This window comes from Parus major, chromosome 9 (genome assembly GCF_001522545.3).
Source record: "Parus major isolate Abel chromosome 9, Parus_major1.1, whole genome shotgun sequence".
Taxonomy (NCBI): Eukaryota; Metazoa; Chordata; class Aves; order Passeriformes; family Paridae; genus Parus; species Parus major.
In genome coordinates this window covers 19731316-19803404 of record NC_031778.1, presented here as the reverse complement: position 1 = coordinate 19803404, position 72089 = coordinate 19731316, and the positions used below count along the sequence as shown (strand labels likewise).

The 72089-nt window shown below is 39.5% G+C and overlaps 1 long non-coding RNA gene across 1 annotated transcript; it reads right to left on the bottom strand.

Moving 5' to 3' along the window:
• Nucleotides 1-22608: 22608 nt before the first annotated feature.
• Nucleotides 22609-37755, bottom strand: LOC117244851. The gene is made up of 3 exons (XR_004498672.1): nt 37414-37755; nt 37143-37312; nt 22609-23613 (listed from the first exon to the last, which is right to left on the bottom strand). It is a non-coding gene; the product is annotated as an uncharacterized LOC117244851 (long non-coding RNA).
• Between the last annotated feature and the right edge of the window lie 34334 nt (nt 37756-72089).

Here is a 72089-nt window from a genome sequence, read left to right as displayed (position 1 = left end):
TAAAAGTTTGTCTTGGCCTGATTCTGTGATCTCCTTTCCATGCTGACATATTGGAAGCAACAAAAGTGACAATATTTCAGAGCACACTCCTCTCTGAAAGGCAGAGCTCCAGAACAAGTAATACTGTCTCTTCTTGATAATGAAAGGCTGATTTATTCTTGCTGCATTATAATAGAAGCCATCATATGTTTTGTGACATATTGAAATTACTGGGGGACCATTACCCTTTACCAGTGGGGCAATTTAATTTCTCCATAGCCTTGTTCAGATGCACCTAAGATTCTTGGACTTTATAACACAAACTCTAACATGCATTTCATAGGCAATGTGAAAGTGGCATCAGGAGCTTTGTAGAGGACTGGGTGTGATTGCACAGCTGTAATTGCACCATCAAACACAGCCCTTTTCTCAAAAAAAAGCAATCCTGCATGCATGATGACAGGGAGTGATGTATATGGTGACAAGAACTAATAAAACAGTTGCCTAAATTCTATTTTGGGGTTTGTTTTTCAGACTTGAGGCCCATCAGGAGGCTAAAGATGAGCATCAAACAAGCATCAGCTAATGCTTTAGTCAATCCTTGTGTGTTCAAGTCCTGGGTGAGTCCCAGTGCTGGGGTCCTTTCCAGCCAGGTGTTTATCTTCTGGAATCCCAAATGCAGGCTGAGCCCTGGTGATGCAGGTAACAGCAGTGAGCAGTTTTGCATTAGTTAATGAACTACATATATTTGTCAAAGGGTATCATGTGTTTGCAGCTGAGGCTGCACTCCCACAAGTCTCTACTGGAAAGAAGCTTCAAGAAAGAGGGATAAAAGCAGAGTTGTGGGGTGAGAAGGGAAGAGGTAAGTGATGCAGTTCTGGGGCACTGATTTACAGCTGTAAAGCGGGTTTGGGAGGAAGGCTGAGAAGATTGGGGCATCCTGGATATCTTCAGTCTGTGGAGAAGAGCCTTTCCCAGAATGGAGGTGGGTGTTTGAGTATCTTAAAAGGAAGGGAATGGATGTGGCTGTTTTACAGATACTCCTGAGTGGATGTGTTTTAATGTGGGGATAAGCTGGGGAGTTTGAGGGAGTACAGCCAAGGAGCTGTACTCACACCCCATGCCTTTTAGGCAGCAAAGCAATGTGAAAAGTGCAAAGTGAGAATTCAGAACTGGGAGAAATAGTTTGGGGTTTTTTAAGAGTCCTACATCTTTCTGATAAAGTCCTCTGTGGTAGAAAAATGCTAAGCTGTTGATTTTCTTGGAATGCTTATGATCCTAATTAATTTATTGATTCAATGCCTGTATTATATGTGAGTTTTGTTCTAACTTTTTGTTACCACTCTTGTTTTTTACTATACATAGCACTAAAATTTAATCTATGTGAGCTGGAACTGTCCTAGGGCTTTTTGTTGCTATAAGTCATAGGGGGTTTTTTTTAGACTATTTCCATATTAATAACTACTTAGCTTTTTCTTCTGGCTTTTTTTTCCCATGAGGAATATCCACCCTCTCCTTGTGGAAGAGGGGGAGTGATATGTTTGTTTGGTTTTTTTTTTTTTTATTATTCTTATTTCAATATGTATTTCTTAAGTGAGAACAGTCCTGCTAATATCTACTTTCTATTGAGTGCAGTAAATCATGAAATTATGTATTTATCATCTCTTTTTATTTTTAAAGGTATAATAGAAAGGAAAGCCATTTAGCAAATCGGGTACAAAACTAAGATCTATGTTTTAGGAGCTGCAGGGGAGTTGGAAGAAAATTGGCTCTTGTGATGAAGCGTTATTCAGTCCATCATACATGTGAAGTACAGTTTTCCCCCTGAGGTGAAGAAATGGGTGCTTTTTCCTTCTCTATGTAACCTTGGAATTTGGAGGATTTTCCTTGTGTGCATTACTCTTCCACCTAGCAGTGCCTCTTGCATTATATATTTGGGATATATTGGCTAAGAATGGCAGGGGCAGATATGTGTCTAATTGCAGAATGAGGCAGGTAGAGGAAATAGGGTCAGGACTGTCTCCAGTGCTCCTTCCCCCACACAGCTGCTCTTCACAATGGGAGAATGGGGATTTTACTGTTTGATTTTGTTCTAGACCTGTTTCAATATTAATTGCTCTTGATAGAGAATTAATAAAACTCAGTGGTGTTTGAATTAACCTGTCTGTATGCACAGGAGTAACCCAGAGGCCCTGAGCTTTGAGCATGACCTGTCTAAGGTATTAGGGAGCCATCAACACTTCCATATCATCCCAGCACTGCCTGGGCTTTAAGGCTGTGTCTGTGGCTGGGGCTACCTCATGCTCCTTAGCAGTGATTTTGAGGTAGGCTAAATTAGACATTAAATGATAAACTCAGAGACTTAGTTACCTCTGGTTATTTGAAAGAGTATATTACTACAAGTCATTAAGAAATACATCCCAAGAGGCAGGAATGGGTGCATGCTGGGTCCCCTCCTGGGCAGAGGTTCAGCAAACAGTATTTTCAGTATCCTTTGGAAGGCATGGAGAGCAGGAGGAAAGGGGGATGTACTGCAACAACACCTCTTCAGTATTTCCCTTCTTTCATGTACAGCTTATTACCTTTAGTGTCACTGTGATGCATGAGAGTGACTGTGAGTGATGGTGATTATGTGCTGTGGGGAGGATGGAGTTTGAATTCTCCTCTTTGACTTTCCAGCACTTCTTTCTGGTACAGAGTAAGATTATTTTCTTGCCTTTTCCTGTTCCTCTTCAGAGCACTCCAAGAATACTAACAGCATTCTTGTTCTGTGCTTTGCCGAGTGTGGGGCTGTGAAATCCAGCTGGCACTTGCACAGAGATTCATATGGAGAACTGTCCTGGCTTCCTCCTCTTAACCCTCTATAAGGCCAGTCATTCTATTTTTCAAGATATAAATTAATAAAATAAAATGAGAATGCCAGAATAGAATGTAGAAATCGCTGTTGAATCTGAGTGATGTGTTAAGACTGCAGCTTGAAGACAGAGGGCAAATCATGTGAAAATGTTAGTGCTGTAAGAGAGAGAACAAGGTTTGGAGAGAAGGAAAAATAATTTAAAGAATATTCTCAGCAAAAGTGCCAGAAGGAAGTTGTACATCTTTCAGAGAGACAGATTGGGCAAAGAAGCCTGGCAAAGCAAATCCTTGTAGCAAAGCTGTTAAAATGGCATTGTCTTAGAGCGGTGAAACTCTGCACTCTGCATTTCTCTGCATGAGTTAACCTGACCCCCAGCCATTGTTTCTTATGGGAGTGGAATAACTTGATAGGCAGCAGGAGGCAAAATTATTTCAAGACTTTTGGCATTGCTTCCTGTAACCAAAAAAGTAAACACGGACATCAGCATGTAAACAGGATGCTCAGCTGTAAGAGCAAGATGTAGCTTGTTCTACATTCAGCTTTTCTAAAAATAATTCCACTTTAGTAAATAAGACATTCTGTATGTGTATCCTACTTCAACACATTTCAGATTGCCGTCAACAAACTGTAGGATTTTAGTAGAAGGTGTTTGCTAAATAATAAGGCAAACTGGATTTACTAAATCAGACCTTCTCTGTTTTTGTTGCTAAACTTCTGTATGGAATATGCTTTTCTGTATTTAGATAAATGCTGCTAGGGATTTACTGTTCTATTTGTGAATGTGGTTGTTCTTGCAGAGCAGTCTTATGCCTGAGATACTGGGATAACCAGGAGGTGGGTGTTCTACTTTTAGCACTGTGTTTTTTAGCTTTTTTTTTCTTTAATATGTATTTTGGCAAGCAAGATAATTTTTCAACCAGATTTTTTTATTTTATTTTTAATTTTGCTGCTGGCAAAAATGTGAGCTCTTCAGTTTCTGGATAAAACTGCTGCAGTTTCTCTTGGAAGTCATAATTTGGACATGTAGAGCTGCCTCTCATAAAATAAACCATAGTTCCATGGTATTCCATGTTGACTGAGTAGAGGTAAGCTGTAGCTCTATGGGGGACCTGTCAGCAGCTTCTCTGTGCCTGTGAGCAAGTTACCAAGAAGACAGAGCCAGGCTCTTACAGCTCTGTATGGCAGGAAGCTGAGAGGCAAAGTCACAGAAGTCACAGAGGTTTACATTGAATTTAAGCAAAGAACTTTCTCATCGTTATGCTAGTGTGGACTACCACAGCTAGTCAAGCAGATTTTGTGTTGCCTCCAACTGTGGAGATTTTTCAAAATCTGGTTGGCTAAAGCTCTGGGCTGCTATGGCAGAGAGCAGTCTTGGATCATAATCTAGTTGGGGTTTTATGTCAAAATCTGATGTACCTGTATAAACTTCCTTTTGACCTATGTAGATATCAGAGAGGGCAAAGTGAAGTATAGCCCAGGAGCCTGGGGGATTTCTTCTCCTGACTTTCCAGCAAAAATGGTGCTCTTAACATTAAATATGGAGTAAGAATATAGTAGGAACTGTGCAACAGGATGACTTCCTGACTCCTTAAATAACAGACCCAGATTACACAAATTACATTTGAGAATTTCCAAAATACTGTTGTCATTAGAAAGGTGAGTCAGATAACTTGGCAATGAAGGTTGGAACTAGGGCAAATAATCCACCTTTTTTCCTTATCTAGATTCTCTCATGTGCTATTCTGGTATTAGCAGTGAGTGATGGTGTTTAGAGGGTGAATTCAAAGCTTGTAAGGGAAGTTGCGAGTATAAGGGAAAGTGTTAATGGAAAAAGGGCAGTTGCCTCTGGCTTGGACTTTTCCTTTTCCTCCCTCCACACATACACATCCTGTGTTATGCTGCAGTTATAAAACAGCTGCTTACTGTACCTGTTTGCCTCTAACCCTTTAGCTTCAGGTAGAGGTGTGTGAGGAGGCACAAATCAATGGGTTATGGAGAATTGTTTCTTTTCAGAAATGTGTGCACACATTGCAAACAGAATGTACTCAAGCTTTAAGTGGTCAGTCTCATCTCAGGTAGGCAGTGAGACCTGGTGAACAGGCTCCTGGGTATGGGTTTACCTCAGTTGGGATCTTGGTGTAATGTGCACCTTGTCTGCATCAAGAAGCAGATACATCTGAGGAGTGGGTGATTTCCCACGTCTAGAAATATAAGTGCTGCATTTGCCCCTCTAGCAGAGATTTTGCGGATTTAAACATCCAGATGGTGGTACTTGGCAAAAGTCATCTCTTACACGGTTTAATTCACGCTGCAGTTGTTCATTTTGATGCTAGAGATGACTTCAGAGTAGGAAGTGCTTCAAAATGCAAATGTTTGTCCGAGACCATTTCTATTTCAAGTCTATGAATAAAAAGAGGAGTGGGCCAAAAGGAAATGATAGCTGTTAATGGTGATCTACTGGTGTGACTACTTTAAGTGAATAGACCATTGGGAACAATGATGATGTTTTCTATGCAGAATATCTAGTTTTGAACAGCCAGACAGTCTTTAGAGTGGCTCTGACCACATGCCACTTTCACCTAAAGCACCACACTCCTGGCTGCTAAAGAGTGTTGTACTAGCAGTTCAAAACTGGGCACCGTGGATGTTGGGGAATACATTTAGTGCAGATGGCTTGGGGTACAAGCTGCAGGTTGAGCTGAGGCCCCAAGGCAAGAGGCTGTGAACTGAGGGCATGGGGACCTGTGGTTCAGCCAGGTGAGGGACAGGGACATGGCAGGAGCTGAGGATCCCTGGACTTTCCCACCCAGAGACTGTAAGGGGATAAAAGCTCAGAGGTTCCTTGGTTTCACATCCCTCCTTGGAGGCACCAGCTCGACCTGTTGTTTAGTTACTTCACCATGATTAAAGTGTTTTAAGGATCTGGAAGTCTGTGACTCTGCTATGGGAAACCTAGAGTCGAGCTGATGAGGAAACTTGGTCTGATTGTGAGTGGAGGGGTGTAGGTGGGAATGGGCCTCAGTTCCAGCTCAGGTGCTGAGAGTAACTTCTGGATGGTGGGACAGGAAAGATATCAAACCACAGATATCAAACACTCTGGTGCTGAATTGTTTTCTCTGCATGCTGTAGAAAACACTTTTGTGGGTATATTCTTCAAACAGTCCTGACTTTTGCAGAAGATGTCAAGAAATCCCCAAGAACACATGGAACAAGACTGTCCAGGAAGAGGCAAAGGCCAGAAAACCCTCTGCTTTTTCCCAGTCTAGACATGTTATGCAGTACTTTCTTTAAGCTTTATATTCTAAGGATTTTGTTCCTTGGCTGGGTGAGGCTCTGAGCACAGTGTGCTCCAAGATGATGACATGGAGCCTTCAGCATGAAAACTGGCATGTGGCTTGCAACTGAAAATGAAGGCAGATTTTTGACATTCCAATTCCAGGTTCAGGGTCCTCTGATCACTCAGCAGCTTTTAATTGAGGGAGAGTCTCCCCTTATCAGTGTAATGCCAGAGAGGAGTGCTGGATTCATTTTATTTATTATTCATTTTATGGAGTAATTTTTCCTCACAGTGTAGAAGAAAATCAAATGTGGCACTACAAAGGAAGCTGGTGATGCTGTGTGTTCTGTTAGTTAGATGGGAGAAGATGCTGGAGCCAGTATAAACTGTGTGAGTTAATGAGTATAACTACCTGTTTGCAACACTAATCCTCTGACAGGGCACTCATGCTACCCTAACAAGCAACTAAGTTGTGATGAAAATTGTAATTTGTGTCCCAAACTTTGCTAGACTCACTGGAGCTCTGCAAGGAAGGTCAAACTACATGAATCTTAATGTGCCATCTGAATTCCAGGTATTATTTGGAATGGAATGAAGATGTCTGAGAGTAAAGAGTGTATTGTTCTAAAACATTTAATGTGCAAAAGAAAATGGGCTGTACTCTGCCATCCTTAAAGCATAAGAGGTAAAATCCATAAATATAGTATGGGCATAAATAGTATATTTTTATGGGCAAGAACAGTACATTTCTTAGTCTGTTGCACTAAGTCAGCCTTTTGGCATACTAATTGCTAAAATCATAAACATCCTTAGCTTCAAGCTGCTTGCTGAAGTTATCCTGCTAAATCTTTATGGAGAAAGTTAAAAAGTAAAAAACCAACACAAACTATAGCTACTTCTTCCCCACTTCTCCTCTAATGACACTGCTGTTCTAATAAAGTGATTAGACTTTCTTACCCCAGCTAGGGATGCTGCTAAAAGCAAGTTGAAATACCCATCTTGCTGGGATTATCCTTCAGGCACTGTTTAAATGACACCCCAGCAAATACATCGACTTTAACTTGACATTTGTTGTCCTTACTGCTTTCCCCTACTAGTTCTGTAAGACACTGAATTTTTCCCTTGTTTTAGTAGTGTTTAACAAGAAAACAATCTTTATTCTTAGAAATGGCATTTTTGTTGATGAGCTATCCATTTCTTTCACTTATGAACTTTGACAGCATTTTTACTCTTGAAAGTATCCAGCTATACCATCACATTTTAAAAAAACCCCAACAGTTCAATGCCAAATTCTTGTCTTCCTCCATGCACTGATACTCGGTATGAGAGTGAACCAGAGCAGTGAAAAGTGATTTACTACATGATGGCATCTTCAGGCCTGTGTTAGGCTGAAAAAAAAAGTATTTCATTCTACTTAAGTTGCTACTTCAGCAGTCTGTAAGTTATGTTTTGCTTAAAAAGTAATTTAACCACTTAGTTTTACAAGTTTTGGGCATGGCAATTAGAACTCTTGGAAAATACGAGGTACTGAAGCAGTGCTGCCTCTCACATGGTCTTTCTTGGACCCCACCTGCCCAGAATTTAAAAAAAAGGTCAGATTTTGCTATGAATTTGGAATGTATTTCTCTGTACCAGTCTTTGCTATGGATTTGTTTACTAAAGCCCATGCACTGACAGAAGTAGTGTGAAGAGATCAAGAGGGATTCAGCCATGTGTTTTCCTGTAAATTGCAATTGCAGAAGTGTGTTTGAAATGACAATGTTTAACAATATTCTTTTTACAGTGGCCTGCATTAGGACAAGTAAATCAGGTACAAGACTAGCCATAAAGAAAGTATAAGCCCTAGACTAACAAAACCCCCAATATATCCACTTTAATCTATATTTGGTGTTTTACTGACTTGAGTTGCTTTTGTTATATGCAACAGAAGGGCAGCACTGACAGGTGCAGATAAAATTTTGATGAAAATCTGGTGCCCTCTTAGGTTTTCAATTATCTTTTAGTGTTTGCACTATTTGACTCCCCTTATTAGAGTCTGGGTACGTGTCTGGGAAACAGTGAACAATTACAGCCACCAAATTAGAGAACAAATTTGACTGCATGGATTTCATAGCAGCTCATGTAAATGTTTTTCCTGTAGAGTTGTAGTCTGACAGGGGATTAAAACACATCCTCTGAAGCTCCCTTTGAGTCAGCAGTGAGCTGCCTTCTGTCCTTGTACCTTGTGCAGTCCCTTAAGTCAGTCCAAAGGATGTGAAACCCAGTGTTAGAATGTATTTTAACATTTTTAAGAAGGTTAGGTTGGATCACAGGACCAGATTTAAATGGAAGTTCCATGAATGCTCTCCCAAAGAGGACCTGTTCGTAGCAGAACCTGCTGTGCTGTGGGTACAGCCACGTGACAGGGCAGAAAATACCATGGAAACAGCAAAGAGGGTATGGCCCTTGGGTGTTCTGCAGGTCTTTCAGACATTTAAGTAGGAATTATGGCAGGCACAGGCCTCATGAGAGCAAGAGAATCAGGAATGGGTGAGCTCCTGCAGGTTTGAGCAGGTGCAAGGAAACAGCCCCAGTGCAGTGGGATGGATTATCCCTGCTGTGGGTAGTGCTGCTCTGTGAATCAGTAAAAACTGTGGTGGCCTGGAATGGAAATAGGCCATGACCCACCAGTCTTCACCTGGATCTATGCTGGAAATAACTCTACCATGAGCTTAGAACGTGAGCCACAAGGTTGGTTTCAGTGCCTGTGCTCAGCACTGCACTGACCACAGGATGCAGCACGAGTTGAGTGGCAGCTTCCCACCAGATGCACCAAGGCTTGAGTCTGTCACTACTCCTAGAGTATGGTTTTGCTTGAATTACAGTTTTTAAACTATTTCAGTTTTTTACACGCTGGTCCCCTGGAGAATTAAAACTGAAACATCCTTGATTCTGTTGATTTCTGTGGAAATCGTCACACCATTTTATCAGGTTTTGATTTAATTAGTCTGCTTCAGGGAGAGAATTAACATAGCATGTATAGCCCCTATTTAAGTGTACCCAGAATTGTATAATAGGGAAGTTTGTGCCAAACAAACAGCTGGGCTCTGTCTGGAAAAGCTTATATTCTGGTGGCACAAACAAAAATACACAATAAATACAAACACAGAACAGCATGTGGCCATTGCAGTCGGTAGTAAATGGAAAGAAATTAAATTCTTCTGTTTCTGTGATGTTTTTCTGCTAAGTGCTTCAGAATTATAATAAATTGTTAATGTTTCTTTGTGTGGACAACCTCTTGACACACTCCCCTTCTCAACGGAGCTTCTGTTCCAACACTTGGACTATTCAGCAGATTTCTTCTTATAACTTCAGTCTTTTTTCCTTGTTTTAGACTCTCTTGTGATAATTTTGCTTCCAAGCTATAGTATTTCCCCACCACTGATGGTTCCATATGGTCACTCAATTCATACAGTTAATTTAATTAGGTTCCTCTACAGTGGAGCACTGCATGGGCATAAGCTCTAGTGTCTCTCCTGATAGATCACTGGGCAAAGCCCTTGTGAGGAATTACTTTGGAATGTGGTTTTAATTATTTAGAGACTTACAAAAAGCAGTTAAAAGCTGCATTAAGAAAACAATGTTATATATTTCTTTAAAAAACAGTTGTAAAAGGGTGCCTACAAACTAGTGAAGTTAACATTTAATGTAATGAAAATTTAAAAAAAATCCAATTTCTTGCTATTTATAAGCAAGAGTAAAAACATTTGGGCTCTTACACATTATTTTCTTATTTTTCTGACAGCAAACTTGGGATGAATCCTTCCCACAACAGTGGAAGCTTTTTTTGTGTCTTGTCAGAGATAAGGTGACTGTGTGGAAAAACAATGATGATAGGGATCTGTAATTACTTGTGACTGATGAGCATATCTGACACTGTTTCCTGGTATGCACTGATAATTCTCTGAGGTAAGAGGGAAGCAGATGACTTCCTCTGCTGACAATAGATATTTTATGTTCAGGATGCTGCTTGTGGTGAGGTTTTGGGCAGGATTGCTATACCACAGCGTAAAAATATTAGGAAAAACAATGCATGTCTAGGGAGCATCTGTTACATGTTTCTGTCTTTCAGGTTGGTATAGTAGGAATAAAGAGAAAATGAGTCCTGGGAGACAGAGAGCTCTTTCAGATGTCAGTCCTCCAATTAACTCTGTAAGGGCACACCAGAGCATCTCTGGGTAAAGGCCATCTATCTTTTTCTCTTAATGTGAATGGTGGCAATATAATTGTTTTGAGTGGTGAAAGAAGATTCTCTCTTGGGAGAAATTTATCTTGATTCAAAAGTACTGATACATGCAAAGTCAGAACTGGACCCTGTAGCAGCTTTATTTTAAGCTGAACATTTAAAATGTCTATGATATTTTAAAGTTTGGGAAGTTTTTGAAATGTGAACTAGTCTAAATTATGCAGAGGTCTTGGAACTCAAATAACTACAAACAAGCTTTCGAATCTGCTACTAACCCTCAGAACTGCCTCTACCTGAATGGCTTAAATGAAATACTGTGCTCTGGAAGGATAAGAGGATAATATTTGACTTAACTGCACTTTATCCAGTGTTTCTCAAAATGATCAGTTGCAGGACAATCATTAAAATCATAGGCTATATGTTACTGTCCTTGGAAGCAAATGATACATTGCAAGATTTGCAGGTCTTTGTCTTTTATCACAGCAAATCGAATGTGTCTATGTCTACAGGGGTTCTTTTTAGATTGTTCCTTATTTTGCTAGGCCTGCTGCTTTTAAATAAAATGCTTTGGGCTAATAAAGAACAAAAATGCTGATGTTTGTGCTGGTTTAAGAATTGCTGTTTCGTTTAAGTCTCCTTTCTGGCTAAGTACGGACTATAATGCAGCTCCAGATGAAATCAACCAGTAATTAGGGGTTGTCACCTTTCTATCTTCTCCACAAACTTCAGAAGTTACGTCTTTTGTTCAAAAACAACTGGAGGTCAGGTTATGTGAAGAAACCCCGGGATGAGTTAAACGATTGAGACCCAGAAAAGCCTGGAGCACTGTAGTCTGTGGTGTTCCTCCCCCATTTAGAACAAATTACCTATCCCAGCTTCAGACCTCTGTGGGGGAGAATATAAATTGTTTTTTATTTAGTCTTAATGTTGTGTTCGCCACCCTACCTGCGCTCAGAGTATTTGCTGTAAGTGTGAGCCCTGCAGGTTGCCAAGAGGCCACTTGCAATGCTCTGCCTTTTGCTCCTGTTCCAGTTTTGCTGTGTTAGACATCCTGGATTAGAAGCCTAAACAGGGCATGGAGCATGAGGTGGGGAAACCTGGAGAGGGCTGGCTGGCTGGAGAATAGTAATGAAAGTATTTCATGGGAAAAAGGTATAAGAGGATCTGAAAGTGCCATGCTTTGGTGGAAAGAAAAAAGGGTAGTTAAAAAAAAGGATATATTCTATAAGCAAGATTAAAGGAAATTAAATTGGAGGATTAAGCCTCAGCTTCTCTACTTGTTCTCATTTTCTGTTTCAATTCACAAAAACCTCAAAATCCACCAGTGGTTATTCTTTAAATAATGAAAAAAGCAAGAAGCATGTCTTCTCCATAATCTGTGATTATAATCTTTATCATAGAAACTGTTTCTCTTGTGAAACAATTTTGGGTGTTGTGGAGTCCTGTTTATGAGGGATGTTGATTAGATTCACTCACATCTCTTGAATGAGTGGGTCTGGCATTCTCAGAGTGCTGTGTCCAGCTCTGGGGCTCCCAACATAAGGATGATTTTGGACCTGCTGGAGCGAGTCCCACAGAGATGATCAGAGGCCTGATCATCATCAGAGAGCATCTCTCCTATGGGGTCAGGCAAAGCTGGGGTTGTTCAGCCTGAAAAGGGTCTAGGAGACATTAAAGCCCCTTCCAGTACCAAGAGAGCTGCATGGACTTTGGGGAACTGTGTTTTGCATCTTAAGGATACAGCTTTACTGAGTGGGAGGGGAAAGGCGGGGAGAATCCACTGCAGGAAAGCTTTGATAAGAAATAGGACTTCCATCTCATTTCAATATGATACATTTCAAAGTTAAAAGAACATGTGGTTAAGTAGGGAGTAATTTCCTTTACAGAAAAAATAATTATGCTCTAGTTTAAGCTTGGACAAAAATTAGAATTTCCTGCTTTTGCTAGTTATTCTTTGTAAGGCATGGATCAAGGAATAGAAAAACTTCAGATGGACTGCAGAACTACAGAAGTTCTTTTGCATCACTATGCACTACTTAAACAGTACTTGAACATGAATCAGATATTCTTCCAATTGTGTAAAGCATGTGGGCTTAAAAGCCATTTTTAGGGAGGTATTTCAGTGCTTATGCGATGATGAATTAATAGCTTGTCTAAGTATGTCGAATTTCTCCTTGTTTAGTTATCCTAAGTACTGGGGAAGCCATGGTAGCTCTTCTAGGCTAAATTTTGTTATCTTCTCACTTTTTTAAGCTGTGCAACTGTGCACTCCTGTCCTCTGGATCAGAGTACTTGATTGAACAGGGGTAGAAAGAGGCTCTGAGCTAACCTGCAGTTACCGTAGGAGGTGCATCGAAGCAGCTCAACACTTAAGATGCCTGACACAGGAACATCAGCTCTAGTGAGTTTCCATGATCCATTTAATGTCTTCATTCTTTGGAAGCTACTGCTATTAGCAGACTTTATAGGTAGGTAACACTCATTTTTGTTGCTTTGTAGTGTTATTTTTCCAAATTCATTATTTAAAAGGTCATTTTTCCAAGGTTGCTAGGTCTGAAATGACTGTTCTTGGCAGCAGCTCCAACTATCTCTTCATTTCATTAATTTTCTTGCTGAATCGTGGGTTTGTTCTGTAAAATACATATATCCAATTAATTTTTCAGTATAAAAGGCAGAGACTGCCCATAAAAAGGAATTTTAGACTTTCAAACTGCATTTAGCAGATGGTTTTAGAGGTATTTAATTTCTTGTTTCCTCAAGTGGGGCTTCTGTTATTTAAATGTGTGGTGCCTTTAGCCTGTGTAAAGAAGCAGGACTTGACATTCCAGACATGCCTACCAGTCCTCTTGGTCTCAGTACCTTTCTTTATTAAATGCTTCGGGAATGGGTGATAAGGGACAGGACTGCAGATCCCTTTCAGACCTTTAAAATGACAGCTTTAATGCTCTCCTTCTCCTGCACTGGAATAAATAGTCCTGCCAGCAATAGTGATCTGTGTCCTCCAGCAAGGGAGAGGACATCACCCTTCATAGTGTCAGTCCCCCAGCATGGCAACCAGATAGGATCTTATATGGGTTGTAGACAGAATTCTCTTAAAAATTATATTTTTCTGTTAATAAATCAAATATAACCTAAAAAAGCAGCATCAAACCAAGCAAGGATTAAGGGAGCCACGAGGTGGCACTTCTGCTGCACAGAATGCCTAATGCTCAATCACTTTGCAGGCTGGTAAAAATACAAAAAGAAACAACCAATCCTACCCAACTTTCACCTACAAAAGGAAAGTAAACTTATTCTTATAAACAGCCATTAAAACCATCACATGGATTCCTTTCAACCTAACAAGGAGCTGGACTCGATCATCCTTGTGAGTCTCTTCCAACTCAACTTATTCTATGATAGACTTTCTGTAAAGCAAAAACTTAGAAACTGTCTTATCTGGTATCTCAAGTCAAGGAAGTATCTTTAAACTTATTTTCCATGTTTCCATGCCCATTTCCAAACTATCTGATATATTTTTTGGTAAGGAAAGATGTGCACCAATACTGAAGTGTTCTATGGATGTACAGTTTTCATGCACTCATTCAGAAAAGTTTTAGGGAAGGTTTTAAGTTTGTATTTCATTATCTTGCATGTCCTTTTCTAGTCAGGTCACAATAAGTTTTTGCAAAATGTAATTGCTTGGAGGTTTTTTTTCTTCATAGTGTAAATCTATTTCAGTTTCCCTGAATGTTGGGGTCTGGTTTGTTGTTTTTGTTTTTTTTTTACTTCTAGAGCATCTGGTGATGATTCAGTATAAATAATAAAAATCCTTGCCAGTTGTCTCAAGCTTTTCCCTTTGGTTACAGCTCTGTAGTGTGGTAAGCAAATGCTCTCTGCCTGTGATCTGCACTGAGGCCAATCCTTGGCAAAAATGTTGGGGGAAGGGAGGGATTCTTACAACAGCAGCAGGAAGACAAGGGGCTGGGCAGCAAAGCTAGACTGGTTTTAGCAAAAAGTTAATGGAATTTTGTATTTAGTAATAAAGGGACCTGTCCAGGAATTTCTGACTAAGATGCAGCAGAGTCATGAGACTCCAAACAGCTTTCCTAACAAACTCCTAACAAGTCTGGAGCCCTGTGTGAAAGCATGTGGAGTCATGGCTGGTGCACTTTGCCTTTGGAGATGATTTCTCTGCTGCAGGGTCAGCTCACACTTTTGCCAAGCTTGGGACTATACAGAAGTAGTTCACAGCTGAAGCAAGGAAATGTAAAACTGTGGTGGTGGCAAACCTGCTTTAAACTTCAGCCTCAGCCTTCCTCACAGAATGGGAATGACTGGCTTAAGCTACACAGCACAAAATCCTCAAGTCTGGAGTGACTAACAAAACCACTCTAAAGAAAACCAGACTATAGCCATGGCTCATACCTAGGAGTAGAAAAGAGAAGAATGTAGTTATGCAGAGTTATAACATGTTATTGCAGGAGAAGAAAAAATTGTGAATAAAAACTGATGAATCATGGTTTGAGTAAATGCATTTGAACACCTACAAGCCTGACAGGTTTCTTTGGGTGAGAAAAAATACACCTTCAGCTGCAGCTGTTTTGCTTCTGCTTAATGTTGGAAAAAGTACTTTATTAATGAGGATTGTAGATTGGTTCACCTGCTCTTCAGTGACTACATTGCTCCGTTTTTTTCTGAAATTGTTTTCAGCGCTACAGCAAACCAGACAGGCTTTCCCATTAATACTTTATTAACAAAAGCCAGTTCTCTTATAAATGCTTGAAATTTGCTTTTCTGTAGGCTTATACATGCACCATATGCCTGGAAGACTTCTGAAAGACTTTGCTTTCTGCCTTTTCTGCAGCAGCTGATGGACTAAGATGCCTTTATTTCAATAGTAGTTTTTATTCAGTAGGCAAAACACTTTAATTTTTTTTTTCTTTCATAAACGTCTTTCTGGGATTTGGTCTGGACATATTTCTCCTTCTTAAAATGAGCATTTCTATCAGTAATTCCCTTAGGGTAACAATACTAACCCCAACTTCAGATGGTGAAATTTATCAGGCTGATGCTTCTTCTGCCTTTGTTGAATGGCTGAGCCCTGTACCTTGTGTGGTAGCATTCGGGATTACAGGACAAATTGCAGATTTGAGGATAGAATTAACAGCAAAATGCTTTGAAGCAAAACTAAGTCACTCATCTGGGTCGATGGAATTTGTTTTACTAAGGAGACAATATTGTAATGTCAGTGCATTCAAGATCAAAGTTCACCTGTTAAAAGGCTTTGTGAAAGCAGTGTAATTGCAGCAGTTCAGACAGCCACAAAACCGTGCTCTGGTATGGCTGGACCCTTCTGGTTTTAGTTGCAGGTGCTCGGGTGCCCAGCCTGGCAGAGACCCGCACGGACAGCCGGGCTGTGGGCCCTGGGCGCTCAGCTCCTCACATCTCCCAGCTCCGGATTGTGGGAACTCGGACAGCCACAAACAGCTGCAGATCAGAAGTTATCCCCCCGCAAAAGATGTAAAACAAGGCTTGAACATCACCATTATCTGTCAAACAAAAGGTTGAGAGAGTTGGGGCTGTTCAGCCTAGAGATGAGAAAAGTCCTGGGGAACCACAGAGCCCCTTCTAGTTAAAGGGGCTAACTGAGAGCTGGAGAGGGGCTTTTGACAAGGGATGGAACATATGACGAAGGAGAATAGTTTTCGCTGGAGAGAAGGTAGTCTTAGATTAGCTATATGAAGGGAACTTTTCCGTGTGCGGGCGGTGAGACCCTGGCACAGGCTGCCCAGAGAAGCGGCGGCTGCCCCATCCCTGGCGGTGCTCAGTGCCGGGCTGGACAGAGCTTAGCGCACCCTGCTCTAGTGGAAGGTGTCCCTGACCACGGCACAAGAGCTGTAACAAGATGCTCTTTCCAAGGCAGCCATTCCGCGCTCCCTGTCCCGCCCCGGCGGCGCTCGGGGCTCGGCGGCTCCGGCGCGGCCCCGCGGGCGCTCCCCGGGGTGGCCCCTCACGGCCGGGGCCGGCCGCGCTCCGCTTTACGGCTGCTGAAAACTCCCGGGGCGGGCCGGGCCGGGCCGTGAGGCGCCGGGCACCCGCTGGGGCAGCGCAGGTACCGGGGCAGCGCTCAGGTACCGCCGGGCATCCCGCGGGGCAGCGCAGGTACCGCCGGGAACCCGGCAGGGCGGCGCGGCTACCGGGGCAGCGCGCAGGTAACGCCGGCTCGGGCGGGCTCGGGGCGGGCGGGACCCCGGGGCTCCTCACCCCGACCCCGCGGGCGCGGCGGAGCCCGGCTGTCAGCGCGCGGGCCAACTCAGTCAGCTCCGTGCGTGGTTTTTTCCTATAAGTAACTCAGAACTGAGGCTCCTGCGGGGGCTCCGGGGCTGGGTTCGGGGCAGGACAGGTAAATTTGCCGTGCGGATAGTCCCGCACAGCCCAGCGAGCTCTCTCCATCCCTGGGTCCCACTGCCCGCGTGGAGCTGCTCCGTGCTCTGCTCTTCGCTTTCTTCTGTTCGCTGAGAAACGCGAGCCCGAGTTTAGAAACTGAACGAGGTTTTAGCGCCTTTAAAGCTTTTAAATGTTGAAACAGAACGCCCGAAACACGGTGAGCCGTGTCACACGTTGAAAACTTGCTGCAAGCCATGAGCGCGGTCACGACATGACAGGAGCGCTCCCCTCGGGGCTTGGGATGTGCTCAGGGTACCAGGAACGCAATCGGGCAATTCAGCAAGTTTCGTTCTGGGACAGCATTGTCACTGCCGACCTTCCGAGTGATCCTCAGTGTCTTGGTTTCTCCATCCATGCGGGGCTCCTTGACTTCAGTGTGTATTCGTCTCCTGTAACTGAGATGACCTCAAAATTGTAATTAAACAAAACTCCGTAACGAGTGTGGAGTTGACAGTTGCAGAACAGCATCTCGCTGACTTCAGCTGAAACTTGCAGCATTGTTGCTGAGTCATCAGGACAGAAATATTCGGGGAAGAAATAAAGAATTTAGATTTTTAACTCTAATATGAACGGCCTGTTTCATGTTGGTTTATTTATTACTTGGTACATATTTCTTGCATTTACAGGCAAATTTATTTGTTCAGTGGCTAGCATATGGAAAGCATTAGATGAGTGAAATTGTAACGAAGCCAGTCCTGTATATCAAGCAATACTTGATGTATTTTTAGAATTTTAATCTAAAGACCTTTTGTATGAGTCTAAATACATCCATAATGCAGCATTTATCTCTGCTATCATCAAAATACTAAAGAGTCTTCTGAATTTTGGTCATGGGTCACATTACTAATAAATGTCTTAACTGGATGATAATTGACTATGAAGTTAATCACCTGAAATAAGCCAAAACATGATCTTTTGTAGCTTACCTTTATAATTTTTTTTTCAGCTGGCATTTTAATTAAAAGCTCTGGAGCTACACACATAACATTTTCTTAAAAAAACAATAAATTATCCCACAGAAACACTTCTTTTTGAAATTTCCAGTTTAAAACCAAATTTCTTGGTTTTAGTGTCTATCTAAACTTAGCAGAATTTTTTTTTTTTGCAACCTTAAAATTATGCGAATTTTACATTGCTGAAGATGTTGACTGAAACGATGCTAACATTGTTCAATAATGCAGTACTTTTGTTTTGTGATAATGGAAAACTGGGGTTCTTTGGTGTTGAAGAATTGGGTCCAGGTTGTTTATCTGAAGCAGAAAATAAGGTTTAAATGGGAAGAAAGACAGAATTGTCTAAGTTAATAGAAAGATGCTCATGGTTCACATGCATGTCACAAGCTGCAGAGCTTTTTGGTAGCAGCTCCCATAGTCATGCTGGATCATATGACTTCCTGCTCTGTTAATCTTTATAGCTGAAGTCTTTGCTTGTCATTGCTGACTGTACATACCTGCATCATTTTTTTCCCCCTTTTTGAATAACCTTAGGGTATGAATACAAACTAGACATAAATAGACCTTCAAGGTGTTTTGTCTTCCCCTTAATAAATAGATTTCTTTCGGAAGTTCTTTGTGATTCACATGTAATCCTCCTCAGACTTTTTCAGTGGCTCTGGATCTTCTACTCTGAACATAATTTTGTTGGCCAGGCCAGCATTCCTGCAGTGTAGAATCACTTAAACAATTGGGCACAATTGTGCTGCTTTTCCTTCCTCCCTTCCTCTTTTCTTTTATTTTCTGTTCTTTTAATTATTTTCCAACCTTCTCCTCCCCTGTGATGTTTGCTTTGGTGTTTAGACATGTGCATTATAAATACATTTATAAATGAGTTCATTAGCAATACGTAATATAATATGAGGACATCACTGATAGATGGCTCTAAATTAAAACTTGGTAGGACTGGGATCCTGTTTTGCTTTTTTTGTGCAAATCATGCTTTGGTTTGCAATTAATCCAGCTATGGAATAGGCATTATCTCCAGCTGTGGGATACTGATGTGGAAATTGACTCCAGTAAGTAACTTAGTGTTCTGACTGAGAAAAGTGTTTCTAGCCAGGTGGGGATCAGTCTCTTCTCTTGAGTAATAAGCAAAAGGACAAGAGGAAACTGCTTCTGCCTGGGGGGGGGTTTAGATTGGATATTGGAAAAAAAATTCTTCACAGAAAAAGACTGTTGAGCACTGGATCAATCTGCTCAGGAGAATGGTGAAGTTCTCCTCCCTGGAGGGATTTAAAAGATGTGTGAATGTGACACTTGGGGACACAGTTTAGTGCTGGGTTAGTGGTTGGACTCGATGTTCTTGGAGGCCTTTTCAAACCTAGGAAGTTCTGTGATTCTGTCATCATTTGGAAACAATGCATCGTGTTCTCAAAGACTTAGCAACGTGCATCGTGGCACTTTGTTCCTCCTCGGGTGTGCATCTGTTGGGTCTGTCAGCTGTGTGTGCCTGGTTAATGCAGCTGTGCAGGGAAGCAGCAAAGGTCACTGCTCATCCTCCAGTAGCTGTATAGTTCCAAAAAACTGATAATCAAGTATACCTGTCACAGCCCAGGCTGAGTGCAGAAGAACAGTTGTTTTCTCTCAGCCATCTTCTTGCTGTGGGATCTGTTGGTCAGTTGGGATCTAGCAGGGAAAAAAATACCAAGATTGTGTATCTGAAAACACAGTCAAGAAGTAATCAAATGAAGGTTCACCAACACTGCTTCTTCTGGTTTCTTGTACAAATGTGTTTGCAGCTCTTGATGGGTATCTGAAGCACAGAATAGGTACAGGAACTGAATAAAAATGGTAACATGGTATTATTTATTACTGATCTGTTACTTGTGTTGAAAATTGATGATACAGCACCACTGGCAAGGGTTGTTGACCACAGTAAGCCTTGACTTTGAATCCAGACTGGTTTACTCTATGCACTACAAAGTACAGCGTTCCACCTCTATCCAGAGCCAAAGGATTCAGCAGTCACAGAGTTGTTCCAGGCTTTCTGCTTCAAAATCAGAGGGATGTGTCTCTGAAACACTTGTAAGGAGGGGGATATATGCAGTGGTTATCTGGAAAGTTGAATTGGTAGACTTGTTGGGTCTGTTCTTTAGTTTTCTCTTTTAGAGATTGCTTGTTTTAGCTTTTCAGTTAACTGTTTTCTATGTAAATACAGTTTAATTTCAGAGAGCTTGAGCAAAAGCTCCAGTATGACCCAATGTCTATATGAGGGGGCAGGAAATGTAGCGCGTCTTTGTGTTTGGCACTAATGAGATCATTCCAAGAATCTCCTGTCAAGTTTGGATGTTCATACTTCAAGCAGGATGTTAAAGAGACTTCAGAGAAGAACTGTAAGAATGAATAAGGGTTGAAAATAGCTCCTGAGGGAGAAATTCTAAGCTCAATATGTTAAATATTATCAAAGAGAAAGGAGGGGAGGGACTTTATTGCAGCCTTTAAGTGTGTGTCTTGTGAGCAGAAATTCTGTGATGAAGCAGAAAGTGATGGGATATCAAGATCCTGTGGCTAAAATATAAGCCAGACACATTTGCAGTAGAAATAAGAATTGCATCTTAAGCAAGAGGGTAATTCATTGCACATTATGGTAGGATGTTCATCAAAGGAAAATTTTAATTCAAATATGGTATTCTTCCTTTAAGATGTACCTAAGTAAAACTTAATTGAGGGCATGTGTCCATGTGCTATACAAGTCACAGCAGATGATCAAAGTATTTTTTTTCTCTGTCTGAATACCTGCATCTACATAAAAGGACAATAATAAAATATGGTTAGCCCAGGAGACTGTTGAAATGAAGACTTTTAAATGTCTGAAATGCCTGGAAACAATGAATCACAGAATCACAAAATAATTAGGGTTGGAAGGGATGTCTGGAAATCAAATAGTCCAACCCCCAAAACAAAGAACTCTAAAGGAAGAATTTGTTTTAACTGTAGTGAAGATTGAAAAGTTGGTTTGGCAAGTAATTCTTTAGCGATGCAAGGATGTCATTACAGTCAGTTTCTGCATTGGGAGGTCTTGGCCATTTTAAATACTAAATTAACATGCCAGTTGCTAAGATTCCTTACATGTTTTCATGAAAGTGCTGTGGAAATTAAGATGGTTGAAGTTCAGAATCTGAAAGCAAGCTGAAATAAAAAACAAAACAAACCAACAAATCCTGCTGTCATTGAGTAACTTTCATAGATCACTTGGGCTGTGATAGAAAACTGCTGAATACAACAGGGTGGTCACAGAACATGCTGTGTATGGGGGGGAATTATTGGTGGTTTTGCAAGGAGAGATTTGTAGATCCTGCAGAGATTTGGGGGAAATCTGTGTTATAATGCATTATCTCCTGTGGTGAAGAGCCAGCAGGAATGTTCTGAGGTTTTTCCTGCGCTCAGTTTTACATGCCTTTAGCAGTCAACGCTTTCAGGTCTTAGGCTTAGTGGAATTGTAGGCAGCTGTGCTGGTTTTGCTGGGGATAGAGTTAATTTTCTTCCTAGTAGCTGGAACGGGGCTGGGCTTGGGTTTGGTGCTGGAAATGGTGTTGCTAATAAAGGGATGTTTTGATTAATGCTAAGTAGTGCTTGCATAGAGCCAAGGCCTTTTCTGCTCCTCAGCCCACCAGTGAGGGGGCTGGGGGTGCACCAGGAGTTGGAGGGGTCAGAGTTGTGATAGTTGATCCGAATGACCCAGGGAATATTCCAGACTAAACGTTTTTGTGCTCAGCATAAAGCTGGGGAAGCAGAGAAGAGGGACATTTGGAGTGATGGCACTTTTTTTTCCCCAGTCATTTTGAGGGGTGATGGATCCAGGTTTTCCTGGGGTTGTCTGGACACCTGCCTGCCCATGGGAAGTGGGGAAGGAATTCCGTGTTTGGTTTTGCTTTCGCGCACAGCTTTTACTTCACCTGTTAAACTGGCTTTATCTCAGCCCATGGATTTTCTCACTCAGATTCTCTCCCCCTCCTCACTGTGGGGGAGTGCCTGTGTGGGGCTGGGTTGCTGATTTCTGGGGATTAAACCATGACAGCAGCATGAGGAGAAATAGAAGAATGGAACATCAAAATAGCAAACCCTCCTTTTGACACGGTTTGACGGGATGAGCAGAAGTCAAGCTGAAACACAAGTCATAAGATATGCCTGTCTTGTATAAACTCTTCAGCTTTTTGGAGAACATGTCAGGAATCAGCCTTCAATATGATGAGAGATCATCAAAATAAATGGAAAGGACCAAGCTAAGTGCACATCACTCAGTGAAACCAGTCTTTTTTCTTAAATCCCAGAGGATACTGAAGCAATGACCAGAGGATTGATTAGGGAGCGCAGTTTGGTGAACCAAATCATGTATATGATGAGGACCAGCTGGTTATAAAACTGCAGCAAATTACAGCAGGAAAAGTATGCAGCTGGAAGGATTTTTGAGAGTCTGAAGGTGATTGTGCTTCTTGTCTCAAGGGATAATGTGCAAGAATCCAGAAAGTTTCATGATACATGCTGAAGAGAAAGCTGGATGTTTGTTGTATTGTTCAGTGTAAGTGTTGGAAAGGGCTGGAAAAGTGGAGGTTTTGGGGCTCAGCCCACAAATTCTAAGCCACTTACTTTGCATGCTTCCTTATGGATATTTTACAGCTTAGGAACAGCTGGATGATTCTGAATGCTGCAATTACAGAAAAACCTGCAGCAGTGAGTGTGCAAGACAGAGATGTTTGACCATGCATTGTTTTTCTCCTTTCTAATTGCAGAAAGTGAATTCATAGTTTCCTTCAGGACTGTTTTTAAGTTACTGTTCTTGTCTTAATTTTTTATATTTAGGCATTTATTTTTATGTTCCAAGTAGTTGTATAAAGGTTCTGCATTTTCTGCTTTATATTTCCATTCATGTTAGAGATTACCTAAATTTGTTTCAAGCTTTATCTTTGCAATGGTGGTAAAAAATTAACTTTCATAAAAGATAAGATTTTTTTCTTTCTTTCTTTATGCACTTAGGGTGTTAATATGTGTGATACAAGGTATCATGGGCCAAGTTTGTGGTTTAAAAAGGTTAACTTTAGTAAAACTGTAATGTGAAGTATCTGTGTAGAGTGATGGGTGAGAATTTTTTTTAAAAAATTAATTATTTGCAGAAAACCGTGTGTATACTGACAATTTCCAAGTAGACCTGGGTGTATTTATCTACCCATTATGGTTCTTATTTTACGGATGAATATGCTAAGTGCTATTCAGAATTATTTGGCCATATGTTCCTGTTTTTATGGAACTTCATTTTGCAGGCTCTTTATATAAATAAAGTTTTCTCTTCTTGATGGAATGTACTAAGAGGGAGAGAGAAGAATGTTATTTCAAATGCTATACCTTTCACAAAAGAGCAGATGGTGTTTGTATGCGGGGCTTCGAGGAAGTTTTACACTTTGAAACTACTGCTTTATTCCAGATTGTCTAAGAGAAATGAGTGTTTTAGCTCTTGTGGAGAGTCCCAGGTTGTGTCACAGCTGATGTCAGTGTGTTCTGAAGCCAGCAGAGATGTGGAGTTACGCTGACCCTTTGTCACTGTACTTGTATAATGTGGATTGTTCCCAACTGCAAGCAAGAGTTGCTTGCCTAAAGTTTATTTTGTGCAGTACTTTGGCAAGAGTGGTCCTGAATGAGGTGACTGAATGATCTCAAGTTTCTGCATCTTTATTTGTACCTTTTAAGACTTGACTCTTCCAGTCTCCAGACTTCCAGCTCTGGACACTGATGGGGAGCAGTTCCCTGGTGACACAAGTCAGCTCCTTCAGCACCTTTGGACAGCTCACCACCACCACAGTTGGTTCTGTGCAGTCAATTTGATGCTTCATTGGCACTAAATTTGATCCAAAATCCCCTGGGAAGAGCAGTAGGCAGATGATTAATTTTCCTATTTGTCTTTTAAATGTGAAATTTGAAATCCACTGGTCATGCCAATTGTGAGAAAAAATGAACTTGTTAGTAAAGTCTCAGAGGAACTTTTAGGTGGGTGCTGCAGGCTGCATTGACACATTAAATTATTAAACATGAATTTTTACAAATGTGTTCCAGGACATTTACATCTATGAATCACAAACATCACGCTGGGTGAGACTAAAGGCAGGGATTTACATTGTTCTGCTGTCCACATTAGTTAATTGTTTTTCACTATTCCCTTGCTTAGTTGGGGGTTTTCATGATAATATTTGGGCATGTTAAAAAGCATATTTTCCTCATGGTGATTTGCTTCAAATAACTTTGTTTTAATACTATTTTGGTAGGAACAAATCCATATGAGTTCTGGCACAGAAATAATGTCTTGCATGAATATTTGAAATGTAATTAGAGAGCTGCAAAAAAATACTGAACTGCTGTAGATACACACCTTGTATCTACAACAAATAAAGCATTATGTTGGGGACTTAGAGAATTTTGTAATCTTCCTGTTGATACTGCAGTTGTTGTGGGAACCACTGCAGAGAATCTGCTGCTTGAAGCAGCTCCCTCTGAGGAGGAAACTGGAACTTTGGGGGTCACCTGTGTATAAAAATGGAATGTACTGTGCCTCTGGCTCTGCCTCTGTCTAAGGCTGAACTATGGAACACTAATAAAACATCAGTTGATTTGCACATTTAGAGGACTCTGACAATACCTGTGGAAGAAAATAATGGCTTGATCAGGCTGTTGATTCCTTTAAATATTAAAGGAAGTTGTGCCTTCATTCTATAAGAGGGGCTGTAGCAGCCACTGCAGCCATGCATTAAGGGGGAAAACCCCAGAAGTTTTGATTAAACAGGGCAGATAGTTACATGATGACAGAAACATGCCTCTGGAATTCTTTTTTCAGTAGTGAGACGTTGCATTACTTCGTATTTTTACCGTATCAACTGAGAATAAAGCCTATCCAGTATTATTTATGACAATCCTTCCATGAGAGATACAGATGCTGGGATACTCTGAGAAGCCTGGTCTTGTTTTCAGGCCAAAGTGTTGGCCCAGGGATGATGTGTGAGCGCATGCTCAGCATGCTCAACCAGTGGTTATTCAGTCTCTCTGAGCTGCAGATAACTATGCAGAAGTATCCAGCGTTCTCCTGGGATGGCATGAGAACAAATGCAAAGATATTTTTAAGTCAAATTGAATTCTTGTTTTCCTACCAGCTAATTGCATGTATTAGATGCTTGATGAGTGTCTGCTGTCTGAAAAACAGATACAACACAGGCAAATGTCTGGCACAAGCCAGATGGTTTGAGTTTTGTCTTCACGGAAAGAGTAGGAAAAAATACATGTGGTAAGCTAAGAGGCTGTAGAGAATGTGGTGCTTCCAGGGACAAATAAAAATTACTTCTCTATCCTGATCAATTACTAGACTATGCAGTTTTAATAAAGAGCTTTTCTTGATTGCCAAGTTGTGGCTTCTTTTCACTTGCTTCATCCACCTACTTGTAATGCTTTGAAAATGACTATTTTGGGACATGTTCTCTTGCTTTCATCCTTAGTCAAAAAAGGGGTTTTTTTCCCCCTCATGTTTTCCAACAGCTGTTTTTCATAAGTGTGTGTGGATAAATACTAATTTCCCCTGTGGTCTAGCTGGCTTTTCTGCACTGTTAATACTCCACCATAGCAAAAAGTGATTCTGTATACACACTTCATTCTTGGTGTGTTTTGTGTGCCAGCAATTAAGCGTAGATTTTGAAACTGAGTGGGTGATTAACTCTGAAAGTGTAAATTCACTAACTTTGCATGTGTGTTTTTCATGGGTTTCAGTGTCTAACCAGTTCTTAAGAGCACTTCAGTTTTTCTAGACCAAAATGTGTCTGTTCTGCAGAAAAAAAAAAAAAAAAACCCACCAAAATAAATTTCAAGTAATTTAAAAAAAAAATATAATTAATATGGGTATTCAAAGATCCAGCAGTTCAGAACCAGAAATTCCCAGAAGCAAAACTATTCCTGGAATATGTGTTCCAAGGTAGGATACTTCTATGGCCCAAGTGTGGAGTTTTATTTTTGTTTGGGTTTTTTTTTGTAAAGTTATTGTTTTGCTGTTCCTTTTTGTTTGTAAAATGGAGCTTCCTGCTGTTTTATTCTTCTGCATAATGTAAAGATAGTTCTTGCACATAAGAATTATCAATATACTTCTGACTACAGGGAACTGAAATGAAATACACATTTTCATGTGTGTGTAGCAGTTATATACTAATGTATGTAGACAATAAAGAGTTCATTTATATATCTACGATCTTGATCAGATAGGCTTGTGGCCTCTGAGTTTGTAAATAGTTTCCAGAAAGGCTGCAGAGAATATTTATAAGAATTTTTTGAGTGCCTATTCTAAGAGGGATCTGAGGAGTGTTAAAGGAAACGTGCATTTCTTAGGAAACAGCAAGTTTGAAGAATTACGGAATTGTTATTTCAAGTTATGTGCGAGTAACCTGAGACAGTCTCCCTTTTGAAATAGGTTTTAGTTTTCTTTTACACACTCTAGGACTGAAATATTCTTGTTTTCCAGCTGCTGATAGATCAGGGCTTGGTGGAGTTGTCTGTGTGTATTGTGTGTCAGAGCAGAGGGATTGACAGCCTTTGGAAAGGGTGGGGTGAAATTCTCCAGCCTTCCTTCCAGTAAAAGACTTGTGTTCCAATGCTTGAAAGGAATGGAAAAAACATTAGTAAATATCAAATTATAGTTGAATTGTTGTAAGTAAAATACTTGCTCTTGTTCCTACTTCCCAGTGCAGAATTTTTTTGTTTGCTCATCCAAGCATAGATAAGAAACTTGAAAAAACTTAATCTTGTGAGAAACAGAGGAGTGTGTTTTTGAAAAGAAGTACTGATGTTTAAGTACTACTTGCTGCTCTTTGTTTTTATTGTTTGGGGTTTTTTTCCTTTATAGAATAAAATATCTTTCTAGATCTATAATCACTTGTAAGTGGCAAAGCCTAAGTAATTTTTTCCTTTTTCTGGCAGATACTGTGTGATTCAGTTTTGAAGTCAAATTCCTTCTATGTTTAATGGAGACATTTCTTTTTCTTTGTTTTGGTTGAAAGGAGTTAAGTAATGACACTTCCTAGAAAGATGAGATAAAAGTGTTACCAAAAAAAGGAAAAATTTTCTTGACCTTTAGTGCATATTTTTTTTAAGTATTGGTTCAAAAGTCTGAATATCCCTGATGTCCTGAGAAGGCATAAAAGTGTCAGTGGAAGAGATATATCAAAGTAATTTGGTTTTTCAGAATTGAAATAAATGTGATTTAAAGGGAAAGTGTCAAGATACTTAGATCTTAAACTACTTTAGTGGGAATTTGATTTTTATTCTGTTAGAGGCTTGCATATACACTGTTGGTTCTAGAATAAATTAACTAAAAGCTATAGAAAAAACTTCAAAGATTATTATTACAGTGCTCTGTAGGGAATATTAATCCATTTATTGTTTATCTCTTGCCTTGAAGGAATTCCATGTAGAAACTTTTATTCAATTATCTTCTGCAGTGTTCTTACCCGCTATGTGAATTCATCTCTGTATAAATGATTGACTGCTGATTGACACCAAGTTATACTGGTTTGTGAGGAAAAGTGGTGTAGCGAAAGAACAGAATTTTTTTTGAAACTATATAGAGGAAATTGCCTTGCAGTGATATGAGATGTGCCTCACAAACTGCCTTAAAATTCACACTGGCCTCTTTTCTGATATTGAGTGGAAACTTGGGTAGATAGTTCTCAAATAAAAAGCAATCTGGAAATGGATTAAACCTGAATAATTATTCACTGATGGAAATCTAGATATAGGAACCTCCTAGGGACATTCTTTATGCACCCAGAAGTTCCTGAATGTACAGAAGCTAGTATAAATATTACCTCAGTCTTTCCTGGTAATCTTTTCTCAATCTGGGCTTTGCTAAAAACCTAATTTCTGATAGTCTGTAGGCACTGACTATAACGAGCAGGACAGTGTGTGTGATTTCTGTTTCAGAACTTGTTTTTGAACCCTGGCATACTAAACACATTCTGCAGAGCTCTCTTGTATTTTGTTAGTTATTGCAGCAGGTTAAAAATTAAAAGGAAGGGCTGGTGAAGAATAATTTAATCAGGGGTACTTTGTGCCGACTCAGTCCTGAGTGTGATTTATCAGGGCTTCATAGTAAGAGCACCAGTATGAAGAGGGATTCAGTGTTTATCTGAGATTCTGTTAAGATGAGGGATTTCCAGACCTTTTCAAGGGGACATTTTTGAAGACTTCACATTTTTTTAGTACTTGTGTTTTTTATGTTCTCAGTTGGCTGTGTGAGGTGAACTGGACATCCAGTTAGACTTGAACAAAATAAATATACACAGCCTAAAATATGCAAGATTTTGCAATCAGTGTAGTGAAGTTAAACTGTTGGAAAATATGTGGGCTTTTTTCCCTAATACTAGTCTTACCTTCATGAACTCTAGATTACTATTTTTTTTTTAAAAATACCATAGTACTAAAATACATGCAAAAATTGTTTCCATTAATAACTTAGTGTCTCTCTAGGCAATATTTATTCCTCAGCTCCGGCCACTAACCTTTGTTTCTTTTATTTAGTCTTCTTCTGACATTGTTTTAACCCCCAGTTTCCAGGGTGGGGATGTGTGGGTGGATTAGGCATAATAAAAGACTTTACCAGGTGCATCATGTACTGATCCAAAAAGCACTGGAGGTATCTGAGGTGCTTGGCTTTTGTAGTGACTACTTTAATCAAGCTAATTTGGGGACAGTGAAACTTGGATCTCTGGATTTACAGATGACCACCCAGTGCTTAAGTCAGGGCTCTTGCTCAGCAAAGCATTAATATTTGCGATTATATGCTTTCTTCTGCTAATTCAACAAATTAATGAAGAATGTTTGCTTAAATCTCACAGACTTCACTTTCTTGTGAGGAGATAATTACTTTTTGTCATGAATAAAGATCTGCAGTCACTGGCAAGTTCAGGTGACTGTAAATGCTACACAAATGGCTGAAAGAAAATATGGAATTTAGTGCTTTAACATTGTGGGATGACTTTTGCTGGTTGAAGGTCGAGAGCTGATGGGAACAGCCCCAACTCTCACATGTGCAGGGTCCCTTCTTGTGCATTTAGGGTGACCTGAGAGCTCTGTTTGCACTCTGACAGTGAGTCTGCCACACTGATGTGACAGCACAAAACTTGTGCTGTCCTGCATCAGCAGACATCAAAGGAATATTTTTGTTTAATAGTAAAAGATGCTCTGAGGAGGAGAAATTTGGCTCTTTGTTGTCTTATTGCACAGATAGAATATCGTATGCAGAACAGATTGTTGTACAATAATGAGTACCTAAGAAAAGTCTGAGTTATTGAAACATGTTGCCACAGGGCAAAGCAGGGGTGGGATATGGTTAAAAGAAAAAAAAAAATCCAGCAAAGGAAGCTGGAACACATTTATATTGCATTCTTTGCTTCCAGAGTAGCTTGCTTTATTGGATTCCTTATGTATAAGTAACAAAGATTCATGAATAGTTTATTTGAATTTGATTTTTCCTGATCTATGCATGAGTTTATTAGCTTTAGGCAGGTGCATAAAGATTCAAGGCTGTTTTATTCTAAAATTCAACTCCTAGTACTACATCAAATTTTGTTTCCTTTTAACTAGCAGAGGTTGTTAGAGAGGTGTAGCTGCTCACATCTCTAATTCATGTCTGTTCCAGACATGTCAGCTGTTGGACTTCTGTGGACCTGGGGTCAGACTGTGTGCAAATTTGGTAGTTTTAAAGGGAATTAATTTGGTGGAAAGAAGTGTATGGAAAGACTTGAGCATTTTGCAGTATTGTGTTGAGAAATTCATCCTTGACTAATAAAACTCAGCTGTGTCCTTTTTTGTTTTGTGTTGTCCCTCCATCACATGATATGCTTTGACTGGCACGAGTGGTCACTAACAGAGCTAAATTAGTGTTAATCAGCTTATGGATCAAGTCCAGTTTGAGAGGTGAATGAAAAGTTCTAAAACCCAAGCCCCAAATAAGCCTGCTTAAAAACTAACTTAAAACAGCATATTTATATATTACTGAAATATGTGTTCTCCAGCCTAGTTCCAAGTTAATTGAAGAAAATTTTCAATAAGATCAGAATTTTATCTGAGTGGAAGTTCTATAGTTCTGCAAACTCTGTATGGTGAGCATTGCATCTCCATGAAGAGGAGCAGGATGGATGCTGTGCAGGATTCCTTACCTGCTGCAGCTTCCCAGGAGGCTGCTGCATGCCCTGAGGATGGAGTTCCCTGTGCTCTCTGCTGATTTCATGGTGTTGCTGGATGTGTTAATGGAGCAGCAGATGTTAAAAGTGACTTTCCATGGGTTGTAAGCCAGGAATCACAGAAGTAGGAGCTCTGTCAAAGCTGGGAATGGGCTCTTGGGGAGCTCCTGAACGTTATCTGTTGTTCTCTGGACTGTGTGGCTGCTGGAAATGTAGCCATCAATTGAAGGGAAATTGTCTCACTTGAAGAACTGATTTTTTTTCTTTTTGTTCTCTGGGGTTTGTTTTTTAATTGTTGTTTTGTTGTTTTTATTGTTAATTTTTACTTAAATATTTTGTGTTCACAAGGAAAATATCTAGAATGTTGAATATATGAACACAAGTGGGAATGAACTTTGATTTTGAAGACTTGGTCACTATTAAAATACAACCACTGTTCCCTTTATGGCCTGAGCCAATGCTACTTTTCTTTCCTGTGCTTTCAGTTCCGTGCCTATGAAATGAGAGATGTTATGCTGTCATTCTAAAGATGTTTCAGAAAATGTAATAAAAAGCAGTGAATTAGATCTGAGTTAATAGTCATAAGACTTTAGGAATCTTACTATGTCACTCTAGTTATCAGCCAAAATTTTAATCTCTTTGACTGAATGATGAAGCTTATTTTCAATGGCAGTCTTGTCATGTATTTCATTCTTGACACAGTTGCTAGGATAATAAATACTTGAAAACACAGTTAAAAAAGAGGCAAGATAAATGAATGTGAGCTTGTTTCTCTGTGCACTCAGGTCAGTTTCTGCTTCTTTGTACTGAATATGCATGGCTTGAGTAGGAAGGCTAAAAATGGATAATTAGGAAGGCAATGGCATGTTTTGTCAGACTGTTTTAATACCATTTGGGCTGTATCCAGTAGTAAAAACCTCAGTGTCTCCAGCTGTGTTTGAACTGTGGTTTCTGATGGATGGTGATGCCTCGTGTGGTGACTGATGCTTCTGGTGTGAAGCCTTTAATGTGTTCTTTGACTTCCCCTCGCCATTAACTTCTTGCACAGACTCTGACTAGGAGAGTAGTAATAGAAAAAATCTTTTCTGATAATGAGGAAAGCTCTGCAAATATTCACAGCATGTCATGTACAATTCCTTGATAAGAGTTGCTGGGGGGACAAGTATTTTTAGTCAGAGAATTGTCACAAAATGGATCTTCTGGCAGGAGGATGCGTTTGGTTCACCACCAAGGCAGAACAACTTAATTGATAGCTCATTTTTGGATCTGTTTATGTTCAGTCAGATATTTGTATTCCGGACATTTTCCTTGTCAACAGATGATATTTGGAGTAAAAAGAAAACCCCACACACTTAAGGAATAGGAAGTGTTGTTCCAGGATGATCACTGGGAGGAGCTGTTCATTACAGTTTTTGTGCATTAAATCAGTGGCAAGGAAATGATGAGAGAGTGGGAAGGTGATGTGGAGGCAATGAAACTTAGTCATGAGTGGGGAATACTCTTAGTAGAAAGGGATCAGTGGTTTTTTAAAAAAATGAAATTGAAGGAGCAGTGACCTCAAGGGAACATACTAATTCAGTAAGATTTTGAACTTCTATTGTACATTAACTATTAAAACAGAAGTATAGTAGCACCACATCACTGCTGATGGGAATGCTCTTATGTAATATAATGGATAGCAGTTGTCCAGCTGTCCATTAATGCACTGAAGAACCCCTGAGTTCCAAATGAGGAGAGTTCCTGTCATTGGAATACTGACAGGATCTTTGTCAGTAATCCTGTTACAGAGGTAACCCACCTCACAGAGACAATTCGTGTTTGAATCCTGACATGATTGAGTGAAAGGGGAAAAATCTTTGTAAAAATTCTCCACCACTATCTCCATAATCTTTACTTGAGTGAGCATCAGCCAAGTGAGAAAATGAAAAATTATAACCTGCCAAGCATCACTGGCAGTCTGAAATGAAAAAATTGCAAGTTAATAACAGTGATGCCTCCAAAAAATTTGCTGGCCAATTTAACATTGCTTTATCCAAGGTCACATCTTGCAACTGATTATTTTTAGCAATTTGCAGATGAGGATTTTCTGCCTTTCTTATGGAGAGTGAAGATCAGGGAAACACCAGGTACAGTTTTGAGTACAGGTACTCAGTTATCAATTTCTTCATATCAAAAGAAAGTCACGTGCCCTGCTTGTTTGCTCAAGACTGGGCACAGAAATTTTTTCCACTGTAATGAAATGGGGCATTTGTACTATACTCTGTGACAGGGATGAATTCAGTGTGACATGAAAATTCACAGTGGAGTGAGGTTGGTGAAAGAATTGGAAAGAGGAAAAATTAGGACTTGCCCGAGTTTGTTCTGGAGCACTTTTGCTGATGTTCATGTGATAATTTTTACATAATAGTGCTGAAAGAGATTACGTTGCCTGTTTTTGAGGTTTAAGGATTGTGAACCTATTGCAAGCAAGTACACAAGACTTAATGTAAGCTGTGTCCTGTGAAATGACCAAGGCACATTACTGGAATCTAAGGTGTGAAAACCATTTGTGAACTATAGCAGCTTTTCATTTCCTCCAGTAGAATCTGCACAATCATCTTAATATTACAGGGTAAACCTTGATACAACGTTTGCAGAACATTGTCACACTGTCACTTATTTAAAATAGACCATTCTTCAACAACTGGAATGTATCAAAAAATGTAGTGTGTGGAAACTCCTGCCCTAGGCTTGCAGTGCAAGGGGAAACCCTCTGTTGTTTTCATGTGGTTCTGTGGTCCTTTTAATGAAGGATATGCAACATCCTGATATGGTGAGTGTACACAGCAGTTCTAGGGAGATTTTGTGGTCAGATGATTCAGAAATCTTGGCTGTGGGTAATTATTTATCAGCCACTCGGTGGTTGCAGTGCAGAAAAGGTTGCAGCACTTCTGGCCATAATGGAAAGTGAAGGACATTTCTTGTTGGAAGATTGATAGACCTCCCTCTTCATAACTGCCCTGGTTTTTAATCAAAAAGGTCTTACCTGTCATTAAAATAAAGTTACTTGAGCAGCTCCACTCAAGGACTCCCCAAAAGCATTTGATTTTGTTCCTGTCTGTGTGAGCTGTGTAAGCTGGGCTGTTCAGCATTGAGAGGATTAACGTGCAAAAGGTGCCACTGCTGTTTGTTTATGATCTCCATGGTCAGGAGCCTGGGTGAAGCCTTAGAACCACATTTGCTGAGCATATGCTCTGTAGAAGCAGGAGCTGAATTCCCAGCTGTATTTCCCAGCTCTCTGGGGAAGTTCCCTATTAGATCACTCAGGTCCTGCCAGCCTTCTGAGATCTGACAAGATTGCAGCTTGAGCTGTTTGATTTTTCTTGCTGTCATGCGATGCATCATAGTGAGTTAGCTCAATATCCCTAATCTAATGCTTACTGCAATGAAGCTGGGAATGTATCCATCAATACTTATTGCAGTAAGCAAAGAAAAATGAAATATTTTTTTGACAACTTCTGTCCATTTCATTACCTCCTTTTTAATCACAAAACTGTCTCATAAAGTTTTCATCCTTCCTTAAACTTTGCAGCCTGTCTGCTTTCATATACATCAGGCTGATGCCAGCATCTCTCTTCACTCCCAAACAAGCATGAGGTTAATCTGTTGCATTCCTGCAGCAGAAGGAAGCTGATTCTTTCCTGATGTGTCCAGGCACCTCTGGACTTAGGAACAAAAATTTCAGGGAGTAGAAAATTTCAAACTTGATGTTTTATTGCCTTGTTTTTTTTCTTTTTTCTTCAAAATAGTCTTGCTTTGGGATATTTTCAATGCAAGCAAAATTGAGAAGCTTTAGTATTGTCATTTTTTGGCATCAGTCAGATCACTCAGCTTCTCCAGGCTCTGACAGAGGGTGTGCTCTGTCCCAGGACAGACAGAGCTGCAATTCTTGGATTATGTTCATGTTCAAAGTGGAATTTCCTCACTGAACTCTGTGATATTTCCCCACTTATATTAAGGCTAGTTTCTGTTTCTGCACGAAAGTATGTCTGTGTGTAATCTCTGTAAGTAGGTATACATGCCCTTTCCACGTTTTTACAGCAGTACAGGAGATTAAATACCTCCCCCTTTTCTGTAAAACATTGAATTTTCTAGGGTAATAGCTCCCTTTGAATGTTGCTGACATTAAGAGGGAAACAAATAGGTAAGAAGAATAGACAAAGACTAGAGAAGATAAATACACACAGCTAGGCATGAATTTTTCTTCACGCCTGGGACAGAACTGTCCCTTTATTTACAGCAGCAGTGTTGGTTTAAATGCCCTGTTCTGCATCTGCTCCATGGGAATGCAATGCCAGGGCACAACTTTGTTCTTACTTCCATAAAACCAGCTCCAGGGATGCGTGGCCCTCTGGATGGAGGAGAGAGCATCCAAATCTTGTGACATGCACTTGTAAAATTGCAGATCTTTACCGGCTAACAGGGGTGCAGCAAGCTGTTCTCAAAATCAGGCCATTTTTCCTTGCTCTTGTGAAAAGCTAGAGCTTGACTCTCTCATTTTTGCTGTTCAAGAAGCTTAATGCTTTTGGGCTGTCTCCAGCCAAATGCTGATAATAGGCTCTGTAAGGGAACTTCTGTGCAATGATTCTTTCAGCAAAGAAATTGCACGTAGCAAAAGTGGAACTGACCATGAGAAAGGTAAGGTTAAAGCAAGCATTTAGACTTTTTAAAGAGCTAGTCAGAGTAGATTAAGGCCACTTGAACACACATTAACTATTTGAAATAGAATGACAAAGCTGCACTCTTTTCCTGCAAAAATCCTCTAGAATATTGTATATTTATTAATGGACACTTATTTTAAAGTCTTTCCTGTGGCAGGTATTTATGTATGAGGCTTGATTTGTAATTGTTCATGAAAATTGTTCATTTTAATTGACCTTCCTGACCTTATAAGAAATGTAAATACTTTCAGACCACTGCATTTTGTTTTCTTCTGAAAACTTTTTAAGGTAATGCACCTTGTTTTCATACTTTGGGAAGTATTTTTCCAGTGGGCTTGTTTCTTTCAGAGGCTGACAGTGAAATAATGACAGATATTTAAGACAGATACCCCCTTTGAAGCTTGTGTGCTGATTATTAAAGTGTGTGGAAAGGAGTCCTCTGACCCATTACAAAATGATTCTTTTGCCAACATAGAGCTTTCTGATGACACTCATAATTGCAGTACTTCCAGAGTAATTAGTCTGCTAGTTCATTTTCATACTGGTGGAATTCATATTTGCGTGTTATGTTTAATTGGAAACCGCATGCTTTGATCTGCGCACGTGTGGAAATACTCATTGGGTTTACCTTGACAGCAAATGTGTATTTGATTTCCAGGTGAGCAAACATTTGGGTGTCTTAAAGGCAAATGCATTTTTATCTCACTTGTGTGTGATACTACATCCCTGTGCAGCTGCATTTTCTGAAGTTACAGCCAGCCCACGTAGTGGTGGATATGGGATGCTCAGGTGTTTATCCAACATGTCGGGGTCCAGAGCTTTGAATTGTGCCAGAAATCAGTTCCTGGTCAGATTTTGATTATCTGTCCTCAGATTCATTTGCTGGTGTTGCCTCTCCTTAGTTACATGTTACCTGTTTGTATCTGCTGAGCTTCTTCCACAGAAAAAAGAAATTAGTCTTTAACTTTGAGTTTTTATTGCTCCTCCTTCCGAGCTATGATGGAACTCGCTCTTTCTTTTGGCAAAGAGATGCTTGAACTTTTTGTATGTAACTGAAAGCACCTGGTTATGAAGTGCTGAAGCCTAAAGAAGGAAGGACATCTCTGGACAGGATGAAGAGTAAAGATAATGTGGTAGTGCTTTGACACAGAATGGGAAGGCAGATTCGGGAGTAGAAATAAATAAATGGATAAAACTGACAAAAAGATAAAAACAGTGATGTCTGTGTGGGTGTAATTTGCCTGTGTTTAAAGTCAGGCTTGTAAGGTAAAACTAAAATAAACACAGCTTTCATTGTAATGGACTTGGGCATTCTAGAAAGTCTTTTAAATAGAATTCATATTGTATTTTGAGGTTAAATTACCCCAATAAAAATAATTCCTCCATGTGCTTTCTGGATATGAAGTTTAATCAGACTGTCTTGGAAAGAAGCCTGGGACTAATATGAGCATTTTCTTGATGTGATGTCTGCACATTTTCACTAGAGGAGTAAAGGTCATTCCCCTGTTGGATGGGAAAGAGCTTCCTAAAGCATGTTGGCAACACTAGATTTTTCTGTGTTTTCTTTACAGTGGTGATGTCATCAAGGTTAAATTTAAATTCACAGCTAAAATAAGTATCTATAATATAAACAATTGCTAAATTAGCAGTTACTTGGTGATTGTAAATCAAAATTGTTGGTTGTGGAAGAGTTCTTAGTGGAAATCAGTGTTGTCATCTAACCTTGGTTTTCCCCTATTTTTTAAATCTTCTAAAAGCCTTCTGCTTTACAGCTCTTGTAATGGTATAAAAGAAGTGAAGGTTTTCTTGTATGAGCAGATCTGGGGGCTGGAGTGAAGCTGCAGCTTGTACATCCAGTGGGTGGTCACTGGATAGGAGCCCAGTTTGGTTATTACCAGGCTGGGTGTCAGTCATTGAGCAGGTAAAGCACTGAACAGTCATCCAAACCTGTTGATGTCCATCTTTTTAGGGTGTAAATATTATAAAGGCAATGCTTCTTACAGCACTGCATTTTGGGGGCTTTTTGTGCGTTCAGGATAAAAATGAATGTGACCTTGGTTTAGTAAAAGTACAAGAACAAATTCCGTTGAATAAAAGCACATCTGAAAAGTTAAACAAAAAAATCCTTTTCTATGGATTAAGCCTGGTTCCTTTCTCCTCCCTTTTAAACATTTAAACACACTCTTTACATGATGCTTAAGCTTTTAAGTCAAAGTTATGAGGTGCTTTAGCCAGGCTTGAGCCTGAGAACAAGACCCAAACCAGGACAATAACAAAATGACACAAAGATTGACTCCACCGTGCTTGCTGGATGAAGTGAAAACTGCTGAAATATAAATCCTATATCCTGGGATTTCACTGCCTGCTGGAACTAATCTCATTAACTTAAAACCACCTGAGGCTTAAGAGACATATACACTGCTGTGAGAAATTATATTTATCTCATCCTAGGGGGAAATCCTTTCCCTCCCCCAGCTTACCTTACTTTTGACTTTGTCATTCTTGAATTACCAGGTCATTTCTCCCCCATGGGAAAGTCGTCATAGCTCACAGCTATGCAATTACTGTATCTGAAGTTCACTCCTGTATGAATGCTGAGATCACTGTTCAAGGGTTTTCTTCTTAAATAATTTCCTAGAGAAAACAAAGACTGGAAAAATAACAGGTTAGCAGTTTACTTAAATAAAGTTCCTCCAGAGCTACAGGAAAAGATTCCAGAACTGAAAACACAGTATAAGGCAAACAGCTTACTGAAAGCATTAAGGTGTTTATTGCCTTTGTAAACCAAGCACTTGAGTTTTCTTTAACCATTAAAGTTTAAGAGATTGGTGGCCTCTGATAAGTGGTAATTGGATGCAGAAATTTCCAATGTGAGGTTGCAGTTTGAAATCCCGTGAGTGTCACCAGGGAGAGTTCTGGAGTTGAGTGGTTGATTGCTGCACTCTGATTTGGATTGAGACTAGATCCCAGATCTGCATTCACTATTACATCCAGCCAGTGGAAATATTCTGTTTGACACGGGAGGATTTCAGATAAGGCTTTTGCTGATAATCTTGTTGGACTTTGCAGCACGGCAAAACGACCTTGTTCAAGTGTCTTTCAATGTGTGTCTACTTCTGGAAAAAAAAGGATAAATCAATTTTGGGTTATCCATTAAACAGCTCCAGTACCAAATGATACTAAGAAAAAAAAAAAAGTGAGGTAAAAACAGAGTGAGCTGTGAAAACCAAACCCTAAAGGCCTGATATCTGAGATGAAAGGCAGGAAGCCTTATGCAGTGGAAGCTTTTTGTGGTGAGCCTGGCCCTTGGGTGCTGCTCCCTGAAGGAGCCTCTGGAATAGGGAGTTTGTGCTGTGGAGCTGGAAATTGCTGACAGTGACATGGAGGTGCCAGCTTCTATGCCTAAGAGAAATGACCACAGAGCCACACTACACCTCATTTATGTAAAGCCCAGCTCAAAAGGTGATTTGTGGATTTGAATGATGGGTCTGTCAAAGTTCACTGTCTACAATGGTTTATTGGCCCTAAGTGACCATTTCCCAACCAGACATTTAAATGGTTCTGTGTTGATAGTGTGTGCATAGGGACAGCTACAGATGCAGTTGCAGACCAATTACAGTAATTAAAAATGGTAATACAAGCCTCTGTTTCTCTTCATCTGCATGGGATGAAAGTGGTCTGGTCTGTTGATGGGAATGCCCCATTAATCCTCTGTTCATGCCCCACATTTAAGGGCCTACAATGAAGTGTGTGTGAGCAAATAGTGAAGTGCATTAATGTCTCTGGATTAGGAGTCCATGTAATTATGGTGCTAATTATGTGCTGTTGTGATCTTATCTAGATGCAAGTAAATTTGGTCAAGTGTTTTTGTTTAATTTTGTCAAGTAATGAATAAATCAGTGAAGTTACAAATGGCTGTTGCTGTTGTGTTGTTAAGAATAGTCTGTAGGGGTGAATGTTGCTGAACTTGGTGTGCATTCCCTTTTCAGCCCTGCATAAATGAGTACAGCATATTCCAGTTTATTTAGTGATGGACAGGCTGTTAGTTCTTAAAATAGCTAAGGAATAGGAAACTGACACCTTGAATGATTTATGTGTTTTCTTTGTAAGCTTGTTTCTGTTTTGTAACCTTTAGAATGTGGGTTTTATGAGTGATATCATTAAAATTTATACTCCCTCTAGTATGTGATGTTAGTCATTATTGCTCTGCTGTGCCTCCAGATCACCTGTCTGAATTATAAAGCAACCTTCCTAGGAGCTAAATAGTAATTTTTTTTTTCCAAATGTGTGCTGACTTCATTATTTTTCACTGGTACTCCCTTACCAGAGCAGAGGCCTGAATCTGGCCTTTCCTGCTTTCCATCCAAGTGGGAAAGGTTACTAGGAGTAACTGTATATTTCTAGGAATGAAATATGGGGGCTTATTTAACTTCAGAGATCTGATATCAATCAGAAGAAACTTCCAGAGAATTAGTACTGCAGTGTACTCTAGTTTTTCTTCTTTGTTAACTGAGATTGATATGCTTGGGAGGTGATTTAATGTTGTGCTGGGCTTTGTTACACTAATTTAAAAGAGTTTCAGCAAAGAGCGAATCTCAGAGGAAAAAAAATGCTGATGCTGAAAGTGAATCACAGTCCTTGATTCCATCAGTTGAGGCTCTTAAAGATTTTATACACCAGGAAAGATTTTGTAAAAGGTTTCAAAGTTTGACCTTTAGTCTGGATCCTCAAATTGAAGGTGCCAAAAAGGTTTCTTCTGGAAACCTCCACAATACTCTCAAAAAGTTTTGTGTGTTTTTTTTTAAGAAATTAATCTGACAAAAAATGGAAGTTTTGCTGAGCCATGGATTTCTCCACTGGTTCTCTGAAGACTGTCAAACCAACTGTTCTGTAACACATGAAGATTACCCATCTCTCTCTTCTTTCAGGAAATAAATGACCTTTATTCAGAATTTATATTGTCTAGCAGATTTAGATATAGAGTAATTAATTGTGAACTTCCCAAACATGACTTATTAGCCAGCTTTCATCCAGAGGTGAGATGCAATTATTTTCTGATCAGAATGACTTCAAATGTGTTAGTTTTTTTCAAATCAATCCTGTTTGCCTAGAATTAGATCATCGAGTCCAACCATTGACCCAGCACTTCCCAGTCCTCCACCAGCCCATGTCCCCCAGTGCCACATCTTGTAAACACCTCTGGCCATGGGGACTGAGCCACTTCCCTGGGCACCCCTGCCAGGGTGTGACACACCTTTCCGTGAAGAAATTTATCCTAACAGCCACTCTAAACCAAGTTCTAGAGTGCACAGCTTGTGGCAGTGTCCTTTTGCTTGTCACTTGGGAGACCAACCCCACCTGGCCCCAGCTTCCTTTCAGGTGGTTGCAGGGTGATGAGATTCTTTTTCTCCTGGCTGAACACCCTCAACTATCTCAGCTGCTCCTCAAAGGACTTGGTCTCTTCTGCCTTCACCAGCTTCATCTTTCAGAAGATGCTAGAGCATGCAAAAGAGCTGGGATTCAGGCTTCTTGTAGCAATGCCTGGATGCTTTTTTTGTGCTTGTTTTTCTTACAAAACCTTATCATTGCAATACAAATGTTTTACTGATGTTAACAGAGGATAATATACTAATTCCAGTGCAGCCTGAGGTCACCATGATATATTCAGTGCTGTCATCTAGTTTCATTAGAGATATGTGATATAGCACTAGAAAACGAGTTTGAACAACAAAAAATGTGTTATTATTGGAAAACATAAGGATGGAATATGTCAGATAAGAGTTATGTCAGAGTAAGTGCACTCAAGCACTGGATCCTCAAGCCAGTGGCCTTTTCCTGAAATAGGTGGTATCATGTTGCCTGTTGTTACAGTTATTAAAATTCCTTGTCTGCTTCTGTTCCCAGAATGATTATTCTCTCAATATTTGCAAGGCAAGTTCCCTGTCATGTTACAGATTTCCCTATTTATTTTTGTAATAAAGAAAATGTGAACGCCAGAGGTTCTTGCATTGAACACTTCGAGCAGCATAATTCTTAGAGCTGGAAGGAAAGCTCTGTGAGTTTGCACTCCTAATATCAACTGAGGTCTGTTTCGAGATCCTTGTCCTCATCACACACACTGCAACTAGACTTTGATTAAAGTAATGCTGTTGGGTTGAAGTTTAATTTCCTCTGTGCTACGTATACGTATTTTAAATTGTGAGTGGACTCCATACATAAATGTCTATGAGATGGTGAAGGAGGTGGAAAGAAGAGCTGTGATGATGATTAGAGGAGGCTGAGTTGGGTTTTTCATAGGATTAATGCTTTCCAAGTTGAAGGATATAAGATTGAAAGTGAAGGGCACACTCCTTGTTGAGGGAAAGTGGTGGAGTGATCCTAATGCAGAATCTCATTAAAGCAACTGTCAGGATTCCTCTATTTTACCATCACCTCCTCTATTCTGTAAGAATCAGCTGTCATTTGGAGTGAGCATATACTGCCAAAGAGGCATTTACAAATAAATGAAAAACGTCACAATTGATTTTGCTCCTTTCAGAGGACTCTCTGTCAGCTTTGTCACAAACCCTTTGTTATTCTCTCTTTCAGATCTCTTGTCTGGACTTTGGAAATAACTTTGGTTCTTGGATTCCTTCTGTTGACCCAGGGTAAGCTCCCTGGATTATGACTTTTTATTAACATTTGTGCAACAGTTAAATAACATTGACTTTTCAGTGCCTATGAAGGATGAAATGCTAGAAGTTCTTAGCAATTACCTTATGAGTGTGTATGGAAGCTGCATAATACAATCCATGCTCAAAAATGCCACTAAAAACCAGATTTATTTTGTAGTTTCTCCTATGGAAGTATTTGCACATTATGGTAATTACTTTGCAAAATATAGTGTGCTGTGGTAGTAGCCACATAAAATATGAATAACTATGTGGTTTTATTTGTTTCTAAATAATATGTACTTCTAAGGTTGATCGTGTTCTTTTCTTCCATATTTATAATTTCTCACTCTTTCACTGTATGTGAAAGCCTTTCTTTCACTGTATGTTAGATGGTTATAGTGCATTTTCCTGCTTGTGAGGACATCAAAAAGATGTTTTTCTGGCTGGATAAGTGAACTTGATGTGCACTATCAGTCTACTGCTTTTAATGCAAAAGTGTTACCATAAGGTTGGATATCTGTTGAAATGTCATTCTAAGAAATAGTTGAGATGGTTTAGATATGAAGTATCTAAACTACAGTTACATCCAATGCAACTGGCATAGTAATTTTTACCTTGAGCTTCGGTTTTTGAGATTGCAATCAAAAATAGTGTTTTGCTAAAATTGATGTGAAAGAAACTTAATTAACATCCAGAAAAATACCTGTGATCATTTAAATAAGATTTGAAGATTTCTGATCACAGAAGAGTAATTTGTGTCCTTGCTGCATTTTCTGTGATGTCCAGGAACTGTCACCTGCAAATAGTAATAGGACAAGAGACTACCACTTTCCACTAACCACACTGTAGAGAAAGAATTGGTTTGTGATAGTTTTGTATTTCTAAAAGGATTCTTCACCAGCAATTCAAGCTTACTTTTCAATTTGGCGAGCACCCAAAGTTCCTTCTTTCTATGCATGTTTTCTCCTAGCATATGAAAAAAACTTGCTGTATTTTTTCACTCTTGCTATTACCAGATTTTTAAAAACAAGAGAACTGAAGAAAATCACTTTGCTGTCACTTTTTTACTCTGGAAACTCCTAAGAAGTTGTGGAAGAATTGGATTCTGGAAGGAAAACAAGAACAATTTATAGTGTCACCTGCCCTGTGTGCAGGTTTTGCTTCTTTTCCTCTTTCACCTGGGATTTTAATGTAGCTTGATGAGCTCTACTTTAGCACTGCAGAAATCTGCTTGCATTGGTGTATGCATATTTGTCAGCTGTTCATGCATTTTGAATGCATTGTATTTCATACCTGTTTTTTGCTGTTCTGATACACCTTTTGCTTAATTAGAATGAAATGTGTTGAATTTGTCCAAGAAGAAAATTTAAAATGAATACTTCAAGGAATTGTTGAATTTCCTGAAGGTTCAGACTTTTTATTTTTCTTCTTTTAACTAGAAATCAAAACTTGTTAAGTAGAACTTCCAAAGAGCACCCTTAATTTGTACTTTGGACTGTTTTGTTTACATGGTAGTACAAAGTTTGTGGCAAAGCTCTCTAGGGAAATCTCTTGATACTGTATTTTCAACAGTGGGCTGCCCAACCTTGCTGTTCTTCTATTTGAATTAGAATAATTAAAAAGGAAAATCTAAGATATGAATCTATAAAGACAGAAAATGAATTCTGGCAGTGTGGAACATGACAGAGTATCAAGAAGTGAACCAGGCAGTTCAAGGCTGTTATATTTGTGTAATTAATTAATATTACTGTAAGCAGAGATGGAAGGAAGGAAAACTAGGAGGAAAATAAAGAACTCATCATTATCAGCTCTATTCATTCCCCAAACTCCACCTTCTCATTTGACTTAGTAAATTGTTTTGATGGAAATCTAAATGGAAATGTGTAGCATTTCACATCTAAATGAGGCATGCACTTAGCAGTAAAGTAGTGCTGCAAAGGTCAATCCAGAACTCTTCCAAAACACCTGGAACAAAAATATTGAAATATGAGTTGGCAGATTTGTAGAAGCTTAGACTTTCACTCACCAAATTTTCACTCAGCCACATTTGATTGTGTTACTGATGTTGATGTGTCCCAGTTTCTAAGGGCTGAGCATGCTCTGATCCATGGTTGTGCAGATGTAAATATCTGTGCCCCAGCTGTTGCATATATGGGAATTAATTCTATATGTTAGTCTGGATCATGAGATTACTCTCGAGTGCTGGGTATCCCTACAAGCAGTGGGTGAAATGTCATGGCTGACAACATTGCCATGTGTTAGAAAATAAATTTGGTGGGAGATTGTCTAGGAACTCCACCCATCAAATAGCAAAAACAGATTAATGAAATAAAGGAGAAACGTGTGAACACCACAGCTGCTTATTCAGTTCACTAAGGAACTTGCAGGTTGGGAATAAGCCTAGGAAGAGCTGAAGGGATACACAGAGCATTTGTTCCAATGAGAACCCTTCATGGAAGTGAACCAAAGGCAGTCCTGTGCTGCTAATTCAAGTTTCCTCTAAGCTTGTTTTCAGCCAGGAGGAAGAGAGTAGGGAAGTGCACTGAGAGCTGAATCTTTCTGTATCAGTTTCTGTTCTTAAACTGCAAGTGAAAGTGTTAACTCTATTAAAATCTCATTTCAGCTGATGGTGGCCTGTTCCCCAATGCCCCCTTCCCCCAGTTAATGTTCTGCATGCTGACAGTTCAGCTCCTGGACCAAGAATATTCTTTCATCCTATTTTCATACACAAATGTATTTCTTCAACTTCATAGAGGTGCTGTATCTCTAAGTCATAGGGATGCTGGTCTCATTTCAGTGGAATGAGTCACAGACCCTTCCCAGTGCCCAAATACACGACATTTTGTGGAATAAAACAGCTTTTTTATATATGAAGCAAAAATAATAGATGAAAAGGGGAGGGTGGGGAAGTAAGGATGATAACCTGGTCAAATAGGGAAAGATAAGGTTTGGAGGAGTAGTTATTCACAAGTGTGTCAATTAAGTTATTACAGTTTCACTCTTTGAAGATCTACTTAAAAAAATCCTGAAGATCATTCCTAGTTGAAATCAGTCCAGTTTTTAGCACCTCCTCTGATTTGCACCATGTTATTTCTTAAATTAAATTCCATGTTATTCTATTGACTTTAGAGAGGTCACTCAATGAATAATGTTTCTCACCTCTGTATCTGAGGCTCCATACTGTACTGCTGCCCCTTTTAGCCGTTACAAAACACTTATTATCCAACTGGTGTCCTCTGAAGTATTTTGTGGTGCTTTATAAATTGCAAGTGATGTGATAGAACTCACAGCAGAAAGGACATGTGGAGAAGACAATGCTAACAAACAATTTGCAGTTCCTCATTTCCATGGCTGAATGAGTTGGTTTTAGGTAATTTGCTATTCAAACAGGAATAATGAGGTTAAATGTGTTTTACTCGTTTTCATTGTGGCACAATGGTCAAGCCTGAACCACTTAATTTGAGGGGGTTGGACAGGGCAAGGAAAATTGCTAATCATGTGCTTAATTGATCATTCTTTCATGATTGCCTCTAGCTGTAACGTGTTAACGATGGTCTGAGATTACATGCAGGAACATACCATGGAGCAGCTTAATGGTGAAATGCTTCAATTGCTGCCAACTCAGCAGAGCAAAGGCAGGGGATGAAGCTCTCCTGATGAACCCTGGAATCCTGAGTTTTTTGGTCAGAACCTGACTTGAAATGCATGTGGTGTGATCATCTCTGCACAGTCTATTTGGAGGGGCAGGGAAGTGCCTTTGACTACATTTCCTGGGGTCATTATTTTAGCAAGAGCATCTTGGGAATACTTTCAGCACAGAAGAGCAGGACCTAGTGCATTTTTATCTTTCTCTATAAAATTGTATTTGTTTAAGCAACAGATAATGATAATTACAGCTGGGGTTGGTGGTCTATTTTTTTTTTTTTACATTTCCTAGAACAAAAGTGTTTGAAATCCCATTCAGTATTGGTTTCCAAGTTCATATACCTGCATATAGTTTGGAATTACTGTAAGGAAAATCAATGAATTGCCATTGTGTTAGTAGTGTTGACTCTATTTGCTATGTGCTTGGGCTTTTTTTTAGAATTATAGCTATAATTTATGAGTGCTGATTACAATTCCTGTGTGTCTTCTGTAGCTCTAGAAACAGGTTATGCAAACTTGTCAGCAGTAACGGTGGTCACCAGTGTAGAGTGATGGTTTTGAACAATGTCTTCATATAAAGGAAAAACAAATACAGCCTTCCATCCCCCAACATCTGTTGTGAGGGGTATTCCCTTTTTTTTACTGTTTTGGGGAAGAATTTGGCTTAATGTTATTGAATTAAGTATAATAATTAAGATTTTTAACATTTCTAGAAGCTTGACTCTATGCAGGAGGTAGATTGTGACAGCCTGACGTGCTGTACTAAAATGATACATAAGTAGAGCAATGTTTTCATCAGTGTGTTGCTGTTCAAAGTTGATTTTCTCTGTAGGGTGCCATAAAGTAATTAGAAGACCGTAACATGATCCTTCAGTATTGCATTAATTCCTTAGAGGGATGAATTCATCTTTTCTGACTGCAGTAGTGCACGACTGGCCATGGAAATGCCACTGAACTATAAAATCATCTGTAAAACAAAGAACAGTTTTTCCAGAGTAGCATGTTTATTTTACAAAACTCGTGAAAGGCTCATGCTTTTAGTGATTTTTGCTTGTAGCAAACTGGAAGTGAAACTACCTTAAAATTAAAAATCGACATGGAATGCTGTGTACTTCGCCTTAAAGAAAATCGTGTGTGAAATATTTGTCTTCTGTGAGGACTGAAGACTATCAGAAGGTCTGTGCCAACAGAAGAAGAATCTCTTGTTACAGATGATGAGTTTTTGCAGCTGGTGTGAACTAATCCAGCGATGGCTTCATACTGTAAATTTAAAGGATGAGAATTTTGAGCAGTTTTCTTTTTCCCAGCAGTGGGTAGAGAGCTGGGTTTGCATAGTGAGACTGTGTTACAAATTAGCCTTGATTGGGCTTTTCTTGGATTTTTATTTTTATTTGTTAACTGACCAATGCTCTAAGCACGGGTTTGTAATAGAGGCTTGTGTTGGCTGGGAGGGGAGGGACACTGACCACGCACTGCACAGATGGGGCAAGACTGGAAATACTCAGTGAGTTTGATCAGAAAAGATTGTGTGCAGCCCCTCTAAACTGACATGTTGCCTTGTTTACAGCAGGAATTCCAAAACCCACAAGGACTTTGTTTAGCCATCTTTTTATTATTCCCCTGTAGAACATCTTTCTGGCTGTGCTGTGAAGTGGGTTGCAATTGAGAGGCTCTTTCCAGCCTCCCCAGAATTGTGTGTTTTTGCTGTGTTTCACTTGGTACTCAGCATTAATCCTTCCTGTACTTACATTTTCAGGTGCATTGCTGGAAGTGGCCCTTGCTGCCATATCCAAAAATAAAGCCCTTTTCTTGAAGGAACGAGGCTTTGAGGTTTAGTTTGCTATGGCAGAGGCTTTGGGAATGTGCAACAAAAATTCAGAAGTCTAATTAAGGAAGCATTGAATTTAAGGCCTGCCTTGACTTTTTCACTCAGATCAGTAATTCTGTGATTTTGTGGAGGCTGCATACCTTAGCACAAAGAAAGGCATGAGTGGTTCTGTATGTGCAAATTAGAAGTAATGACTCTTGTATGACACATGAAGGGAGCATTTTGTTTCAAGCAGGGGAGCATAATCACTAGTTCTTGGTTGCTATATATCCAGTGTGCAAAACCAAATTTTCAGTGAAGGTGTAGATCATTATTTCTTACATGGCTATTGAAAAATAAAAGAAAACATGGAAGTTGAAATAGGTGCTTCACACCCTCTTCAGGGCAGAGGTGTGATGTGTAGCATCCTCATGGTATTCTCAGTATACTTAATAATTCTTTAGGACTATGCTGTTCTAATTACAGCACATATGAGTTCAAAAAGAGTGTTTCATATAGCCTTAAGGCCTATGAAGGAGATAATCTTCTTGGGAGTTCTGACATTTGTTTTAATGGAAGCAGGATCAAGCACAAATGCTAGGCTGGAGTGACATTTAAATGTGATCAGCAATACTGATCAGCGATCAGGAAATCGAGCTGTTCCAGCTGTTTACTTAAGAGACTCCTTTATGTAACATATTGTCAATTGTAAGGGATTTTTTATATTTTCTTAGAAAGAATATGGCTTTCCCTCTATGAATAAACCATCCCTATCCTGGTGATGTGGATGACAAGGCTCTGATGGATTTCAGCAACATTATGAATCTCACCTGCTGGAGATTCAGTTTATATGCATGGATACAGAACTGCTCAAAGCAAAATGTTTCACCATCCTCAGATGAACACTTTTGGTGCTCCAAGGCATCTCTGTGCATTAGGGAAGAGAGCTCATTTCCACAGAGATAAATGTTTTGCTGTGGTTTTATTCTCACAAAAAGCTGAAGCTCGAATCAAGAAATGGAACAATTCTTGATTAAAAAAAATTAATCTCAGCTCCCCTCCCCAACCAAAACACCTGCACAGGAGATAAATTACATTTTAATTAAAGTAACAGAGGTTTCATCTTCAGCAAGGAGTCTGTCCAATAGTGAGGCTTTCAGAAAATGGAACTGGCAAGGCTCAGCTTTCAGGGCATTGTTTAGAGACAGGATTGAGGGGTTTGAAGGTGTGCAGGTCCAGTTTTTTGGGAAGCTTCTCTCTGAAGGTTAGGTATTCCTGTTGTTTTCACCTTGGCTCCTCCAGGTCCACCCATGTCCTCTGTAAAAATCTGCTGTGCCTGATGTCCTAAAACACTGCCCTGGGAGTCACTGACTTTTTGACTGCAGACCTTTTGGATTTGTTGTGAGTTCACTGAGTAATACTTACTACAGGCTCTGTATTAGCTGTATTTTTTGCAAAATATTACTTTTTTGTATAACTTATCCTTTAACCTAGATAGAACTATCACCCTTTTAGTTAACAGCTATAAGCTATGTGGTGGCTATCATTCAGAAAACGATAGATTGTGTTTTGGAAATATAATTTCAGAGTGCAGTTTGCCTCGTGTGACAGACAATTTTATTGATGAGTCACTGTAGAACTTCTCCTTTGAAGCATGAGTTGACACTTTTCCACATTCCCTCATATACAAATGTGTCAGAAAACCAAAATGTCCTGTATTATTTTCCCCCTTTACAGTGAAAGCAGGAAACAGCTTCCATTCCTTTTTGGACTTCTAAATGTTTTTTTTGGTTGGTTTTTTTTTTTAAATTTTCTATGTCTATGCTCACATCTTCATTTATCCATTAGTTGTCTTCCTCTTAATACACAGCAAAATCTGTCTTACAGGTACACGTTGAAACATGAAGAGAAATTAAACAAAGGCTGGGGCAGAACAGAAGCCTCTGGCAGAGACACTGCAGCTGACAGGGGATGTGGAACTTTGCATTTTAGTTTTGAATAATTTGGTGGTTCTGCAATGTTTGTAGGAATACATTTGCAGTAAGAAGTGAGAACACCTTGTTTGATAGCTTTTATAGTGATATTAGTTCCTTCAATGCAAGAGAAGCAGCCTGACATCTTTCTTTTTTCTGTTGTTTTTCATTTGGTTTTCCCTATACTGAATGGATATATTCAGAATCAGCTGAAGCTTGACAAATGCAGCTGTGAAGCCTTGTCTTCAAGCTATACTGCAGATTTTTCTCTTGCCTTTCTTTCCTCCAAGAAATACCCATTCAACTGTTTTTATAGTATTTTTATAATAGGCATTTCAGATACCTACTCCTGGATAAGTAAAACTGCCTTCCTAGCTTCAGGAGGCAGGGATGTTTTTTCATTTGTTTCTCAGAATTTGTTGCAGTGCAGAATGCAGTTAGATGTCACAGTAAAGAAGATGGCCTGGCATGGAAATGAGAACATAATTAAAATTATTTTTACTTTTCTCAAGATTTGGAACAAACTGTTGCTTAAACCTTTTCCTTAGAGGTATTACACCTAACAAGCTCTCTTGAGAGAGATGGGGGTAGAGCAGCAAAGCTATCAACAAAAATACAGAACGGCTGCGTTCCCTGGGGTTTGCTTAAATTTGAAAGTAGATAGGAACTGTGAGGAAATATAATGCAATCTGGTAAAGAAACTGCAGTATAACTCCAGTGGCCTCAGACACAGTAATGTACCAGAGTAAAGATCTCGTATTAGCTTGAAAAATAGGTAACAACATAAAACACTCTAAAGTTGCTTAGTTTACATTTGTCCTTGATGCATTGTCTTCAATGTCTTGTGGTGTGGAGATCAGTTTATGCTGTAAACGCTGTGGAATGGAAATCAGGGCATTTTACCTGCTGTGGGAAAGGCCCTGTGAATATTTGTGGGCTGCCTGTGCTAGAGTTTGACATGCTAAATTCAAAATGACCACTGAGCTAAAACAGCAGTCAAATGGTGCCACGTTCTTGTTCTTCATTTAACGGCAGGTTGAGGTTTACTGAGCCACTGAAGCCACTTGAGGTGTGAGATTTTCTGTCCTTGCCCACATGAATGGACCTGATGGAGTCATAACAGTGGTGGTCTAGGATTTGAAGCAAAGGAAGTAATTATTGAGTATTTCAAATGTTTGGGGTTTTTTGGTTTTTTTTTTAATAATCTGGAGTGTTTGTTAATTCATGCAGTATTTGTTTTATTATAATCCTTTCTCAGAATCTGTGGATGCATTCCATACAAAATCAGCAGTAATGGTTTTTCAGAGCTTCTCTTCTTGCTTCTGGAATTCTGATTGAGAAGTAGCAGTTCTGTCTGTTGTTTTGAGGAGGAGCTTGGAACAGGGTTCATAGTGAGAAGTGTTTTTGAATTTGAGCAAATCAATGCTTTCCAAGTCTGACATGGATTTTTTTGAGAAGCCCCCTCATGTTACAGTCCCCATTGTTCTCCATTCACACACACACACACACAAATCTGGCATCAGGCTATTGGTGTCTGACATATTGGATACTTTTGAGAACTGCAACTTGCAAGAATAGATCTGCATTTTATGTAAGGGCCCCTGGAGTCTTTGAGCCTGCAGTTCAATCTGAACATAAAAATTCCTTCAGAAAACTGGTTGTGTTTTGTCATTATTGTTTTTAGAAATTTTAAAAATGAGCCATTTTCTTGTACCTTCTAATCTTGGTGGTATTTTCGTTGGAGAAGAAATGTTCTGTTGTGAAGGGGGTTACAGTACATCCCCCATTGACTGCTCACATTGTTTTGTGTGCATGTACCTGCAGCAGGGATCCTATTGCAAACGATTCTGGCTTGTCAGGAACAGTGTATTTACAACTTGGCTTGAAATGTCTCTGTGGTTCAGGGCCCCAGGCTGGTGAGGGATGAGCTCTGTCAGTCTGTACATGTGTGTTTGCAAGGGGATGTTGCCAGATTGTTTTGCTCTGTTAAATATTATCAGATATGCCTTTTAAAAATAGCGAATTATTAAGCTTGGCCAAAGAAATTAGAACTAGTGTTACAAAGCTGTCTTAGCAGTACTGTTACCTCCTTGAAAATAGAAGTTCAGGCAGTAACTCCTGAGCTGCAGCCGAAATCTGCAGCTGCTCCACTGCCCCACCCTAAATGGAGACTCAACCCTCACGTGAAAGATGGGAAATGTGAACCAGATTTCATATGGTGCCCTTTCATTCCTCCTCTAATGGAAAACCAGTGGAATGAATATATAATGTTATCTTGCTGTTTTGTAAGGAAAACTGGGGTCTGAGTGAAGAAGCCATTAACAACTCCTATAAATATGGATGACTTTATTGAGGAGGGCATATATGTACACACAGGAATATTTTTCATGTTCCTCTAGGCAAAGAATATTTTTTTCTTTGCAGGTGAGTCTGGAATGATTAATTTAGGAAAGAAATAATCTGATTTCAGTATTACATACTGAAACAATGAAGCTCTATAGTCCATTGGTTTTGCATGTAAGACTCCTGTAATTATCATGACTATTAAAATGTCATTAATGTCCTTGTGTTTAGTGACTACTCTTCTATGATCCTTTAGTTATAAGAGATAAAATTAGATGTGTTTGGAACTTATTCTCTGAATTCTAATATACTGATTATATTTGAAATAACTGTGTGTCAGCATCATGTGATAATGTAACAGAATTCATGATTCCCGTGTCTTAAAATATTAGGATCAGTAAAGTTCAGTGTGTGTTTGCTTGTGAGGATTTTATTTCAGAACAACCCCCTTTGTTGGTGCAATATTGCATTAGTGTGCTGTGCTGACCAATTCCATCTGAACTTCCCTCTTGCACAGAGCTCTATGTGAGGATACAGCCAGAAGTTTCTTTTTCTCACTTTTTCTGTTGTATTTCATTAATATTAGAAAATTAAAATATTAAATTAAATTATTGATATAATTAAATTATCATTTAATTGATGTTACAGTTTGTGGTAAGCTTCATTAGAATCAGGTTCATTTTTGATTTATTTCTAAGTTTTGCTTGGCTTGATTTTTTTGTTTTATGGTTTGAAGCTTGAAAAGGTCATCTCAATGGAAGGTACATGGAAGATGCGAGTAGAAAAAGTGAAATTGTGTCAAAGCTCTTGTGGCTTTGAAGTTCAATAGAAGTGAACTGTAGAAGCAAACTGTTAGTAAATAATCTTTCTTGCATCTTAAACATTCACATTAAGGTGTTGGTTTTCATCTTCCACAAAATTCTGTCTTTACTGGGAGTGTTACTCTGGATGCTTTGCTCTAGCAGGTTTCTCTTTTTCTCCCAATCAGCACATTCCTTTATTTCCACTACACTCTCATATCCCTCGTGTTTCTAATTAACATTTCAGAATCACTGCCTGTCCTTCGTTCTGCATAATCTGTGCTTGTTTGCATTCCAGCAGCACACCTGTACTGCAAAGGCAACACCAATTAATACTCTTTTCAGTAGTTTAAAATAAATAGTGTCCATGTATGGGCTTATTCTCAAACCATAATATATTCAATATTTTTTATCTGACAGGCCTTAAGTTCTAAGAGCTGGATTTAGCAGAAGTTTTAAACTCTGTTTAGGCTGAGTAAGCAGATACCTTTGTCTAATCAGTTAAACACACCATGCTTCTTTATAGCTTTCTACAGGAGTAAAGAATTAGAAAAGTTAAGCAGTGAATAAATACCTCAAAAGTTATCTATTTTTCCTTGAAATATGCTCCATCTAGAAAAATATTCTTAATCTGCATTTTTCCTGCTTGCTCTGAGGTTACCAAATGATATGTGAATATGAATTTCAAAAGCAGAGTTTAAATCACTGAAAATATTTTGCTGCCTTTTGCATTCAGTTTTACTGTGCTGCTCTTTTTTCTCTTAAACTTGTTCATCTAAAATAATTGCAGTAATGAAGTAAGGGATAAGGTAAAGGCAAATTATAGCTAAATACTTAAAAATAATAAAAGCTTTATGGCTTGAAATTTGCTTTTCAAGTTTTCAGAGCCATCTAATGTATTTAATAAAATGTCTCTGCAGTGTATAATCACCCTTATTAAAAAAAAAAAATAAATCAGAACTATTTATCTTTTCTGGGGAGGAGTAAAATATAACTTAACCCCAGAATTCATGCAGAAAATAGCATACAGAATGTTGATGCCTATAACATAATAAAAAAGAGAGCTTTTTTTTTTTTGGCAGAAGACATCAGGCTAACAGCAGCAAAATAAAGGATGTTTTCAAGTCAATTCTTTTGCCTGTTTGTAAGGACTTCCTTTGAATGCTAGCTTAGGTTTTCTGATCCAAGAAAGACTTTTGGTAAAATGATTCAAGTGCTGTCTTGGCTTCTTGCTCTGAGGCTTGGTTAGATCATCTCTGACCATGAGGAAGAAGATGAGAATTTACAGAGATGTGGCTCTCCCTGAGAGCCATGAAACAAGGAATTGTCTGAAGCTAACTGTGCTGGAAGTTAATGAATACAACCCTGTAAGTAATTCTCACTACACAGGGGCAGTCTCACCTTGGTTCCAAAAACTGGTTGGTCTTTAGGCACCTTTGGTGTCCCAGCTGTGTGCTCATGTGACCTCAGTATGGTGTCTGTAGTTTTAGTTCACAACGTGCAACTGATTTTGTGACTTCAGACAAACACCTGCAGTCCCTGCACTTGGAATTTTATAAATGTATCTGTGTTTTTTTTCCTTTTTTAAAAGTACTTCAGTATGTGCTGTAGCTGATCTCTGCAAAAAGTGCTTTGCAGCCCCCCCTTCATGAAAACTCTTGACAACTCTTGAAATTGCATCTTTGTTATCACTCAGAAGTGGTGCATGAGATGCAATGTTATGACTTGACAAGCTGAAGTAGAGAATTCTTGGTCTCTGAGCTGCAGCAGAACTCCTAAGGACAATCTCCCAGTATATTTGGTACTGAGTGGTATTCAGCACTTGTTGCTTTTGCTGCACAGTATTTCTTTGTGCATAATTTATCCAGTTTCCAGAACTTCTTTGACAGTTGTGTCTCACTGAATTTTCTTTGCATGGAAGAAAATTTGGGGCCATTTTTTGCCTCAGAAGTGACATGAAGTAATTGTCTTTTGAAAGTGAGAGGATTTACCAAATGCTTGAACTTTAGGGATAAACTGGAAATTCAACCTATGTACTTAGTGCATAGAATAAATGAGTTTACTAGTTTTGTGGATCTGAAGGTCACAGCTATAGGCAGAGAGATCCAAACCAGTAATTAACCAATTTATAATTTGCTGTTGGTTGGAATATTGAAGTCAAAGTTGTATATCACTGTGAGAGATGTGATCTAGCCCAGCCAGATGCATGTGGGCTCAGTGCAGAAATTGCTGAGTTAAATTCTGTGCAATGTAGAAGGTCAGTCTGGGTCATCACAGTTGCCCTCTAAAAGTACTGGTTGTCAAAAATGAAGAGGAATGCATTTGAAAAAGCACGAAACAGGGCTTGTTAGAAATGAAATGTCAATAGATAACATGGAATAAGCAGGTAACTGTCAATTTATTCAATTAGAATGTGTTTAGAAAAACTGATTAAAAAATTGCTGGCTTCATAGAAGCATAACGTAATATTGGTTCATCTTAGTGATCAAAAAATCCCAACCTTTTTTAACTTTAACACTTACTTAAAGTTGGCTGTTGCACTTCTATGAGATTTGCAGAACTGAGGGGCTGTCTCTGTCCTTCCATACATATTTAATGTACAAAACAGGACTCTGTGTATACAGTTTTTGTTTGAGCTCTGGTGTGCTCAAATAATCTGGTTTTGCTGGGGGAAGAGGAAAATTGATGGGCTAGGAAAAGGAAGGTTGAAGAATCTGAAAGCAGGCTCCAAAACACGCACACCACAAGGCCTGAGTGTGCCTGTGTGCACACCTGGTTTATTTTATGCATTTTTGTACCTGAGTGCAGTCAAGTGGCAATAAAAGGAGCCTTTCTTTATATTGGCTACTTATTTTCCAAAGAGTTTCAACCACTCGTGAATTCAGAGCCTATGTGGTAATCAGCCTTAGCTAAGGAAAACTTAATTAGATCCTCAGCAATATTAGAATTACACAAAAAAATGGTGAAATCAAGAAATTTGTCAATGTCTCAGTTGTCTTGATCAGGCAGAAATAATTTCAACTAAGTGTTAATGGAAATGCCTTTAAATAAAACAGATATTCTTTAACATGGGAAATATTTGTCTTACTTTCTGGATGTTTTCCCTATTCCCCTTTGTTGATAGAAAGGCACTGCTTGTCTGATGGCACATTGCTTCTTCTCTTCTCCCTCAAAATATCCATACACTGAAGAGGGAGTGACCTTGGGAAATGTAATTTTGTGCATTGGTTAGCAACCCTGAATAATGCAGTATAACCTTAGACAGCCTGGGAGTTTAGATTATGTTTTAAGATTATTTTAACTTTATAATTAATGACATAGTTCTGCTGTGTTTGGTAATTGCTGGTCTTTGTCCTGTTCCTTTCCATTGAGCTCTATGTGGGAAGCAGCTATCTGGTCAAAAAAATTACAGATGTAATGCCTTGATTTGTGTAGGAAATATTCTGGGTTACCTGTCATGAGCCCTAATCTCCTTAAAATACATCAGAATTTAGTTTTGACTCTTCCCATACCTGGAAATATTTAAACAGAGGCCCATAGGAAGATTGAACAGAGTAAAGCAAATTGAATTTGGTTTAAGAATTCATCCTTTTTTGTCCTACTTATCTAATTCATTTTTCTCAGATGCTGTTCATATTATGTTGCATATTAATTGCATATTCTGTTTTTTATTCATAATATACCACTGATAATAACAGAAAATTAAATTTTTAATTCCCAATGATACCTTAATTTAATGTTCCAGTTACTTCTCTTCTTTAACTAATCTTCTGTCCTCTGAACAAATTTGATTAAAATCATTACATTTATTAAGAAGAAATGGGCAAAAATATATCACTTTGGTCCCACAGGGTATTAAAAATTCCTTTCTAAAGCATGTCTTTCGGTGGATGGCAGATTTTAGGCAAGGAAATGGCTGAGTAAAGCTCAGAAATCACTAGGATATTGAAAAGTGGGAGAAATTGCTTTAGTTACTGCTTTCTCATTTCACAGGTAAGCCATTCCTTCTTGCTCTTGTCTCCTGATGCTCTACTAATTATGAATTTGTGAGATGTTTATGATTTGTGAGGGATAGGATGGGGGACACAGGAGTGATTTCAGACCTGTATCTTTTCTGTTTGCTGGGGAACCTTGCAGTAAGTGCTGAGGAAAACTCACCTGAGCTCTGTTCCCTTCTGGGCTGGGCAGAGTCAGGGACAGGAGCTTTAGGGTGGGACATTGCAGCTGTTGGACTTTTGTGTTTGTATCACACAAAAATCTGCGGTTCGTGTTTACATTTAGATGTCTTGTAATTTGTAACTTCATGCTAATTTTGTTACTTTGGTTTGGATTAAAGTGTTAGTGGTTTAACCTTCTTAGTTTTCTATTGAATTATGTGATTATCGTGGCCCATTTGATGTTATGCATATCTGTGTAATTGGGATGTTGTAATCTTCTTTCTTGGTCTCTGATACTGAGTTAATAATAACACCTTAGGAAGTCTGATACAATATTGTTAACTGGCTAGGTAGGGAGGAGTTCACTTATCAGTGAACAGAATTTAAGCATACAGGTCCTTTTCCAAGCCAGCATTATAAAGAAGTGCTTTTGAAATACTTGCATTTATTTTTGTGGTTGTCCTTCTCAGTTCTCACTGTATGGCTGATTAACTGCATTCAAAACATGATTTGCTGCCTGTATAGTGACAGAACTTTTTTGAAAATGTGAGTTAATGAAATTTAATGCTGTCTGTGCTGGCTTTTTTAGGTCCTTTGAGCACCCATTAAGTAGGTTAGCTGCTCACTTGTAAAGCTCTTTCAGCTGTGAATTAGAAAGCATCTGCCTTTACTGTATGCACTGTCGTCTCATAGTCATTCTAATTTTCTCATATTCATTTCAAATTTAATCTCCTTCTGCTCCCTGGGCCTTAATTCTGCAAGTTTATGATATTAATTTAGTGATGGCACAACATGATACACCTTCCACTAGCCCAGGTTGCTCCAAGCCCTGTCAAAGCTGGCCATGGACACTGCTGGGGATGGGGCAGCCACAGCTGCTCTGGGCACCCTGTGCCAGGGCCCCCTCACCCTCACAGAACAGAATTTTTTCCTGAAGTCTAATCTAAATCTACTCACTTTCAGTTTGAGGAAGAAATATTGCAAGCTGATAACATTTCTGGGTACTTCATTGTTTTCCATATCAGACAATGAATTGATTGCAATGTTCCTTAATAATTACAGATGTTTAAGTCTACTTACATACATTCTGAAAAACACTCCTTGACACTCTGTGCTTTCATTATTGAAGTTTAGACGTTTTTAGGTAGTGGGAAAATCAAGGGTAATTGGCTTAGTCCAGTGTAGGCCCCTATTTTTACAAGGTGTTTCACAAACAGAAGAGAAATTCCATCATCCATGGAGCTGATTTTGTAAGTACACCAGGCAGGCAAAGGGTCTGAACAGGAGCACAGAGGATACAGACCCACCTATGTTTTTCTGGCAGGCCCTTGCAGATCTCCAGAATCTGAATGTCTGAGTGGGAATCCATTGGGCAGTGGTGTTGGGTGTGAGTTGGTGAGGCTGGTATTGCATTATGTTAACATCAGGAGGCTTTTATTGAGAGCCTGATCTCTACTGTGCTTTATTGCCAAGAATCATTCCATAAAAAGATACTTGTCCAAAATGACTTGCATATTAGATTTGATAAGCTGTAGCAGGCTGATGGAACAGAAAATGGTATTGTGAAGTGTGTGGTAGTGTAATGCAGTATAAACTAAATAAATTTATTTGAGGTTGCATAATAGATTTTAGGACTAGCTCAACACCTGTGCCTGGCTTTTGTCCAAAGTGGTTTGTTTTGTAGTTCTTGACTGATGATTTTGAACAATTTTTATTTGAGTTACAGGTAATTGATGAGTTTATAGTGGAATCTGCACCTTTGTGGTTACAGTTGGTCAGTGTTAATGTGGTTTTGCAGGATAAATGTTGATAAGTGAAAAACATTGTTTTCTATTATGATGAATAGTGGAATTTTAGGTCCCATTTTCATGTGTAGAATGATCCTATATACTCTTATGAAGGAGACTGCACACACCCAGTACTCTGGAAAATGAGAACTTTGGTGTATAAATACCAGGCAGGAAAGAATTAGCTTTTTGGTGGTCTTTGTTTATAAGTGCACATGTACTGAAAGATACTGAGTGATTGTCTTTTGGATAGAGTTAGAAGAAATATCTAGATAAAGCTTTTATATTGTAGAACAGATGGATCAGGTTAGTTTTTTTAGCTGGTTAATATGACACATTAATGTCATGAATTATGGTAGTTAATGACCTGGAGATTTTTCAGGGGCTTGCATTCTGTCTTTTTCAGAACATTTGAAGGGAGAGCCAGAGGCTTTATAATTAAAAGAGGTGAACAAAAGGAAGGATCGTGTAGTTACATATATGAATAACATTTCAGCCACACTGCCTTGCAGAAGGATTCCATTATGCTGCTGTGAATTGGGGACTGGGGTGTGGAGGTGTATGGCAATCTCACCATACTCACTCCACTGGTCTCTTACCTGCTCAGGTGTGACAAATCATCCTGTGCACTTGTCAGCGCTGACAGCTGAGACTTTGCTCAGATGCCTTGACAGTGCTTGTATTAAGCACCCAGAGCCATACACTCCATTAAGTTTTTGTGAAATAAATTGTCTGCACTTGCTGTCTGGCTGATCCTGGCAGCGTTTGGGAGCTGGAATCCTCTCCAGTGAGCCCCTTCAGCCACCTGATAAGTTGGGTTGGGGTGGTTTTAGTGGAGTCTTCAGGGCACAGAAGACATAGAAAGACAAGATGGAATGTTTTAAACTGTGGTCAAAGTGTCATGTGGAAGAAAACCAAATTCTCTGAACTGAATATAGACAAAAAGGTGCCTTTTTTTTTTTTTTTTTTTGATACACAATCCATGTGGAATGTGCTCTGTGGAGATGTGGTGTGTGTATCACTCCAGTCTCCTGATGGTGTTGCTCTGTGTACCACCTACATCACACCAGCTAAGTTTGAAAACACAGTGAATTCTTGAGTTGGGATTTTAATTTTTTTTTTATTGAAGAGAAGTACTGACAGAGTCGAATTATATCTGTAATTTCAAATGTAGCCATTTACAGCCAAGTGATAAATAGAATTGGAGGTTGATTATTGAACTCTTCATTAAATACATGGAAGAAATTGCAGAATGAGGTTCCCTTCCTTGGTATCTTTACTGTGTCAGGGTGCTGAGTGTTGTGGTTGAGCCCCTGCCTGTAGTGGATGCTGAGCATCACAGATTCTCCAGGAATGCAGTGGAATTACCTTGGCCTCTGGGTCCGTGGGTTAGTTATCAGGGTCTCTCAGTAAAACTCTTGGAGACTTTTTCATTTCTGCTGACTTCCCAAAGGAGAAACATGAATAACACCTACTGTCTGGAATTGTAGAACATCAAATTTTCTGTGATTTTTAGGAAAATGTTATTAAAGCCTGGATTTAAAGGCATTTTCTGCATGTATATATACACTTGTGTAAGCACACCAGTTAAATATACTGGAGAGTTTACTCAGTATTATGCTAAAATCAATATACCTCTGAAATCTGGATTTGGTTTTAAAACAACTTCCCCATGCAGTGTAAATCACAAAAAACAGAAATAAGGATTTGGAAACTTTTAAATTTCAATTTGATATCTTTGAGTTGTGCATATGACTTAAATCAGTACTTCTTATTCGCTGCATCACATCTGGGCTATTCTACTTGGGTACTGCAAGAATTTGAAATTAGAATATGGTGCATGTTGGCAGAAAAGCAGGAACACAGAGGTGAAACAAAAGTTGGAAATTCTGAGTTCTTTCAATTTCCTTATAAATCTATCTGGTGTTGCTGCATTCGTTCTTACATAATTAAATAGCTTTTAGTAAAATTATATATATTCACGTAGGATGTGATTTAGATTAGTGTTTGATACTCTCGTCAGCTGTGGTTCACACAAATCAGCCTTGAGGATGTGAAGAAAGTCAGTGTTTCACTTCTCACCAGGAAAAAATTGTTTTCACAGCTTTGTTAACATAACTATAGAGTTTTGTGCACCCTCTGCTAAATTTTGTCATGAAACTTCTCACCATAGGAGAATATACAACTTTTTAACACCTGATTTAACACTTTTCCCCCCTATGCTTCAGAGGTTGAAAAATGGAACTTGGCAGACTTACAGTATAATATGTGGTTTAGAACATGCATCTCAAGCCATGTGTGTGTGTTTGTCTGTTGGCAATGTTGGGAGTGATGGAAACAATTTATTTTTGTGTGGAAAAACCACATACTGGATGTTAAAAGAGTGAGTCTTGGGGAAGTCTGAAAGAATAGGGAGCCACAGGCGAATAACTGGTTTAACACAAGGAAATGTGCACTGAAAAGGAGGGATTTAGCAATTGGAGATGGGATTATCACATGATGAGTTGCAGCTGGTTCTGGAGAAGGACTGACACTGAAGCTAAGCCTGATTCTTCAGAGCCTGCCAGAGGGCAGAGGAACGGAAGCAAAACTTCTTGGCTGAAGTTCCGGATGAGTTTTGTCGCAGCCCAGGTGCGCGATCCGGATGCTCTGTGTTTGGGGCAGGCTGTGGTTTGTTTGCAGGGTGTGTTTCTGCAGACCCCAGACTGGATTTATTTGGATGTGGCCGCTGTCTGCCGTGAGCAGCGTTACAGAGACGTGAGAGAGGTTCCAGCTGGGCCCGTGTGCTGCCCAGGGCTGTGCTGCTCTGGCAGTGCTGGTGTGAGCGTGGTGTTCCTACCTGAGCCAGCAAAGGCTTTGCTCTGGGTAAATCAGGTGCAATTCACAGCAGACATAATTCACAACAGATGCAGGTCCCAGTTCTGCACTGAAATCCGAGCAGGAGGAAACTCTCCCCAGCCACGGCTGTTTAGCCGGGACACTCACGGGATGGAGAGGGAACAAAGAGGGGCTCTGTGTGGGTCCCTGCTGCCCCTGCATCCCCCTGAGCACTAACTTGTAGCCAATTATCCATTGCATGCTTCATGCCCTTCTCCTTTCGTTTTCTTCTTCAAAACTATCCATTTGGATGAGTGTGGGTGTGCAGATGAGGTTTTGATCTCCTTCACTCTCTGCAGAAGTGACTTTTGATGCCAGATTTTGTAGAACTTGTTTTTGCTCATGCTGAGATACCTGCATGCCAAAATCCTTCTTGAAAGAATAGTTTCTTAACATGCCTAGATAATGGAAATACCTGTAAAAGGTATCAGCCTATATCAGTGTAATTAGAACTTGGATTAAGGGGGGAAAAAATATAAACCACTTTTTAACTTAAATTTCAAACCATTAAATGAAGGACTTGAATTTCTTACTTCTGGAAGGGAAGAAGTTTCAACAGTAGTAAAATACTCTCATCTTGAGGACAGAGATGCTTCATTACAAATTGGGAACCAGTACTTTCTTATTGAGTGTATGATTGGACTGTTTCAAAATAATTATATTTTTGGCTATATTCTTAAATTGCGCTTTTCAAGTTCAGTTTTTTATTCTTCATAGAATTATGTTTCTATTTTTATTTTTGAAAGCAAGAGTCACATCACCTTTTTTTACAGCCTTATGGATTTTGATGATAAATTTTCGTATGAAATTTGTGCTGATTACTAAAAGTCTGTTAATGAGTAAAAATTAGTTCATATTCCTAAATCACTGCTGAATTCCAAGTGGTTTGTGAGTTTTGGTAATGAAGGCTGGGTGCCACTTTGTGATCAGAGTTCAGGTGCTCAAAGCAAGGAAACCAGTGCATGGGACTAAGTGCTGCCTGCCTCACATGCATCCTCAGAAAATACCTACCATATCCCAAAGAAATCCTGAGATTGCTTTTAGTTTTGGTGTTTAAGAATGAGATACAGCTTTTTGTCCTCTTATTTATTTTTTAATCTTCCAGATTCATATTTTAAACCTAGCAAGCCTGAATCGGAATTATGAAAATACGATATAAAATCATATAATTCCATATATTGGAGTCCAAAGAAAAGTGGCCTATTATTGTGACAAAGCTGCTGAAATACTGAAGAGTTGATGGCTCATTCCTTTTGGCATACCTTGCATTAAAAAAAATGAGAAAAAAAGAAGACAATTGGTTTAACTGGGACACTTGACAGACAAGGTTTAAATTAGAGACGTCTGATTCTTTTGTCAGTCTCTGTAACTTTGTAGTCTCATAAATTAACTGTTCTTAGGTACTAATGACTTAGGAAGGGCAGATGTTGTATCCAGCTGTTAAATGTTTTTTTAATGCTTCCTTTTTTATAGAGACAGTTAATTCCAGGGTAAAGCCTAAAACCATTTCAGGAAAGAGATTTCTGAAGTAGTCCTCAGATGGCTAACAACAGCAACAGTAGTATGTAAAAGCAGTATTAACATCTGATGTTAACACTGATTTTGAGCTATCCCTCTCTCCAGAGTTGACAGGACCTCTGTGTTTGTGTGGGGAAGGAGGAAAGTTGGGGCTGGGGACACCCAGAGCTTTGCTGATGCTCTCCAGCAGGAGAATTGAGCTTTGTGTTGTCTGTTCCAGAAACTCGAGTTCTCGTTGGGTCCTGTGTGTGGTTTTGGGCACCACAAAGTAAGAGATACAGAGCTATCAGAGAATGTCCTGAGGAGGCTGTGAAGGGTCTGGAGGAGGAGCTGTACCAGGGGTGGCTGAAATGACTCGGTTTGTTCATCCTGGACACCGAGGTCAGACCCCTTCAGGGTCTGGAGTTTCCTCATGAGGGGAAGAGGAGGGACAGGCACTGATCCCTTTGCCCTGGTGATTGGTGACAGGACCTGAGGGAATGGCATGGAGCTGAGCCAGGGAAGGTTTAGGCTGGACATTAGGAAAAGGTTTTTCCTGGGGCAGGCTCCCAGGGAAGTGGTCACAGCCCCAAGCCTGACAGAGTTCAAGAAGCATTAGGATAATCCTCTCAGGCACAGGGTGTTCCTGAGGTGTCCTGTGCAGGACCAGGAGTTGGACTCTGTGATCCTTGTGGGTCCCTTCCAGCTCAGGGAACTCTATGATTCTATAATTAACTAAATGTATCAGCTTGCAAGGTGACTGAAAGCTCTTCCAGTGTCTCACCAGTGTCTCATCCTCACCGTGCTCACGACTCTTAAGCTCTTCCTATTGCTCCTCTTTCCTTCCACGGGTTACAAGTGCTAGGATGGAGCTCTGAGCATCCTGGTCCAGTGGAAAGTCTCCCTACCCATGGCAGGGGCTTGGAATGAGATGAGCTTTAACCCAAACCATTCTGTGATTCTGTGACTGAAAGCATGGAAATGCATTATGTTCAACTACAACAGAGCTATTACTCTAAAAAAGAAAGTTTTTTTCCACTTAGACGTTTTTATTCTTAGGTGTGTTACTAATGGTCCGACAAAGAGAAAAAAAGCCATAAGTCTTTGGTCTTAAGTTTAGCCTGTGACAGATTGCAGGAACAGCAGATTTGAAGTCTTTATTTCAGTACCACATGGTTTTGTAACTAGTTTTCAGTACTCTGTACAAACTTTGTCACTAATGAAAACAAAGGTATGTTTTTACACTGCTTTCATCTCATACTGGCTTCTTCCCATGCTAGTGTCACATCATCCACTTGACATATTTTCATAATACTCATAGCATTTTTTAGTCTTTCTTTTTTTTTTTTTTATATTCCTCCTAATTGTGTCAGAAAGCAATCATAAAAATGATTTATTTTTACTCCATATGGAAGTTTGTGGGCATTCAGAAAGATTATATGAGGGTTTTAGTGCTGACTTCATTAGCTCTGATCCTGTTCTTATTCAAATCCTCGCTGGGAGAATCAGTAACATAACGTCAGAGGATTTTTATTGTGTGCAGAATTACGTAGTTTGTTTTGTAATTATAATGAATACAGAAGTAGGAGAAAAACAACCCTTTTTCATTAATTATTACACAGGAGAACAAAACATTTAATCTTTTAAAAACTTTTAGGTTGTGGGGGAGCGTTGGGAATGATGCCATGTCAAATATTTATCCATCCCTTCCAGACAAAGTGTTGTGTGAGGTAAGAAAGAAAATGCAGTTAGAACAGAAGAAAACATTTCTGGCCACATTACACATTGATCATTCTTACAGGAGGGAAAAAAATGTGCCCTGCATTGCTTAAAGGTGCTGGGAAGTGGGATGGAGCCTAATTCTGTTACGGGAACAAATCATTTTGCCCTTCCTGTAGCAGGTCAGTGTTTTTGCAGCTGCTTTTTGTCCCTGAATATACTGGGCTTATGTGGCTGTCACTGGAAACTTGATGGTTACCAATAATGCAGTTTTGTGTTTGTCTTTCCTGAGAAAATGTGGAGCAGAGCTGAGAAGGGACTTCTGAAGGACCTTCATGGGTGGAAGTGTCCTTTGACAGGAGGTGAAGTGTGGTTTTGCCCTGCTGAATGGAACAAAATGAATCGTTCAGTATTTCAAAATTAAAAAAAAAAGTTTGAGTAAGCAGGATCTTGGTCTTGTGTGTTTACCAGCAGCATGATTTAAATTGTATGGAAAGTGATTTCTGTCATTGAGTTCTACATCTCTTCTGATGTCACATGTTCCTGGTAGTCTGAAGAGAGGAGTTTGAGGTGTTCAGCAGGAGTGATGAACTTCCTTGAGCTGTGCAAGTGGTTTTTGGGCTTTTGTGCTTGTATTGCAGAGCTGGTGTGAAGGCTGCTGTGTTGTCAGGTCAGAGTCCCCATGGTCCTCCTGTGCACGGCAGGACAAGTGTCTTGACCTCTTCCTGACCTGGGATTTTAGCCTGCAACTTCCTTCAAAGAGTCAGTGAATGAATACAAATGCAGCTGTGTGAAAACAAGAGTGCAGCATGGTTCTCCCTTACATAGACACTGGGCTGATTAATTCCCTTTGCAGTTTCCTTATGCCACTGACCAAAATAACATTACTCTTATCTGTGTCAGTTGTTTCATCGAGCTTATCTCACATCAGGCAGTTCAGCTCTGCCTAAATGAAGTATTCTTGATGCTTATGGTTACATTCAGAATTACTTTTGCAAATCAGTTACAAACAGTGATCTGTTTACCTAGGGGTAAGGTGAAAATCTCCTGTACTTTACATTTATAAAAGGAAAAGTTGGGTAAAGTGGAGCATGCATTAACAAGTGAATGATACCAAAAGCTGTCAGGCTTCTGAGCTGTGTATGTCCCTGTTATCAACTACAGTAAAAGATTTGTGGTTCTTAAAAGAGGGTGTTTAATTCACCAGGTAAGTCAGGTTCACTGCTAATTTATACTGAGGGTCTGCTCGAGACCACCCACCTGGGAATGCTGAGTGGATTGAGACCTTCCACAGACAGAGGAGCAGCCTCACATACACAAACCCTGGTCCTCATGGAATCCTGGGCTGGTGGGATATATCCCTGTCCTGTTGGAACTTTGAGCTCTACAGACCCTTCCAACCCAACCAACTGTGAAGTTGTGCTGTGGCACACTTTCATTTGGAGGAGAAGGCTTCTGAAATGGTGTTAATACTAAATGTTACTGTGTGAATTATTTGCTTTGTGAATTGTTTTCCCCCCAGTGGCATTAATCCAGTTTTAAGCACATGAAACTTCTGTGAAATTGCAGCAGTTTTATTTAGTTTGCCTCGTATCAGGAGGAAAGCAGGAGGCTGTGGATGCTCTCTGGTCACGATATTAACTTGTATTTAGCTGCCATGAGGAAAGCTCTTAAGCAGTGTTTAATTATGAGCACAATAATCCTTGTGGTTGTCAGTGAAACTAAATACAAGTTATCCACCTGCTTAATGTCTAGTGTATGTGGAGTGATGTTTGTAAAGGGTTGTGTAATACCCAGGTCCATGCAGTTTTGGAAGACCATATTCTTTGTCACCAGGACCACCCTTCTCTTCTGACAAGGAGAGTGAATTGTGTCCTGTTCCAGGAACAGAAATGGTTGTGGTGTGTGGTTTGGGCACCTTGTTACTTGCTGTGCTATCGTGTGACTGGCTGCACATGCTTAAGCCAAGTGGCTTAAATACAGCAAGTCAAAAAACAAAACCAAAAAACAGCATTACAAAACAAAAAAAAAAAACCCAAAACCCAGAAAAAATATTTCTGGTAATGTGAACTTCACACCATCTCTGAAAACTTAGGTCTGATCTGGTTGAATGCTGCAGATGTACTGGTATGTACAAAATGTGCTTTATTCAGCTCTTGAATAATTAAGAACTTGCTGTAGGATGAGTTAAATGTTTTAAATTGCTCTATGTCAAGGGGAATTGAAAGAACTGACCTATATGAAAGGAATTTGTGCAAAAGCCAAAAGTTTGACAGAAATCTCTCTATAAACACCCTCAAAATCTGCAAGTGTTCTCTGAATTGTCCAGTTTCCTTAAGAACACTGCTGAGTATTCATTGTGAAGATGTAACAAAATGACTTTACCTGTTCATGAGTATAAATTTTAGAGTAATAACATTAAAAACAAAAGAACAAACCCCATCCTCAGAAGAAACCTGCCAAAAATCCCCTGTTAATCTTTGATTTGAACACAGTATTTCAGACAAACAGCTGATTACTTGGCCATTCTTAGTTACTGTATTTGTCCATCATAGAGGTTTATGCCAACATTTCCATTCCATGCAGCTTGCAAAAAAAGCTCTGGCTGTGAAGAAAAATATTTTTATGAAAAAAAATACGTAAATCCAACCAATTCTGAGAAGGCTCAAAGGGTATAACTGCTTGTTCCTCAAGAAATGACCAGAAACTTTGACCTTTTGGTGTAACATTGCTTCCACATAAAAACAATGTACCTTGACAGTGCCTGATTAAGTCTGTTTACACCATAAAGGAACTTTTAATTCTCTGGTGGTGATGGTATTAAAGTCCCTGGGCTTCTCTCTGCTGCTCTGCAGTTCTTTGGAGGAGCACTATTTCAATTTAAAGGCATCATACTCATTTTACTGAGGAGTTGCATCAAAAATACAAGAAGGAAAGCACTACCCTGCTGATGGAGGGCTTTATTGAAAGGCACCAAATGAAATTTATATTGGAGGAACTGTCAGTGAGAAGGGTAATTAATCAAGATCCTTGCACACCCTGTTTTTTTTTTGTCTGTATTAGAATCCTATGAACATGACAATACCTGTATTCTTCTGATTAATGACCAATCTGTGCAATTGATCCAGCAGATTCAATTACTGTTTATGATTGGCTTTCTGTCTATTAAAATGCTGCTACTCATGTTCTATTCAAAGGCCTAAATATTTCAGAACTTGTAAAATTTTAAGGGCTTTGGAGAAGTGGTTTTGTATGTCTGAGTGACCACAGAACAATTAAAAAAAAAAGAGGAAAAAAGCCAAGGTTTAAAAAAGAAAACCCCATAAGACATACATATGTGTATATGTTTCACATAAGCATATAGTAGATAGATATTGATAAATATACTATAAATACTTACAGATTTTTATATGCATAAAAATTGTACACAGTCTCTTTACAGCAGATGGGCATTATTGTGTGCACCACAATATATAAAGGTTATATCTGACTCTCTTATTTATTTTATTCTTGATGTGAATTTGACACTTGAGCATCATAAAACACTTAGATACTTTGCAGGATACATTTACAGATTGTACAGTTTGCCTCAACACTATCTTCCTTTCTGAAATACAAATTTCTCAAGGTTTTCATTTAAGTTTCTGACTCATTCAGTGTTGGTCAATAAATGACATAAGTTGTGTGTCAAAAGAAAAGACTCTCACCAACACTGGAGTGTTTAAGCTGATGGGACTGGCAGGGATGGTAATGGCAGTGGGAGTGACAGGCACTATTCTCTGCTGACCCCTCACTGTGGTTTCTGTAAAACACTGGACATGCTGTATATGACTTTTTTCTCCCATAAATTTATTTTTTAGCATCTATGAAGCTATGTAGTCATCCTCCCAAAGCAGTGTGAATGTCAGTCCACTGCTAGGCTGTCACTCAAAATCAAAGATCATGGAAAAATCAATTATTAAAACTATGAGGGTGCAGATGTGCAGGCAGGTGAATGGTGCAGGGGCAGCTGATTGTTCCTGCTCTCTGGAGCTCCTTATCCAACATCTGGGTGTTGTGTTCTGATCTGGGCTGCAGCAAGCTCATGGAAACTGTGCTGCTGACTCAGTGGAATAAAGGCAGTGAATATAGCCCCATGTAGGAAATCTTTTTCTTTTACTGCTGTTAATATTTGAGTGAGCTTCTAACATTCCTGATTCTCAGCAGAGTATTAGGCCAAAAGGTTGGTTTCTACTCCCATAAACCACTCAGAATATACACCTTTTTTAAAAAATTTGAGGTCTCCACATCGCCTTTCATCTCATAGGAAACAAATGGAATGTAATCCATTGCTGCCTACAACTTTTTTTTGCCAGTTTCCTGTTTAAATTACTTTTTCTGTTTTAATTTTCACATTAGCCTTCTCTTTGATGTAGTAATTGAGTCATCTTGAGATTAAAAGGGAAAAAAAAATCATTGAGAAATGTGTTTCAGAGATTTAAAAAGAGGTAATTTGTAAAATTGCATTATTTAATAAAACTCTGGATGATTTCTGGTCGGGTTTTGGCTCTTTAACATAGTACTATTCATAAAGATAGCTGTCAAAGAGGTGACAATGCCTGGAAGATTTTATAGGGTAAGGGGTCAACACTCTGGCCTGTCCTTAGAGAAGGACAGATGTGTTGTAGCTTCAGTACTGATCATACTGGAGTTCAGTAACTCATCTCCTTGGGTGCAGTTCTTGCTCGTTAATGACCTGCAGTCAGCCTGAACATAACTCCTTAGTGCCTGATTAGTACAACATTTAAACTTCAGAGAATGTGGCATTAAGCATCTTCTGCAGAGGGGCACAGGTGGGCCATACATTTTTGGATGAGGATGAATATTTTAAAACAGGTAAGGGGATGCTCTTGGTGAGCATCATCACCTGTGCTTGTATAAAGTGTGATCAGTCCAGGGTAGGCAGCACAGGAGAGGACCAAAACTGTTTATACCCCAGGTAATTAGGAAGTCATTTGTTTAATTTAGATTTAGTAATAAAATCATTGTAAGGTGCCAAAAGCCACCAGTGACTGGTTGGGTTATTTTCTAATTCTCATTTTCTATTACAAAATAACCCAATATCAGACTTTATGTCAGTGTGCTTATGCTCCTTGGTTTGTTTGTAGGTGTGACATATAAATATATCAACCCCCTGCAAGAGTCTTGTGGGGGAGGTTGGATTGGATGATGTCCAGAGATCACTTCCAACCTTAATGATTCTGTGATTCATATCTATAAAACAAAAACTGCATGCAGGAAGGCCAAAGTGGTTTTGGTGGTTTTTGTTTTGTTGGTTTTTTTTGTTTGTTTGTGGTTTGTTTGGCTTTGCTTTTTTAATAATTAGGTGAAAGAAATTATTTTTCTCTAGAGCTGCCTGTATAATAACCCTTGTGGTTAAATAAAGTGTAATTTGTCTATGGATCTGCAGATAGCAGTAATTGTTGTAACTGTTAGCCTAAGGAAGATGCATTTAGCCTTACGAGTGTGTTATTAATAGGGAAACACTATTTAGGGTTGTTGGGAAAATCAATATTGAAATACAGTTGCCCTGGACATTAATAGCATTAGAACAAAGTAATGCTTTCTGGTTGGTAGTGGAAGATGATCCATGACAAAGGAAAACTCCTGACTTGCACAGAAGAGAGTGCTGTAGGGTACAGTGTGCCTCTGCTCAAAGGCTGGGCAGTGGGAATGAAAAAAAAACCCTGTGAATAATTGACTCCAGTATCCAGGGATCCAGGAATATGGAAAGGGACAATGCAAAAGACATGTTGCAGTGACACTGACACTGATTTTCATAAATCTCCAGTTGTAGGTTGATGAAATGTTTTATTTTGCACGCTGGGAGTGCTGCTCTGTGTGCTGTGGCAGCACTGGATGTTTCCTGTGCTTGGTGGTAAGGGAATGCTGACAGCTTGGATTCAGCAAGGGAAGTGTTGGGTACCACACAAGGGACAATGTTGATTCTGGTGCTGCTTTAGAGTTTGAGTCGCATCAATTTACAGCCTCATTGGGCTGAATCTTCCTGGTGTGTTAGACTAATGCAACTTGTAGCTGCCTGATGGATAGATGAAAACCAAAAATACTTCCCAAGTCTCCATTCTGCCACTTGAAAGCTTAAGATGTAAAAAATTATGTCTGATTTGTCCAACTTGTGCCATTGTGGGGCATTCAATTACAGATCTAGGAGGCTGGCTCAGCATTTTTCATTTTCTGAACTTCCATCCAATTATTTGTTCAGGGACAGATTCAAAATGTGGTATTCTGGAAATTGGGTGTCCTGTCTCTCTTAAGCTCTGGTGAACTGCTGCTAAGAAGCCTCAAGGGGAATAAAGAAATAATGGAGCTGAATCAGATCACCCAGGCTGTGTCACCTGCTGCCACCTGCTCACAGGATGAGAACTTTGGGTTGTGCCTGCTGATTTAATGATGATCATTTTCTATGTGGTCATCAAAACAACTGATAAGTTTTGTGTTACATGTGTGCCACGTTTTCTGCATGTATTAAAGTTACTTGAATTTGTAGTGTTTTGTTGGAAATTTCAACAACACAGTGCTGGGTTCTAGCTTGGCAGTGCTTCAGTGGCTGCTTGGCTTTATCTGCTTCTTGCCCAGAGTTGTGAAATCCAGATGTGCTTGGTTGGGCAGTGGGGGACAGGACCAGCACTGAAAGGAAATGGAGCCATTGGGGTCAGCAGGACTGAGTGCCAGTACAGTGCTTCTCAAGTCTAAATAGGTTAAAACTGTTGGTAGGTTTAACATTATGGCTTCCTTGAACCACACATGTTACTTCTAAAGGTTTAAGATCCTCTTTTTATGTAATAGGGTGTAAATACCCTCCTTTTCTTCCTGCTGGTGCTGCTGAAACTGTAACTTTGTGCTAGGATCCATAATAATTAACCTGGTGCTATTTGTACACAGGGAAGGAAACAGTTGACACTGCCAGGTTTGCTTTGCCCACCCAGGAAAACCAAACAAAATCTTTGGAGAGAAAACCAGTCAGTCACTGATAGGAGCCAATGTCTGAGGATTTACCCAAATTTAAAACAAAGCCCCTGCTGCTGTGCTGAGGGGAGCTCCCTCCAGGCAGAGGGTGAGGAGAGACAGTGTCAGAGCACTTGCTCAGCATCTGGCAGGCAGATGTGTGACCCCAGTGGGAAAAGCTGTGACTGCTCTTTGAGGGCACAGCAGGAGACACTTTTCCTTTTTGCTACATAGAACTGAGTCTTGGTTTGTATTTTAATCAGCTCAGTATCCTCTGAAATATTTAGGAAGTGCATTGCTTGGCAATACTGCTCAGTCTGCAGTTCAGTGTCCCATCTGTATGTATCTCTGTTTTGCAGAGAGGGCATGCAATTAGAAAGCCTGCTGGAGGCTGGGAATTCCCAAACCTTGGACTAGTCACCACTCCTGGGGATGAGACTTGTGTTCTACAGGGGCAGGGACAGCAGCTCAGGGTTCTGTGCTGTACCTGGAGAGTTTTTTGGGAGGTGTACAAGTCCCCAGCACAGCTTCCTGTCCATGCACAGGGTGGTGCATGGGGCTGCCACGCTGTGCTTGGCCATGTTCAGGTCCTGGAGGGCCTTTCCAGAATCCCATTTTTCTCTCACACTGGTAAATAGTGGTTTGTGTGGTGTCACCAGATGCGTGAGGAACCTCACAGGGTTTGGTGGTGAGGGATGGGAGCCTCTCTAGGTACTCTAATGAAGGCATATTGTTTTCTAGCTAAAACTTGGTTATTTTTTCCTTAAATAATCTCTGGTATTAAGTAATATGGGTGTAAGATGGTATAGATAGATGTACCCTGTATCTCATGAAATCTGTCTCTAATCTTGTTTAAAACCATATGCTTGGCAGCTTAAGAGCCCTAAGTAGAGGATGCAAATGTGAAACATCAGGGATGTTTATGTGGAGTGCTAAGGCATGATTCATACTGAAATAATTTTATGTTGTGTATTCCTAGCTAAATATTAGCAGAATTCATATGACTACCAGAACTTGATAATGTGTGAAAACTGTGACAAAACCACTTGAGATGCACTTTAGTTACATCTCAAGAAAAAGGTTAGAGAACACTCATACATCACTGTAAGAAATAAAATACATAATTCAGTAAATGTATTTTAAGTATGTAAAAAAGAATAAGCA